The 72,089-nt window shown below is 34.1% G+C and overlaps 3 protein-coding genes across 3 annotated transcripts; all 3 read right to left on the bottom strand.

The window, feature by feature from the left end:
* Positions 1-3,800: 3,800 nt before the first annotated feature.
* LOC146745955 (cell adhesion molecule CEACAM6-like) lies at positions 3,801-7,554 on the bottom strand. The gene is made up of 4 exons (XM_085498845.1): positions 7,392-7,554; positions 4,275-4,565; positions 3,897-4,128; positions 3,801-3,807 (listed from the first exon to the last, which is right to left on the bottom strand). Exons 2-4 carry the CDS (start codon positions 4,477-4,479, stop codon positions 3,801-3,803), a joined length of 444 nt encoding a protein of 147 aa, XP_085354971.1. The 5' UTR covers positions 4,480-4,565; positions 7,392-7,554.
* A 9,253-nt stretch (positions 7,555-16,807) lies between these two features.
* LOC144358936 (fibroblast growth factor receptor 2-like) lies at positions 16,808-27,706 on the bottom strand. Its single transcript, XM_085499284.1, has 15 exons — positions 27,453-27,706; positions 23,747-25,558; positions 22,883-23,182; positions 21,537-21,809; positions 20,696-20,848; positions 20,499-20,543; positions 20,111-20,187; positions 19,698-19,914; positions 19,505-19,612; positions 19,264-19,418; positions 18,669-18,791; positions 18,432-18,543; positions 18,100-18,196; positions 17,771-17,870; positions 16,808-17,649 (listed from the first exon to the last, which is right to left on the bottom strand). The coding sequence occupies exons 2-15, from the start codon at positions 24,018-24,020 to the stop codon at positions 17,599-17,601; spliced, it is 2,085 nt and encodes a 694-aa protein (XP_085355410.1). The 5' UTR covers positions 24,021-25,558; positions 27,453-27,706; the 3' UTR covers positions 16,808-17,598.
* Positions 24,090-34,918, bottom strand: LOC146745954 (cell adhesion molecule CEACAM5-like). Its single transcript, XM_085498844.1, has 6 exons — positions 34,891-34,918; positions 33,067-33,351; positions 29,267-29,557; positions 27,453-27,776; positions 25,232-25,558; positions 24,090-24,112 (listed from the first exon to the last, which is right to left on the bottom strand). Exons 1-6 carry the CDS (start codon positions 34,916-34,918, stop codon positions 24,090-24,092), a joined length of 1,278 nt encoding a protein of 425 aa, XP_085354970.1.
* Positions 34,919-72,089: the final 37,171 nt, after the last annotated feature.

Below are 72,089 nucleotides of genomic sequence, written 5' to 3'. Positions count from 1 at the left end.
GATTTGTTGAGTGGTTGAATCTACTGATATACTATTAACCTCAGTAGTAACAGCTTTACATTGATAATGTACCATATTATTAGTTAACTCTAATAGGGTATGTTTGTATAGTGTAGAATAATATTTACAATATACAGTGATTTGTTGAATGGTTGAATCTACTGATATAATATTAATCTCAGTAGTAACAGCTTTACATTGATAATGTACCATATTATTAGTTAACTCTAATAGGGTAAGTTTGTATAGTGTAGAATAATATTTACAATATACAGTGATTTGTTGAGTGGTTGAATCTACTGATATACTATTAACCTCAGTAGTAACAGCATTACAGTGATATTGTACCATATTATTAGTTAACTCTAATACTGTATGTATGTATAGTGTAGAATAATACTTACAATATACAGTGATTTGTTGAGTGGTTGTATCTACTGATATACTATTAACCTCAGTAGTAACAGCTTTACATTGATAATGTTCCATATTATTAGTTAACTCTAATACTGTATGTATGTATGTATGTATAGTGAAGAATAATACTTACAATATACAGTGATTTGTTGAGTGGTTGAATCTACTGATATACTATTAACCTCATTAGTAACAGCTTTACATTGATAATGTACCATATTATTAGTTAACTCTAATACTGTATGTATGTATAGTGTAGAATAATACTTACAATATACAGTGATTTGTTGAGTGGTTGAATCTACTGATATACTATTAACCTCAGTAGTAACAGCTTTACATTGATATTGTACCATATTATGGGATGGTAGTAATCTTATATCTAAATCTTATTGTTTTATTCTACCACCATTATTTCCACTTCTCTCTGAATAATCTGACATTGTTTCATCTGAATTCCCAGTGATTATATCACCATCTTTATACCATGATATAACAGCTGCAGGATTACTACTGTCAGTTTCACAGGTTAATATCAACATATCACCACTCTTTACTGTAGTGCTGTATCCACTCAAACTCACTGATGGTGGTTTAACTAAGTGAAAAATATAAATATGGATTATGTGATTATTTCCAATTGCCCTGTAAACTGATAAGCAATGACAATTCACTAATATTCCCAACTGAATAACATACTAAATAGTACAGTAACGTCTAATCAATCTGCATAAAACTATCTTGACCAAGTGGCACTAGTCTATATACTTCAGATACTCAATATGGTTTCATGATATTATGTACCTATTGCTGCAGTGACCATTATTCACAGGACAAATTAGTTTATACTTAATAAGAAGAGTAATAAATGTTTTTGTATTGTTTTGTTCACCCCATGCTACTATAAATAATGTTCAATTATATCCTTGCCAAAGGGAATTTGAATAACAAAGTATATCATTATTAAATGTTTATAATAAATGTGCATGATAATCACAAATATGTATTTGTGTTTATCAGCAACAATAAAAATTAAATTATTTTTACTTTTGATAAACATATATTTGAAATATACTTTTTTAGCTGTTAATTGTGTTCATATTCATTCTAGTTTACAGTCTTGTGAAATTTTGTATTCTGTATTTCAAACAACCAGTCAAATACAATGTAGTATAAACATATAGTTCAACAAGTATGTGATTCTTAAATATAGATGGGGTCAGTCATAAAATTACCAGTTATTTATGTCAGAAATGAATCAGTACAAATTTTGAATCTGCCACAATTTGATAGATTTATTGTATTTTAATATATAAATATATTTTAAGAATGAATTTTAACCACAAGTTTTAAATAAGCTTATAAATGGTATATATGACATTTTAGGCTCACATTTCTTTAACCTCGATTATGTTTAACTAATTCCGCCATGAGAATTACTTGTTCAATACTACAACATAAACTCCATTTATTGCTGAAAGACTTTTTATTTTTAAGTATAGGTATTTATTCATAAGTGTATACTTCCGGTAGTTACAGAGCTGTAAAATGTCATAAAAGCACAAACGTTTCATAAAAAGATGCACAAAGTTGACTACAGACTACACCAGTACAAAACTTCAGAAGTGGAATGCAATATTATGGTGTCTTTCGTGCTAAATTATTCACGACATAACAGCCAGGAAGACATAACAGAAAGTCAGGAAGGCAGGACAGAAAGTTTTCAATTCATTTCATTGCAAGTTGAAGCAGAGTAATTATGCATAACGTCTATAAACTCATTAGTCATTAGGTTGGAACAAATCAAACCGTATTAATAAATTATGTAAATATTCAGAAAATATAAAAATCAAAACTTATGGCTCACTAGTATTATGGTTTCAATGAAACCGCCATTTATTTATTTAATTCATGCATCAATAATATATATCAAATTAAAAAGTTATCTATACCTAAAGTAATAACGTTGATTTGTTTGTATTCTGTGTGATAAATCAGGATGGGGTCTAACGAGACACATAATACACCTTCTACATGTGTAAAAACCAAAAAAAGAATTGTCAAATTTTCTTTAACGTTGTAATAAAGCAATATTCTATTCTATTATATTCATAATAGTTCTCATCTAAGAATGTATTTGATTGTTCATGCATTAGAACATGATAAACTGCTTTAGATTTTCAGACCATGTACAACTCTAATTATTTTTTTTTTAAATACAGTTCACAGAAATGTTAATTCTGCATAAAGTAATTCCACATTTATTTAAATTTGGTTAGTGATCCGAATCAACCTCGACCTCCACATATGACCTATAAGCAATCTATTCTCAAAATATAAAAATATTCTAAAGACTTTTAAATTCTATTGATTATCCTTAATCTAAAAATAACTAAAGGGTGAATATAACCCTTACTGTGAATATCACAATATAAACAAATATATAGTACTTACAGTGCACAGTAAGGTCAATGACAGTAGATGTCACGTGACCTGTAAAGTCTGTATGACTTGATTGACATTGATATGATTTACTGTTATGTTCTGCTTGTATGGATATTGTCATCTGTTGTTCACTTATGTTACCATTATAATCTCCCTATCTTGTAACATCAGATGTAATAGATTCATATGTATTAGCAGTCCATACATTGTTATCTTTTAACCATGATATCTGAGATGCTGGATTACTGGTTGATGTGGTACAAGTCAGTATTTTAGTTTCACCTTCCTTCACAGGATTGGTTATGCCAGATAATGTAACACTCTCTGCCGGAACTGTAAAAGAAATAGTTGAATTAATAATTGTGCACATCTAACATTATAAAAGATTATATATGATCAAGCCAGCAACATTACAGGATTAAATACACTACTCTGGTATGTGTATTTAAACTATATATAAGATATACTTACAGTAGACATTGAATGGTCCAAGTTGACATGTTAATGGTGCAGTTTGTACAACATTAGTAGCTTTACATGTATACATTACTTGATTATCATTTCTATTTAGATTCCATCTATAAGATATACTTACAGTAGACATTGAATGGTCCATATTGACATGTTTATGGAGTAGTTAGGGCATCGTTAGTAGCTTTACATGTATACATTACTTGATTATTATTTCTATTTAGATTCCATATATAAGATATACTTACAGTAGACATTGAATGGTCCAAGTTGACATGTTTATGGTGTAGTTGGTACAATATTAGTAGCTTTACATGTATACATTACTTGATTATCATTTCTATTTAGATTCCATATATAAGATATACTCACAGTAGACATTGAATGGTTCAAGTTGACATGTTAATGGTGTAGTTTTACAATATTACTAGCTTTACATGTATACATTACGTGATTATCATTTCTATTTAGATTCTATATATAAGATATACATACAGTAGACATAGAAAGGTCCAAGTTGACATGTTAATGGTGTAGTTTGTACAACATTAGTAGCTTCACACCTATATATTTCCCCATTATCATTTCTATTTAGATTCCACGTGTAATCCTGTGTAACTGTGTTGACATTTGTAGATGATGATAAACCCTGTATCTGATTGTTACCACGATACCAGTTCAGGGTTGCTAATGGATTGCCATCAGTTGATTGACATTTTATTTTCATTTCGTCATCGAGTAGGTAAGATAATGAGGTGGTAGTCTGATAAGTGCAATCTGGATTATCTGGAGCATCTAGTAATTAATAAAACCGTGGAGGTAATAATATAATTCAGTACAACTATTTTTCGTGTACCATGCAATGAGTGGGACATTGGTGTTATAATACATAGTTTTAATGTAACTCATATACGTTAACATATTCATGGATATTTACTTACACCTTATATTAAGTGTTATGTGTTCGTCCTTATATCCTTTAACATTAGTCACGTGGCATGTAAATGTTTTTTCATTGTCATCTTTGTCACTGGGATTAATTGTAAGTTCACTGTCATCACTGCTCAATTGATATCTAGTTATTGCAGGTAGTGGTTGGTTATCTCTCAGCCAGCTGTAACTCGGAGTGGGACTTCCAGTAGACATACATTGTAATCTGATTCTATTACCTGCGTTGGATGGATTACTACCAGCTGTAATACTTATTGTAGGCTGAGATGGTGGTGTTGCAGCTATGTAGACATAAGAAGAAATATGCATATTGTAACTTATTGTAACTAAATAATAATTTCAACATTTCAGTATGCATATATGTGTTTTTTAAAGCAATCTTATGTTAGTGATACCAGTTTTTTACAAGTGCACAGTTTCAGATTAAATTATGAAGGGCAGAAAACGAGAGTATATATATACATCAGTATATGTACAGTAGCCCGTACAGCAAACAGCGCATTCTACCTTTGAAGGAAAAATATCTCATATTATTTAGACCTCACCACTGAGTTTGCCGTTCACCATGTCCATTTCCATATAAGCAAAAGCTCCAGCCAATATCAGATTTGACTACTTGTTTCAAGCTGTGGCACTTGGAAACGAGTGTTAGTACATGTCCAACTGTCTTGGTTAATAAGATTGGCTAAATTTCAACTAGAAACAGGTAAACCAGTATACCTGTATGTACGAAGCCAGTGAATGTTATTCAAGCCAAAGAAACTGCATCTATTTATATAAATACACATGAACAGAGAATATTTTTTTGAAACACTAAATGTGACAAATGCCCTACTGTCTGTGATAAATATACCACACCAGCTACATAGTGCCAGACGAGGAGATGGGTAGGTAGTGAAAAAAAAACATTGACTGAAGCCTTACAAAAGACTGAATTGTTGTCAATAGCAACAAACATACTGGGAAAGTCAAAGACAGTGAAAAAACAAAACAAAAAACACACAGGCATATAAATACTAACTTTCTATGATCTTTATTGGCTCCAAGTAATCCAGAGTAGAACGAGATGAATTAACGCTATACTCCGCCATCTTTATTTTAATGTTAGATGCAACCATTATTTTATAGGGGACAACGGCTCATAACTTGAGGGGAGTTAACACCCATGATTTTAAAAATGCTTTGATTTTTCAGTGGACCAATAAATCGATTTGACAGGAAAATATAAAAACTCGACCACAACAGCAATTAAAACAGCTTGCTGCATTATAAGTATCACTTCCCTGTCAAATTAGTGGTTCATGCTTATTTGAATCTGAACATAACATGCCAATTCTATCACACCTTGCTAGGCTCGAACTTCCATCCAATCAGAGCATTCCAAATAAACATGATTCCCCACAAATACTAGAGGGCGCTCTGACCAAATACTAGAGGGCGCTCTGAGCAACAAATTGCCATTATCTAAATAAAAAGAACTGATATATATATATATCTGTTTAATTCTTTTAAAAGATCCTTTTCATTAGTAAATGGCGCCCTCACTCAAAAATAATTAAAATAAGTGGTTGGTCAAAAGTTTGATGGGTCGGGTGCATCTATTGGCTAAGCTTGTTGTATATATACGAAAATGAGTATAGGAACCATTAATGCTGTAGGGTGTATTGGGAGGGGTGGACGATTTCATGTTTGCACTGGTTGTAATGTGCTATCTCGTTGTTTTCAGGATGCAGCCTGATATTTGTTGCTTTGTTGGTTTATTGCAACAGTTTTTGTGGTGGGTGGAAGATATGTTTTTTGGTCGTTGAGTCATTGTTTAGACACCCTGAAATGGTATGGTTCAAATCAAAATTTGTTTATTTATTACTGTTGTAGATCATGGGAACTAGCCATTGAATATGATATCTGGGAATACATGGTATACTGAACAAGATTTACTAATTATTGCTTGCAATATTTCAATTTTAATTGCGAGCAAACTGGTACACCAACATTTATCGTTGTATTGTTATGCAGAGGCGGTGGTATGAAATCTTGCATGGAGGTGTCTGATCAATTTTGAAATCTAGCCCTCTGAAATGATATTTCCTGCATTTTTAGAGGCAAATACAAATTGAAATAGTATTTGTATTTTTGAATGCGCAAGACTTGGGCTAGCCCAATCAAAATATAATGATGTAGGGTATGCGGGTTTTTTGTATTTGTGAAAAAAAATGATGTTTTTCGTGTCATAAGATATCAACATGACGTAATGTCGTAACTTCACGTGATATAACAGAAAACTATGACATCACCCTGACGTTTGTTGGGTATTGAAGTCCAAGGTTAATTCACCAACATGTCTCACATCTCTTGCTTGTTTGAGTGTGAAAGTACGTGGTTTAGTTAATAACAACTTTTTTTCAAATATGAAAATTATATATATGTTCTTTTTTATAGAAGAACCTTCCCAGATAAAGGAAATTTTCATATTTGAAAAGAAATCACTTTATATTACAAATATGCAACCCTATTTTAAAAGATTAGTCTCTACATTGAGACCAGGTCAGTGTTGTTTCCCCTCAGTCACTGGCTCTTTGGTACATTATACACATAATAAACAGACACCATCGGATTGCCTATAAATAAGAAGTTCGGGTCTGCTGCCCTCATTGATATGCGTTTCTGTAATATTGCAACCACTGCCATAATGAATGCAAATACAAGAGATATTATCAATAATATGGTCACGTGACCTAATTAATGAGAGGTGTGACTGATTACCATATTTTTAAACCAATTAATATGTAATATTATACGCACTATTGCTCGTAAGATTATATAGTCAGTGCTATAGTGAAAAGAAATAACAAGTGACCATATATAATTATTATATATCCAGCTCTGATGAGATGTGACTAATATATTCAATATCCATTGAACAAGGGATAATGTATCAGATGACCAGTTGATCGTATATGTTTATGTGAGCTTAATAATTATGCCACAATATCAAATTCCAATAAAATAGAACATTTACTATATATTTACCGGATAAGTAAATATATACTTCTGGCTCAGGCAATAATGCGTATAATGATATGTTATTTTTAAAATAGAATACTCACCAGTTACTATGAGAGTGATTGATTTCTCATCTCTAGGATCACCTAAACCTTCTACTTGACACCAATACTTGTCAGCATCACTTAACTGTGTATCCGTAATAAGTAGACTAGCTTGGTCTTGAATGTCATGTCTTGTGAATCCAGGCTGAGGGAAAACCCCGGCATTGTTTTTTTTTTGTATAATTATAGAGCCTGTATTCGAACTACTACCTTTATACCATGAAATCAGTGGATTACTGCTAGTTGCAGTATATGTACATTCCAATACTGTTGATGTGGTCTCAATTGAAGTGACAGGTGACCCAGGCACAGTAACTGTAACCGCTGCTGAAACTGAATTCAAAAATGACTCAATACACGTTGTATTATTTCTTTAAGTAGATGAAAGTGTGGGACATCTGTTTGCGGTTCATCGGACAATAATATTAAAAGGCATAATTTGTAGTAGTTGTTATCGTGGATGAAATTACAAGATGTGAAATGACTGATTAAAATTAAAACATAGATTGTGGCATAACTCTACGAGAATCCACTCCTCTGTCGAGATTTCTCTGCGAAATGCAAATTTTATGATTTTGGTGTCGGTTCAATGCATCTCGCCGTGCAGCTGATATATGTATATATCTTCACTTATTCCTGCAACCTGGATATGGTCTAGATCTTCATGTTGGAGAAATTGACGTCCCATTGGCAACTAATATGATAATTAACTATGATACTAGAACTATAGTATAATGTGTTTGGTATGTGCAGAGAATGAAATGTAGTCTTATTTAATCGTAACGTAGAAGTTGGACAAATCAAACAGACCGCGGGGATATATACTAGTCATATCAAACGTTTCAATTGTACCCTGATTGTTGATCAATTACGCGACACTTGGCGCCTTAAATACACATGAACATCATGTTTGTGTGCAGAATCATGTACGTATTTAAAACATAACGAATATATACTTACTTGCCACACAAGCCACACAAAAAAACACAGAGCGTAAACATTGTGATTCTCATTAAAAGTAATATCCGGGTTCATGAACTTTGACATAAAATGAATAAGGCCGATTACTCCCTCTACGAAGTTTACTAGTTAGTCCCCGTTCGGACGAATAATTCGGTCTACGTCCGTCCGTCCGTCCGTGCGTCCGTGCGTCCGTCCGGAGTCATATCTCAGAATCCCTTGGACCGATTCCGTTCATCCTTTGCATGTGCCTAGTACTTTATGTGGGACATATGCGCTTGCAGTGGTTTAGAGATTCGATTCAAAATGGCCGACTGGCAGCCATCTTGTTTTTTGAAAGTGTTGTATTTTGGACATGCTTTGTCAGTTTTCATTCAAACTTGGTACATAGATTATACATGATGATTTATTACACAATTGAATCAAAGATTGCCGACTGGAAGCCATCTTGTTTTTTGAAAATGTCGTATTTTGGACATGCTTTGTCAGTTTTCATTCAAATTTAGTACATAGATCTTTCATGTTAGGATACACGTCCCCGACCGTCCGTGAGTTCCTGAGTCTGTCCGTCCGACCTTCCCTGAGCTGGTTGTCATTGAAACACCAACCTCCAGCTAGTTCGAGGGATATTTATAGATACTTTTCGGCTCGCTACAAGGATTGTGACGTGTACTAAAAACAGCACACAGAATTGTAAGTTCTCTCTTACAAACACACATTGGTATAGTGTTGTGTCACTGAGTAGACCAATCTTATATTGCGGGATTATGTAATCTGGTTGTTAATGTAAGCATTTAATTTCTTTTGTTATGTCTGCAGCAATTGTCATAATAAATGATCATCAAATTCAGGACATGTGTTGCACACATCAGAAGCGAGGACTATCAATGATTCATAATGCATATATTAAATAAACATATTCAGAACAGACTACTGCATCTCGGCTCTTGTATATGAAATAATGCGGTATGTAATGCCACGCTCGATTTATACCATCGATTTGGTAGGTTACCAAAGTCAACGTTCACTGGGTATTGGAATATCACATTCACTGAAACATAATACACGGAAGTAACTTATCGTCTTGTATTCAATAATGATTTTATTTAAATCATGGACAGACCAATCACAGTAAATCATGCGGGAAATCAGTCCCAAGCGACGATAACAACGCACGCTAAAAACGTTCATGAGTAGACGCTTGTTTGTAAACAACGACGTACTATGGCTGATTGACGCATGCGCAGGTGACGACTCCCGGCTTTGAACTCATAGACCTGACTCTTAGAAAACATTGACCATGGATTTATCTCTTTTATGTTGTACCTGGCATTGTGGATACACCTCTAAAAATGTTGGATACCGTTTTTTTACGTTTTATGGTTACTGAAAATTCCGAACGCACATGCAGATTATCAGTAATCCATCGTTGTCGTCTGTCAGCATACACTTTACATATTCGACTTCTTAAAAACTGTGATTTTGTGATGATATCTTCAATTTTCCTATTTTAGTGGAGCTTTCCAATTATTATTTATTTACTGGTTAATGATGTACTACTCCGAGACTACTTCTTCTATCATGAAAAACATTATCTGAAATAAATGTGAAGTCCGATTTTGTAACCATACCAACAAAACTAGTGATGCACTGTAGTGAGATTTAGCTCGCTTTTGTACAGCTTACTTTTTATTATGCCGCTCCCTTGATTTGGACCTTGTATAAAGTAGAGCACTGGAATTTCTAAACGGAAGTAAAACAACTATTTTGTATGACTTATGACTTATCGTCATTACCTATGATTGAATATTATATATGATTTGTTCAGCGCATTTGAGCATCAAATGTCTTTGCTTTGGCTTATTCAAATGCCTTCTTATTATTGATATTGTACTTTACGTTTAAAATAATGTAATTTAGCCCAGCAATGCAAAGTATAATTTCACACGTGTAATTCAGAGCGGATAATCCAACATACAACGGTTTTAATTTGCCAGAACTTGTGAAGAGTAGATACAGTTAATTCTTTTAAAGTTGTCATTACTGTAATAAATAATGATTCACTGTTCAGCCTTGCCCGAACAAATATATCTTGATAAAAATACTTACCATTTGTCAGGGATTACTCCAATCTTGGCGACTTTTAAAGAGGGATGTGCAAACAAACGAAACACCATTCAGAATGTACGTGCAAAACTTGCTGTAACAATTCAACAACCGCCAGTAAGTTAATATAGAGTATTTTGGGAATAATCATGGAATATGCTCGCATGTTAACACAGTCAATAATTAAGTTACACACACACATATAACCACACTGCTTGTCAACATTATAACGACGATGTTATTAACCACCACTAATTTAATGAAATATATTTACTGTATTATATGAGGTTATTACGAAGATACCTCAAAGTATGCACGAATACAGTACAGCGGACGTATCGACCGAGGAGCAGCAGAGGTCGATGCGACGGCATACTGTCTGAGTGCATACTTTGAGGTATCCTCGTAGTAACATTATTATTATTATTATTATACATCTTTTTCATCCAAGTATACGTCATGGGAATGCCAAAATCCAGAATGTTTAGAACAGAATCAGCGAACTTATACATTATATCTACGCTACGTAATGATACACCAACACTACATAATACACTTACTATTATACATATACATCATTTCATGATATATTTACATGACGTAATGACATATCAACATCGCATATTTGTTTACATCACATTATAGTATATCCACATCATGTAATGATGTATCTTCAAGAAGTAATGGTATATCGACATGATAATACAGTATCCACACTATATAACAAAATGTTTACATCATTCTATATCTCTACACGGCGTCATGAATTATAAACATCAGATAATAAATTTTCCTCTTAACGTAATAATATACCTATATCGTGTCATAAGATATCAACATGACGTAATGTCGTAACTTCACGTGATATAACAGAAAACTATGACATCACCCTGACGTTTGTTGGGTATTGAAGTTATTATCACTAGTGATGCAGTCTATCCTGCGGTCGTATTCATAAATCTTACAGTTATATTCATATGATATGTGTAATTGTTACTTTGGAATATTGTCTGAACCGGCATTGTCTTAGCTACATAACTGTGTCATATTTTATAAACTGCCAATTTAAATCAGACTTGTAACTTGATCGCCATTCCAAAATATTGAAAAGGAAGGAAGCCAAGCAAAGGAAGGGGTTCAAACCCACATAATCAACCAAAGCAGGTAGATCATTTAACGACTGGGCCATAGATTTATCGTGTTTTTTCTAATACACGACACGACACACATACATGAGCGTAAAATTTTAGTTTAATTGTGAACATTACGTAAATAAGACAGTATGTTTCATTCTATTGAATTTAATTGAAACGCTAAACAAATGTATACACCTTACAGCCCAGACAGCTCAGCAATCGCTGAGTACTAGAGAATGTGATACACAATACAGGTCAACACATGGGTCAATTGTGTTTGAAATAAAGACTGGCAACTTAGATTCATGTCCTCAATACTTTTGATATGCAAATTCGATTTCTACAATTCAGACACTGCGTGAGAAAAATGTTGATTACCGCCACCACAGTATGTTTGAGTTGTATGTGCCTTTTTTGCCCATTCACTTCATTTCATTGCAACCGTCTTAGGCTGCTCGTATTTATTTAATAGTTTTTAATTTTGTTCACAATTTTTACCGCTAAAGATCGATAAATCCAACATGTCGGTATTTCATACTTGCAAAATTATGTGTAGGTTTCACTCGTAAGTATAAATTTGTATATTCTTAAACGTGGAATTATCTGATTTTATTAATACGAGAATTACATCTGTACCTTATTGTTGTTTTTTTAAGTTTAGAAATTACTACTTAACATATTGTGATTCAGTTAGATTCATTTATAAGTAAAACAAGTCACGAGATCCACGAATAAAGTAAATATACATAATGCGATGCATGATTTTGTCACCGATATACGAATTGTTGCATTTGCAGTAATCTATCTGGAATAAAGTGAATCTGGTCAGCTAATTTTTTTACACGTTTTCTGAACACATGAAAGTGTATAATTTATAGTGAACCGAGATATCAAGTAAATGAATGAGTGGAAACAAGTGGAGTTTTACATTATATGGAACCTGACATTTCAGTTTTATTGTCTAAAGTATTGACATGACAGAGGCATAGCTAATATGCCAACTCCGATGTCACGATTGTTTGAATGATGAAACAGATGACATAATTAAGATTAAAAATAAAATTTAACTCAATAAGTGATTGTCAGATCTAGCATAGCAAACTGGTACACTTAGTATAATGTTATGTCACAGTTGCGTTGTATTTGTGTAAATTTTCGTCGGAGAAAAATGACACTGTGAATTTCCAGATTTGATTATTTAATTACATTGCCCAGCTTAGTGATCGTCAGCTTAGAAAATCGTATCGAGTCTTGAAGTTACTTTCCCAGGCGTATTCTATATATTACAATTTTCAATAATTATTGTTTTTACCTTGAAACATTTCAAAATCAGTTGGCCACAAATCCTGAAATAGTGCAGCACTAGAGCTGCCCAGAAGGTCGCTACTGTAATCAGTCATGGTCACTTTACTTTGTTATTTTAGAAGAGACTTCTGATCTCATTTTCAGGATTATGTTGATGTTGTACACATCCATTATGATGCGAACAGGAGGCGATGAGATGTTTTCTGCAGATCATAGAAATGGAGGATGCAACTTAAACTTACATGAGACGATACCTGCTCAGCAAAATCCAAGTGTGTTAACAAGCTTCATGGACTGACGTCATATCAACGTCAATAACGTACTCCAAGATTAAGTTCGGAACCGTCTGGACATTAACGAACTATATGAATAGATGGTTAAACAATATGCCGGTCTAATAGTCTGTGGTACACCTGTAAGATTCACATAATTGTTTACATTTAAACTACGTCATAGCCCTGAAGTGTGTATCAAAAAATAGTTGAGGTATTTTTCTTAATGATATAAACATTTTCTGAACGACTTTATTTTGAAAATAAGTGCTTCTATACCAATTGCGTTAACAATTGAACAAACACTACGGAATGTGATATACAATATAATTTATGCACGGAGTAGAGACTGGTAATCATTGTCAATGTCCTCAATATCTTTATATCCAAATTGTTTTCAACAAATTGGTTCGTGTGAGCGATATCTCCAATATCGCCCCATTGTGTGATTTGTGTAAACCATTGTTTCGAATTTGCATACAAGGGTAATTCCCTTTTTTACCCACACTTATTTATATTCAGACACATTGTCAGCATTGAATCTACTTTCAAGGATTGTACTTTGACCTCAATTCACGACGAGCGTCTTTAGCTGCAGGTATTTAAGGTTGTTATAAATCTCAAGCTTGTTGTTTTCCACAACTCGCACTCTGCAAAGACAGTATGAATTCGAAATGGCGGCATACATTCGTCACTTTGACGATTCAATGTGTTAATGTCATTTCTGTTCTGAACACATACATTATGTACACGTGTTATTTCATTGTTGAAACCATTGTAAATGTGTTAATTGTTGATTTCACTGCAATGATTTACTGTGATTATAATAGGTTTACATATAAAATATAAGACTATACAAGACAGTGATGATACGATTAATCTGAAGTGGTTGTTGAAGAGATAACATGTGACAATGACCTACCATTCGATGTGAAAACACAGGGGCCATTTTTTTAAACAGACTTATTATTGAAACCTATATCTGTATTTTGTTGAGCGCAATTAGGCATTTATTATATGTTGTCGAAACATAACGCTAGCAACGTGACAACTGTTAAAAAACATATAATGCAATGCACTAAAGTCACTCGACATTGAACCAGTAACTGGCAAGCAAGGTACTTGTTGTGGCACTATTTATATGTAAATTGGGTGTATACAACTCAGACCCTATCTGAGTAAAATCATCAATATGGCTACAAAGTTAATATATTTAAATAAAAACACATGTTTGTGAGGTCAATATCACGATTTGTTGCCTGCCCCCTGGCTGTTGTTTATGACCATATTATTAAAATTGCCCTCGCCAATATTATTGTCAAGAGCAACAGCCCGATGGCAGACAACAAATTGATATTGCCCGAATGAACATTTATTTTATTTATTTCATCACATCGAACAGAACCTTGCACAATTACACCTAACATACGCCTCTCATACCCGCTATCTCATAAAATAAAAAAAAACTATATTTATGCAGTATTTTATATTATGTATTATAACAAGTGACTCTATAGAATACATACATTGTTTGCTGAAAAATACGCAGTAAATGTTACTTTCATTCATTCATGGTTATGTATTTTAGTAACCATGTTTTAGTAGTGTGAATTTCAATTTGTTAGGTATAACATCATTGAGATGAATTGAGTTGTTTCACCACCCGTCGAATACAATTATTAGAGTGTCGTAGAAGTGACTGCAATGACTTTTTAACGAACGTACTACACCTTCTATTCACACGTCACTCAGCTTAGGGTGTTCTCGGTGAATATGAAAAATAATGCTCGTAGACTGGAACGGCGCTGCCATGATCTTCATTTTAAATTATTGAAAAAAGAATAGACGCCAAGCAAAAAATGGTGTCTGTCTGATATGGAATGCATATTTAGACCTTACAACGTAGACAGCTCAACAACCGCTGAATACCACGGAATGCGCTACACAGTAAAGAAGTAAAGACTGGCAACTTAAGTTAATGTCCTCAATATCTTTGATATGCAGATTGCACTACCACAATTCAGACATTGTGTGCGTTGATGTGCTAGAGGTATGAATACCCTTTTTGTCCTTTGACCTCAATTCATGGCAACCGCCTTAAGGTAGCAACAGGGGAAATCCCGTCGTTTAGTTAAAATGATATGAGCAGCTAAAATCAAAACATATTTATAGCAAACTATATATTTTATGAAAGCTGAAATATAAAGAAATTTAATAATTCATCTTTTGCATAGATTGTCCACATGAGAGTCATGGGGATTAACTGGTCTCTGTCAAAATAACAAATCAAAAATTTCTGCTCCAGCGATTTAACTATTTGATTAGGAATTTTCAGAATAATGTCGCCGTGAATAGTTCTTATAAAGTGTTTGTATGTGATTATTTTTCCAATAATTACCATAAATACTAATTATTTATTTAAAAAGACAGGTCACTAATGAAGCCTAGGGGTCATAAAACAAAAACAAATGGAAGCAAAATTCTCCCTGCTTGTATTTAGGACTGTTTTAAATTTCTTTATTTGTTGTTTTCAACAAATTGTACTGTTAAAGGTAAATGAATCGCACAATAGATTTTAAAAATAACATGATTGCTTTTATTTATGCACTATCACGTCGTTTGATATCATAACCATGATATTTTACATACTATCAAAACCACTGCCATAATCACGTCGTATATAATATTGTTGTGTGGACGTTACACATTGAAAACTGTTTTGTGTCTATTTGTCATGCTATTGAAGGTAAATAATACTATAAAGCTTGCGCTAACCACTGTCAGTTTTCAAATAACAATGGGTACAGTATACAACATAGGTCAACACAAATGTCACTTGTGTTTGAACTAACGACTCGCAACTTATATTCATGTCTTCAATACCTTTCATATGCAGATTAGGCTATAACAATTCAGACTCTGTGTGACCACAATCGTCAACGTTACTACCATAGTTTGCTTGAGTTGTGTATTAGTTTTCTTTGCACTTTGATCTAAATTCATGACACCTGTCGTCTGCTGTTAGTATTTAGGACTGTTTTGGATATCAAAGTAAATGCTTTTCCGCCATTCGCACCGCTAACAGACAGTATGAATCAAACATAACCAGAGACATACATAAATGAAAAAAAAATGCCTTGTTGAACATGTACCTACGTACTTCACTAATCGACACATAAGTTGCCAGAGTGGTCCCTGAATATAATAACAGCGTCTACGGTAGTAGTCGTTGTAACCAATTTATAAGTGAAGCATAATAAAATATTAGTTGTCGGCTCAGTTTATTGATTTACGATAGGAAATTCATTTTACAACTAGATACCATATAATGCGACACATTACACCGGTCAGCATGACTGTCGCCCATGTAAAGACTGGATAACATTTTTTTTATTACACACTGGATTTTGACATCTCCATTATATCTATACACGTCATCATAATCAATACAGGTCATCTATCAGTTACGGGCGTCTTTAATATGCAACTCGTCAAAGAGAATTGGGGTTAAATTTATAATTTGCGTACAATTGCGTACAGATTATTTAGTGAAAATAGGTCCAGGCAATTATTTGGTTCAAGCACAAAATATATACAAAATATATAATTAAAAAAATAGCCACCCAGAACGCAGTGATTATACATAATGTATGATCTATTCTTTTATGAATTATAAAAAAAAATCCATATATTTATTAGCACATATTTTCCCACTCTGAATAGGAAAAACAAATAATTCATAGATGTGGAATCGAACATATAACTTCAAGCGTAAGAAGGAAACGGCAATATCACTACACTGCTTTATTCAATCAGATAAAGAAATATTCATTGTTCCATACCTACGGTCAATATATTTGACATTGTAGAATTAAAAAATAATCATCCACTGAAGCGAGTATGATATGTATAATGCCCGTGCCGTGAATATACGAGCAACACCGAAGTATACTTTTTCAATCGTATGTATTGTACTACTATAATATCGGTAAAGCGAGATACTTGTGTAGAAACAAAACTACGTATTTTAATAACATTCTGGATATATAAAATGACACGGTTATATATAAAATGGTTTTGAGGTGATCAACTTGTAGTATATTCAATAACAACACCACTATTGCATAAATGAGGGATAAATGATTATAACGGTATTCACTATCTTTACATTCGTTTCAGACTTCTTAACAGTAAATCAAATCGATCAACTTGGAATATATGTCCATTGTGATCAGAAATATGTCGGCATTTTTTACTATTTTTAAAATGAACAAACCTATGTACATATATAAAATGATCAGATGAAATTTGATTTAGGCGGAAGTAAAAGTAGGAATACATATGTTTAATGAATTTATAACAAAGATATACTTGTCATACATATAACGCACATTTTGTTCGCCAGTCTTTAATGCAAAATCGTCGTGTTTATATATTTGCATATGGAGACACATTAACAGTAAACGAGTTATCTGGTTCCTGTTAAATAAACAGAATATAACATAATAGCAAGTAATTGTCCATGATGTATACACAATGATATGATATTTCTTGTTTTTAATTATTCATTGAATGTAAATGTGTTTCAACCTGATCTTACCTTGCTATCGTTCAGCAGTGACCTTATTGACTTGACCAATTGGGTGAATGTCGGCCGATCTCGAGGATGACGATTCCAACAAGACTTCATTAGTTGATACCTATTGAGACATAACAAGTTGAAAAGTCTGAAGTAATGATGCATAAATACTAAATATAAAATATTTTTGTTTATCTTAAAATATAACCTCCACAGTAGAAAAACAAAAACGAAGAATACAATTGTGCTTAGTTATTTGCGTAGATTAACCAGTAACAGCAAGTATATATGTTATACTGAATGAATGTATTATTTTTCCCCATAATACTATCAGTGAAACTTATACCTACATAGCAGCGTGACAATGAGTTGGTTTTGGTAATAATTTTCCATTAGTTACCATCACTTTCACATCTTCTTCTGTTGTGTCTTGATAAGGGATTGATCCTGTAGAAATAGTATGTCGATCACCATGAGTGTAGATGTTTATAGCAATTGCGCCAACGATTTCTGAATTAATGTACTATTTGTTTTATTTGTTTGTCCATTTTCAAACGCGTCCTTACCATACAATTAAATATATAATTAGTTAATGGTATTCAACTTATTAATGAATATACAGTCCCGATTGGCCTTTCGACCCCCCCCCCCTAATAGAGCAACGTAATCATATACGTTTTACCTTGAGTTATTATTTCCCATGTTACAATACCAAATGACCATACGTCACTCTTCGGAGTAAATCGCCTGTTTAACAGCGTTTCAACTGACATCCATTGATACGGATAATTACCCTAAAATTAAAATTAAAGAATATTACAACCCAGTACATCACCGCTGTGAGTTTACTCATAGAGTAAATCGTAAGTACTTTGCATCATGAACATTACTAAAGCCAGCGTTTCTGCTTTTATATTACCTTTGTTTTCTCAAAGAACCGTGCGTCATCTATTACGTCACTAGCATAACCAAAATTTGAAATTTTGCATTTCTTATCACTACTTATCAACACATGTGCAGCAGTCAAATATCGATGCATTATCTGAAATACAAAAAAATAATTGCAATATCACAATGTTGTTTGTTAGAGCTTAATATTGATTATCAGTCGGCGTTTTCTGTTTGTATCTCCTAGTGACGTGCTCTCCCCTAGTAAAGGGCAGTGATAAAATACGATAGGTGAATTATAGTGACTGTAAACATTAGTAATTGTAACAATGCGTATATTATTTGCTGTTATTGGAGTGTTTTTTGAGTTCAATGCCAGGGTTAACGTCAACTCTGGGCAGTAACGTCTGTACGATGGGTAAATTATTTCGACGTTATTGAGGTTGTGTAAATCACCCTGGGGTAACGCTAATTAATGTATGTGAGTTGTTGTCCATTATTGAGATTACTGCAGTGACATTTGTTTTGTTCTGCCAATATATATTAATGCAAAGGCTTCATTCAAAACGATACTTTCCTGGTTTATATATACACACACAATATAACAAAATACAGTATTATAATACCTTTAAGCCAGACAGATACTTCATTCCATTGGCGATATTAAATACGAATGAAATCAGTTCTTTATACGGAGCTTCAATGGCTTCATATGTGTGCTGTGATTGGAGAAATGTCTTCAAGTCGACATTTAAATGATTCAGTATTATGAAACTTGGAGCTAAAGAGATATATAATAGTCACTGCATGTAAAGTTCATATGATGCATCACATTTTTCAAGAGTTGCATTTTAACAGGTTACCCACCTTTTTCTGTACAACATCCAAGTATTCGAATTATATTACTGTGTCCACGTATTGATTGCAGTATTTCTATTTCCTTCACTATTTCATTTTCTACCAGAGGATCGCCGTCTGAAAATGGGTGTTATAGTTTACGTAACTTCAATTTTGTTAGTGAAGCAGACGAATACAATTATATTTTACACTAAATACTTACTACTATTCTTCTTAATTACTACATCAGAATGTCCAGAGACGCCATCAATATTCCATGCATCTGCTTTACTGATTTCATACAACTTCCCAATCGAAATAATACTTTTAATACAAATATGATCTCTTGGAAATTCGATTGTCTTCTGTCCTGATTTCATGTAAACAACTTCATTCTTGTCAAATGAAAGTTTAGCATATTCCTCTTCTGTTACATCTTTCTGTAACAAACAAATATCTTGTGATTTAGTAATATACAATGTGGGTTTACGAAAAAAAGTCTTCAAACAAAAACACACAATTCCCTTCAAATACATTCAACTAAATTTACACTGAATAATAACACAATAACAGTTACAAACCAGATTATTTAAATCAAGTGTGTGACGTATGTAAAGTTACTAATATTGTACTCACTTTGGTGGAACTGATTTTCTCAATAGATTCATAAGCTACGTCTGCATTCTTATCAGATTCCAACTTATTTTCAATTTCTGAGTAATAGTCAATATTGTAAACATTACAGTTCAATGTAATTGCCTCATTGATATAGAAATAAAAGTGTTATACCAAATAATTGTGACGCGATCTAAATTAATTAATGCATAGATTTTGTCTATGTTCAATATAATGTACGGGATACAAATTAGAGAAAATTATAAATCGGTGGAGATATTATTATAAACACAAAACAAGAATAATATTCTAGACATATATAGAAGAAGTAAGTTACAGTATCTTAAACTGTGATTCTATAAGTTAATGTTTGACATGATCATGACAAATGTATTTATATTTGACTCACCTACAGACACATTTTCGTATCTTCTATCATCTAAAACTGTATCGTCTGCCGAGAAAAATATTGTTTGTAACAATGTATTGTTGTAAAGTATCATGACATTTTAATATATGCTTATTATATATGACATAATATATCTTATGAATCGAGTAAAACTTAACAGGTCATTTATAGTATCAAGCTAATTATATTTTACCAACCTGTGTTTTTTCCATGTTGACTACTTCTTTTAAAAAATATTATAACAGGTACAATCGTAATCGCCAACAAAATAAGGATAACACTTGGCACGATGTATACTGCAGGTTTAGTTGGTTTGGATCTGCTACTATCAACATTGCTGGCTGGCTTAGCTATACAATACAAACATGTTACTGTTAATTAAATGGATACAAGTGTTTTGCATCATATTATAGGCAAACAATTTACACTTAATATTAATAAATTATCACGTGATTGCTTACCATTTACAGAGGGTAGTTTTATTTTATTTTCAACAACGATAAACATACGTTATCGTAATTGCACTATATTATAATTAAAACAATACACAAATGTTTCAATAGATAGTTAAGGGAGTTGCCCTTTTCCATTACTATGTGTTCCAGCGATCCGTTCCAACATTGATAAATATATAAGCTGTACACAGGTTAATGATGAGACGCATGTTCGTTTGATATTTTTTATCTAATTTTGATTTTTGTAAATTTATAAATATGCTCACAGTCTATTTTTGATACTCCATCTCATATGGAACACATAAAAATGAATATTAATTTGATGAGAAAATGTATATAACAATGACGTCATTTAAAAAGTGTGCATATAATTTGTGGATTACGTACAGACGTACGTAAAATATTTCTACAACATTTTCTACTGATAAATCTGAAGGTGTAATTTACCATCCAACACAATCCAATTTGCAAAGAATGTTTTCACATTATATGGTGAGTGTACTCATGCAACTTATGCCAGTGAAATATTTACCTCAACAATGAAAATACATGGTTACTTGCCAAAAGAAAAATATAATCTCACCTTCAGTAATAGTCAACTGTGTTTGACTTCTACTTTCCCCAATTATATTTTTACTGATGACAATAATATTATATTCTACCGATGGTAATAATCCATCAATTGTTAGTTTGTTGCTTGTTGTTTCCTCTGTTAATTGTTTCACTCCATCTGTTGATACCCAATATTCAATATAAAATGACTGTGATTCACCTCCATTAAATCCAGGGATCCATGTCACATTTATAGTATTATGCGATGATGATAACTCAATACCTGACACTGGATATGGACTACCTGTTGATTAGATTAAAAGTAAATCAAATCCAGGGATCCATGTCACATTTATAGTATTATGGGTTGGGGATAACTCAATATCTGACACTGAATATGGACTACCTGTTGATTAGAATAAAATAAATCAAATCCAGTGATCCATGTCTCATTTATAGTATTATGGGATGGAGAGAACTCAATACCTGACACTGGATATGAACTACCTGTTGATTAGAATAAAACAAATCAAATCCAGGGATCCATGTCACATATACAGTATTATGGGATGGGGATAACTCAATTCCTGACACTGGATATGATCTACCTGTTGATTAGAATAAAATAAATCAAATCCAGGGATCCATGTCTCATTTATAGTATTATGGGATGGAGATAACTCAATACCTGACACTGGATATGGACTACATGTTAATTAGAATAAAAACAAATCAAATCCGGTGATCCATGTCATATTTATAGTACTAGTATTATGGGATGGGGATAACTCAATACCTGACACTTGATACGGACGACCTGTTAATTAGAATAAAAACAAATCAAATCCAGTGATCCATGTCACATTTATAGTATTATGGGATGGGGATAACTCAATACCTGACACTGGATATGGACTACCTGTTGATTAGAATAACAACAAATCAAATCCAGGGATCTATGTCACATTTATAGTATTATGGGATGTTGATAACTCAATAACTGACACTTGATACGGACGACCTGTTAATTAGAATAAAAGTTATTCAAATCCAGGGATCCATGTCACACTTATAGTATTATGGGATGATGCCTGCTGATAAGAATAAAATGTAAATCATTACTAGGATTCCTGCCACATTTACCTGACAACACTGTTGACTGTTGATGATAATGAAATTAAATCAAATGAGTTTAGTTTAACATCAGTTATCATACACTTAAAATACAATTAAAACACCAAATAGACAAAAGACCGTATGCAAGTCTAGGAATAAATAGACTAAATTATCTGATATTAGGTGAAAGTACACAATATTTATCAACTTGAACTGTAATTATACAATATAGTTGTTTTTATCAATGGAATAACTACTTACTTTTGCCTTGGAATATTACAATGAATGTTGTATTTGCAAAGTCGCTTTCAGCAACACACGTGTAGTTACCATAATCATCAGAAATTGTATTACTTATTGTAATTATGTTTTCATGTAATGTTCCTTGTATAGAATTACTAATTGTAATTCTGTCATTGCTGATGAGAACATTTCCATTTGGACCAAACCATTGTAGTGTAGAGGTAGGATTGCTACTAATCTGACATCGTAATTCTCCTGTTTCCCCTTCATTCGCTCTTGACTGTGCATTTGATGTTTCATTCACTGCAATGGGCGTGTCTGGAATGCAATAACTAAATCATTGTTCAACTATGTCTATGCAGCAAGTCACGGCATATCATATGAACCTCGAAATTCATGTCAAATCATAACAGATACCTGTCATATGAGCAACATTGTGGAAGTCAATTAATGAACACCTTCAAGTGACAAAATGCAGTTTACCTTTGACATGTCCTACTTAATTATCACTGATTTTTTTTTACTTGATGAGATCAAATATTCTATGAAATTACACTCTCATCAATTAAACTGAAACAATGTGCACATCAAATATACAAACATATCCGGTTCGTAGTTTTAAAAAAGTCGATTTTTTTACTAAATATTACAAAAACACTAACTTTTAAATGAATGAACACATAGACAGGGGACACGGAAATAAAAGAAATTTGTGTTCAAAATACCAAAAAAAATATTATTATTATTATTAAAAGTTTCAATATATTAATACATTCATAGTTCATTTCAGTGAAAAGAAAATGATATTTTAGGATAAACAAACATACATTATGTATCCACTAACACAATTATTCTTAATAAGAGTAAATCAATATTACTTACAATAAACATTCAATATTACTGGCTCAGATGTGGACACGTGACTTCTATCAAACTCGTTATTCACAACTACACAGTAGAATTCACTGTTGTGGTGACGATATGATAAAACTAGACTCAATTCTTGTATTGAAATCCTTCCATGATTGTGTACATCATTGGTATACGTCATTGGCTTGTCATTTGATATTGGTTGGTTGTCTTGGTACCATTCTAATACTGCATCTGGGTTACTGCTGCATGATGTACATGTCAACACAAAATAGTCATCTTCCATCACATGGTCTAGGTTGTCAGGATAACCAGTGAGTTGGGTTGTACAAGAAGATGAATAACTAGGAGGAACTTAAATAAATAAAGGAACAAATACTGTAAGTAAATAAAAACATAATATGTGTTAATGAATAAACAGGGAAGTACACACAAAAATAATAATGTATGCAAACGAGAAAAATGAATAACCAATGTTGAATAGAAAACTGAAGATACGAAAAATGTACACAAAATAAATTCGGACATCCAATGACTGAACTAATAAATATCAAAGCAATTTGAATACACCAGGTTTCATGAACGAGTAAATTTATAATTATTTCTAAAAATATGTATTCTGAAAGATCTTTTCGCTTCATTCGAAATATTTTTTTTTTAATTTGAAAAAATGCAATTACAAGTAGAACTATTATCGTTGATTTGCGTAATAATTGACCACAGTGGAGTTCTATTCCGTATTCATCTGCTGAGGCTTGTGATTTATCAGGTTGTTTTCAATAGCTATTTGAAATTTGTAACATTTTAATGAAGTAAAATGTGATACGCATAAAAGATGTTACCTTATCGGCATTCATCAGGCAAAGCCATGTTCTGTCATAATTCATATAAAGATATGTACATATGAGATAAAATATTGCCAGTACAAAGAAATATTAGAAGGATATTCAGTAGTTTACTGTGTATTACAGTATATAATTTACACAGTGCACACATTTGTGATAGTTTTTAACATAAGGAAATGTACTCACACAATACTTTCATTTTAATCAGACTGGGTTAAGTTAGCTCCCCAACAAATAATTGTTAATGCCAGACAATACAAGTATATTTCTGAATAAAACTTACAAATACACACAGTGATTATTAGACTGATTCTAACTCAAATACAGTATGTAGAATAAAACTTACAATATACAGTGATTTATTGAGTGGTTGAATCTACTGATATACTATTAACCTCAGTAGTAACAGCTTTACATTGTACCATATTATTAGTTATTATTAGTTATATTGTACCATATTATTAGTTAACTCTAATACTCTATGTATGTATAGTGTAGAATAATACTTACAATATATAGTGATTTGTTGAGTGGTTGAATCTACTGATATACTATTAACCCCAGTAGAAACAGCTTTACATTGATATTGTACCATATTATTAGTTAACTCTAATTGTGTATGTATGTATGTATAGTGTAGAATAATACTTACAATATACAATGATTTGTTGAGTGGTTGAATCTACTGATATACTATTAACCTCAGTAGTAACAGCTTTACATTGATATTGTACCATATTATGGGATGGTAGTAATCTTATTTCTAAATCTTGTTGTCTTATTGTACCACCATTATCACCACCTCTCTCTGTATAATCTGATATTGTTTCATTTGAATTCCCAGTGAATATATCACCATCTTTATACCATGATATAACAGCTGCTGGATTACTACTGTCAGTTTCACAGGTTAATGTCAACATATCACCAATCTTTACTGCAGTGTTGTATCCACTCAATCTTACTGATGGTGGTTTAACTGAAAACAAAATGTAAATATGCATTTTGTGGTAATTTCCCATCGCTCTGTAAACTGATGAGCAATGACAATTCACTTATATTCACAACTGAATAACATACTAAATAGTACAGTAACGTCTAATCAATCTGCATAAAACTATCTTCACCAAGTGGCACTAGTCTATATACTTCCGATACTCAATATGGTTTCATGATATTATGTATCTATTGCTGCAGTGACAATTATTCTCAGGACAATTAAGTTTATACTTAATAAGAAGAGTAATATATGTTTTTGTATTGAAATTGTCATTAAGCAAAAATGTGTGTTCATTTAACCACAAAAAAATTATGTTTTTTATTAAATCATAATTTCCACCAGGAACCACCAGTATGTTTTGTTCACCCCATGCTACTATAATTAATGTTCAATTATATCCTTGCCAAAGGAAATTTGAATAACAAAGTATATCATTATTAAATGTTTATAATAAATATTATATATATTTGTGTTTATCAGCAAAAGTAAAAGTTAAATTATTTTTACTTTTAATAAACATTACATTTGAAATATACTTTTTTAGCTGTTAATTGTGTTCATATTCATTCTAGTTTGTATTCTGTATTTCAAACAACCAGTCAAATACAATGCAGTATAAACATATAGTTCAACAAGTATGTGATTCTTAACTATAAATGCGGTCAGTCATAAAATTACCAGTTAATTATGTCAGAAATGAATCGGTACAAATTTTAAATCTGACACAATTTATAGAATAATTCTGTTTTAATATATAAATATATTTTAAAAATGAATTTTAACCACAAGTTTTAAATAAGCTTATAAATGGTACAGATGACATGTTAGGCTCATTTTTGTTCAACAATCTTGGCAATTTATCACAACAAAAATCATGTAGTAATTCACCATTTTTCTTTAAACTCGATTATGTTTAACCAAATTCCGCCATGAGAATTTCTTGTTCAATACTACAACATAAACTCCATTTATTGCTGAAAGATATTTTATTTTTAAGTATAGGTATTTATTTATAAGTGTATACTTCTGGTAGTTACAGAGTTGTGAAATGTCATAAAAGCACAAACGTTTCATAAATAGATGCACAAAATTGACTACAGACTAGTACTAGCTAGCACACAGTACAAAACTTCAGAAGTGGAATGCAATATTATGGTGTCTTTCATGCTAAATTATTCACGGGATAACAGGCAGGAAGACAGAAAACAGAAAGTCAGGAAGGCAGGACAGAAAGTTTTCAATCGATTCCATTGCAAGTTGAAGCAGAGTAATTATGCATTACGTCTATAAACTGATTAGTCATTAAATTTGAACAAATAAAATAGTATTAATACATTTTGTAAATATTCAGAAACTATAAAAATCAAAACTTATGGCTTACTAGTATTATGGTTTCAATGATAACCGCCATTTATTTATTTAATTATGCATCAATAATATCTACCAAATTAAAAAATTATCTATACCTAAAATAATAACGTTGATTTGTTTGTATTCTGTGTGATAAATCAGGATGGGGTCTAACTAGACACATAATAGTTCTAGTCTATGAATGTATTTGATTGTTCATGCATTAGAACATGATAAACTGCTTTAGATTTTCAGACACTGTACAACTCTAATTATTTTTTTTAAATACAGTTCTCATAAATGTTAATTCTGCATAAAGTAATTCCACATTTATTTAAATTTGATTAGTGATCCGAATCAACCTCTACCCCCACATATGACCTATAAGCAATCTATTCTCAAAATATAAAAATATTGTAAAGACTTTTAAACTCTATTGATTATCATTAATCTAAAAATAACTAAAGGGTGACTATAACCCTTACTGTGAATACCACAATATAAACAAATATATAGTACTTACAGTGCACAGTGAGGTCAGTGACAGTAGATGTCACATGACCAGTAAAGTCTGTATGACTTGATTGACATTGATATAATTTAGTGTTATGTTCTGCTTGTATGGATATTGTCATCTGTTGTTCACTTATTTTACCATTATAATCTCCATCTCTTGTAACATCAGATGTAATAGATTCATATGTATTAGCAGTCCATACATTGTTATCTTTTAACCATGATATCTGAGATGCTGGATTACTGGTTGATGTGGTGCAAGTCAGTATTTTAGTTTCACCTTCTTTCACAGGATTGGTTATACCGGATAATATCACACTCTCTGCTGGAACTGTAAAAGAAAATGTTGACTTAATAATTGTGCACATCTAACATTATAAAAGATCATATATGATCAAGCCACCAACATTACATTACTCTGGTATGTGTATTTAAATTATATATAATATATACTTACAGTAGACATTGACTGGTCCAAGTTAACATGTTAATGGTGTAGATAATACAACATTATTAGCTTTACATGTATATATTACTTGATTATCATTTCTATTTAGATTCCATATATAAGATATACTTACAGTAGACATTAAATGGTCCAAGTTGACATGTTAATGGTGTAGTTTATACAACATTAGTAGCTTTACATGTATACATTACTTGATTATCATTTCTATTTCTATTCCATATATAAGATATACTTACAGTAGACATTGAATGGGTCAAGTTGACATTTTAATGGTGTAGTTTGTACAACATTAGTAGCTTTACATGTATACATTACTTGATTATCATTTCTATTTAGATTCCATATATAAGATGTACTTACAGTAGACATTGCTTGGTCTAAGTTGACATGTTAATGGTGTAGTTTGTACAACATTAATAGCTTTACATGTATACATTACTTGATTATCATTTCTATTTAGATTCCATATATAAGATATACTTACAGTAGACATTGAATGGTTCAAGTTGACATGTTAATGGTGTAGTTTGTACAACATTAGTAGCTTTACATGTATACATTACTTGATTATCATTTCTATATAGATTCCATATATAAGATATACTTACAGTAGACATTGAATGGCCCAAGTTGACATGTTAATGGTGTAGTTTGTACAACATTAGTAGCTTTACATGTATACATTACTTGATTATCATTTCTATATAGATTCCATATATAAGATATACTTACAGTAGACATTGAATGGCCCAAGTTGACATGTTAATGGTGTAGTTTGTACAACATTAGTTGCTTTACATGTATACATTACTTGATTATCATTTCTATATAGATTCCATATATAAGATATACTTACAGTAGACATTGAATGGCCCAAGTTGACATGTTAATGGTGTAGTTTGTACAACATTAGTTGCTTTACATGTATACATTACTTGATTATCATTTCTATATAGATTCCATATATAAGATATACTTACAGTAGACATTGAATGGTTCAAGTTGGCATGTTAATGGTGTAGTTTGTACAACATTAGTTGCTTTACATGTATACATTGCTTGATTATCATTTCTATTTAGATTACATATATAAGATATACTTACAGTAGACATTGAATGGTTCAAGTTGACATGTTAATGGTGTATTTTATACAACATTAGTAGCTTTACATGTATACATTACTTGATTATCATTTCTATTTCTATTCCATATATAAGATATACTAACAGTAGACATTGAATAGTTCAACTTGACATGTTAATGGTGTAGTTTGTACAACATTAGTAGCTTTACATGTATACATAACTTGATTATCATTTCTATTTAGATTCCATATATAAGATATACTTACAATATACATTGAATGGTCCAAGTTGACATGTCAATGGTGTAGTTTGTACAATATTAGTAGCTTTACATGTATATATGTTCTCATTATCATTCCTATCCAGATCCCATGTGTAATCCTTAGTAACTGTGTTGACGTTTGTAGATTGTGATAAACCTTGAATCTGATTGTTGCCAAGATACAAATGTAATGTTGCTAATGGATTTCCATCAGTTGACTGACACCTTATTTTCATTTCCTCATTGAGTAAGTAAGATATTGATGTTGTAGTGCAGGATGGCTCACCCGGTGCATCTAAATGTTAATGAAGCCATAGCCAGTGAACACAATAATAACAAGTCATTGTTAATGACACAGTCCCTGTTGCAATTAGAGAAGATGTGATTCATGCCTGAAATAAACTAGTATTCATGACGAAAACTGCAAGTTTGTTGTCTTTTATCTAATCACAAATTGACTTGTGTATTATATTTTATGCAATCATATTTAACATGCAAATCACTGGTCATTTGACCAGGTAACTTGTTTCTGAATGAAATTGTAGTTTATGGTCAGTAATTGATAGTGAATAATAGACTATTTTTTAGTATTAACAAACATCAGATTTATTATATATGCATTTCACATTTTGCATATTTATGCAATTTTTTTTATCCCAAATCAAGCAAAGTGCATGTGCCCAGTATTGTAAGTGTGTGCCAGCTAAATGGCAATTTTTCCAACAATGTTTTCATGGTGGGAAATAAGGCAATTAACAATCCAATGAGACTGAAGCAAAAATCAAACATGTATCTTTGAGAATATACAACTTTGATTGCCAGTTAAAATTTACTCATCACATAGGCATAATTTGTTGCATGAGTTATTGTGTATTACAGGAGGGAATCTTGCCATTCATGAATTTATTTGCAACCAGACTCACTAAATGATATATGTACATTTTTTTAATATTTTTAATATTTATTTTTATTATTTTGATTTTTGAACACCAAATACAACCTTTGGAAGATATTCTAATTACAAATAAACATAGGCATTTATTATAATAAATATGAAAATAAGTATGAGACTGTACATAAATATAGTTGTATGGTCAAAAATAAACATTACCAGCAGTAGACCATTTTTATTCAAATCACAGAACAAACATTGATGCTACATATCATTGAAAATATTAAATATGTTAATGAGATATAATAGTAAAATGGCTGTCAGTCAACCAACTATTAATGCGAAACTAATTGTCTTGGACAAGTATGGTAATGTATATACCAAATTTAAACAAAAAAAAACATAGGGGTATTTGAAACGGAAATTGCCATCTAACTGTAAGTCTGTCGCTGATTAACTCCTGAGTTTGGTTTCAAATACCCCAGGAAAGTGTTCTATGTTTTTCATGTAATTATGTGTTAGTATGCAAGGGATTTTTCAACACACACAAATGATGAATTTGTATGAATTAAATGGATCATTTGATTGTGGACATGTATTTCTCAACTTGTCTCTTATTTAGTTTCATGTCGTATTCAAGATAGTCCCCATACCATATATAATGTCGCATTTATTTTATTATCACTTGTACGCCAGATGACTGGTTTTAACCGAAACTATAAGAGAATATAGTGCTCAAACATTCTTTCTCCTGTTTGTATTGGGGTAACTGAATATTTGAGCAAACTAAATAATGTCTAGTCTTTGTTACAGTAAATATATCTATCATTATTATCTAAAGAACTTGTATCAAAAACATGTTTTTTTTTTGTAACTTACAACTTTCTTAAAACATGGGTACACTAAATTCTATAGAAAGAAATAATATCAAAATAACGTATTGCAATGATCATTTTCAATGATAAAAAATCATTAAAACTACTTTTAATAAGTAAATAACAATTGTATTCCAGCAGTATAGAAACAAAATGTGACCAGTCAAAGCATGGATGGATGGAACCAAAATGAATAGTTCCCAATTTTGAACTTAATCTGAAATGAGGAGCAACGAATGCATGTTAATGTGTGACATCACGTAGTTGTAAGATGGATTGCAATCAGTCAAGGCATACCAGGGACATTATCATTGGCCATTTTGAAGCCCGTCTGAAAAACATATTCAATGTGAGTAACAAGTTTTCATTTAAAAAAAAAAACAACGACAATCTTCAATAATGGCACACACACACACACATTTTCACACGCATGTAGGTCAATCAAGAAGTTGCTGTTTGCAGTATGAACGTGTGAATTAGTTTAAACATGATCAATTAAGGCATGTCAGAGATGAGACTCAGAAACAGTCGGTTACTTTATATCATATCATTCGATAGACAGATGCGACACAGCCCTGTCAAGTAGTCCCAAACATGAATATGATTTCTGTGACAAAAATGTGTCAGCAATAGCACTTGCAATTTGCACATACAAAAAATAGTCAGGAGAAGCAAGTGACAATCAATGTCCAGTACTGTCTCCAGGCAGGAAATTTAAAAACAAAAAAAAAAACCCACTAACATGGTCTTAAGAGCACTTAAAAAGTTATGAAATGGGGGTGGGTGGAACCCAACAGTCAAGCAACAGGTGGACACCTTATCAAGTACCGACTAAGACTATTACATCGCTGGAATTAGCTTCCTGCTGAGGAAAATGCTGCTTCATCACCAGCAACTCCTCCCTCTGACGGCAGTGGTATTGAAAGTATCGTATGGTCGCCTAAAAATAATAGACTGTAAAGTGCATATTGTTTTAGGGAAGATATTGCTTAGCTGCAGGTGGTGGTAGGGTCTGACATAAACTCACTGATTATAAAGTCAAATTACTTGGAGAATAGTACCCAAGTTTCTCTCATTCACACTAGACGTATTTGCTGCATTATAAGTTATGTATGATGACTGAAGTACCGGTAATGTCGTTTCGCCAGGGCAGCTGACAAGCGTGCATCGCATGCTTTGTGTGAGATTCAAGTACCCTTATTACAGCCGACTTATTGCACTATGCAGTAGCCAGCTAGTGTACAGTGCAGTGTGTCAGTGTGACATAGTAATTATGAGCTATATGCCTTTAAAATGAGAAAATGTTCACAAATCAGAAGAAAGCCAACCTGAAACTTGTGATTATAATGAATCAACTGTGTTTGAACCCCTTCTTAATGTTTGTCAGAACCAGGGCTCTCATCTGTGGCATAGTCGCCATTATAATGACCAAAATAAGACCCAATATGACCAGCAAAAAACAGCTTGATGTGAGCAGCAGATTATGCTACCTCAAGTATCAAAGATGTTTATTTCTGGACTGGTGGTATGGTAGGTATGACAAATTTATTCCCAGGTATTTGTATTAATATGACATAAAAGTGTAAGTAAATTATTATTAGGTCCAGCTACACGTTGGCAACAATGCGAACAATTTGTTACAAAATGCAGTTGATGCAGTTCAGAGATGATATTTTGATAAATGGATTGGTAAAACAAATGGACGACAACAATTTAAGTATGCATATCTGAATAAAATTCGTCTAATCACACCTGTGATTAGATTATGAAACATCATAAATGCTTGATTTCGATGCATTTTAGCACGTGAACGGTTGTCATTTTTCATTTTTGATTTGGATTATGAAAGTATTGGGCATCATGATTGAAAGGTAAATGTGATATCAGCTCATGATACAAGTCATAATGCATGTACTATAATACTAGAAATATTTCATGTCCTAGAGTTTGTTGCCATTAAATATGTGCAAAGTTTAGGTGGCATTTTTACGGTATTATATTGTTAAATTATAATCTTAGACTAGCTTCTTTACTTACATTGTATAATGAGTGTTATATCTTCCTCTTTACTTCCTATACCATTAGTCACTTGACATGTAAATGTTTTACCATTGTCATCTTTATCAGTAAGGTCAATAGTTAATCTACTATTGTCACCATTGAGTTGATATCTAGTCAGATCTGGTAACGGCTGGTTATCTCTCAGCCAGGTATATGTAGGTTCAGGACTACCATTCGATGTACATTTCAATCTGACTAAACTGCCCGCATTGGATGGATTACCACCTGTAACAGTTATTGTAGGCTTAGGTAGTGTTGCAGCTGTGTAGAAATAATAGAAAAAAACATTAGTATGCCATATATCAAAAATGCACCACATGTTTTTTATGATTTTGTTATATTTGTACCCATATAGTTATGGGTTCTCTGGTTACTTGGCTACCACATGTGCATGTCAGTCTTGATCTTGAATGTAAAGTGATTGAATTCAAATTGGTATGCTCCTGATATATCATCATTCAATATTTTTGACTAATTTTATATTATACCAGCTTCAGTTTTGTATCAAAAATGTTGATATTATTTCGTAGATATATATCAAAGTTGCTTTAAATCTATGCGATCAAGATGAAAGTGTTTTTTTACTAGACTTGCATACAGCGACGCACTGTGGCAAGGACATTCCCCTCGTATTTTATTTGATGACTTCAAAGTAACACTGAAAAATTGCTACGCTTTGCTGGCTCTATTCATTCTGCGCTAATTTAATCCAATTGTTTTGTCTCCTGCTCCAGATCAATTTCTTCCATAATGTCTAGAACAGGTCGTTTTAGCAAGAAAACAGCTACTTCACACATCGTATTGTATGATCGGCCAGTAAATTGTTCAGTAGCCAGAACAAACGAATATTACTGCAAGGTCTACTTTTTTCATTTTCAGACAACAATGGCATCTCCCTTAATGCAAGTGCTGCTGCGAACTTTTCATCTCACTGCAATGTGTTTAGATCTCTTTAAGTAGCGTCAGATCAACCACCTCATATTGAATTGGTGTCGCCTTCTGTTCGCTGTGATATTTTGGCAGGTAAGGACATTAATCTTCCTTATCTACTCATTTCAGACTACACTCAAACTATGGCATTGAAACCGATTCAGACAACAGGTTAACTCGCGCTTTGACTATTCAGGAATTCATCTTTGCATTTTCGATTAATAAAAATGCTATCTGCGATGTTTAGGCAGTTGATATCCCTAGAGGTTTTAAAGGACTGGCTTTCAACGAATACCATCGTGCATTCTTGGCAAGGGCTTCTGCATTGCCCCAGATTCACAATATCAAAGTTGATTGGTTACGTCAAGACGCTAATTTGTTCATCTTAATTTTCATGGGTCTTTCATGGGTCAGGCAAGGAAGAAAGTGAGTTTACCAGGAAAATGAAATTCGCAACAATATTAACCTCATTACGTGGATTAAAAGATGGGTTTGATATTGACATCAGGAAACCATCAAGATCGTCATTTATCTGTCCCAACTTTTTCTCTGCATGCAGTCAGCCTGAAATGTGAACATCTTGCATTAGCTTGCTAAACCGAGGATAAACTTGTTCATGAATTGCTGAATACCTCGCAAATCTTGTAATAAGTGCGAACAATTGAGTCTCCTTGATCACCTTAATTTTGCATGTTGAGTTATCATACCAGTATGTACTTACATGCCATATCAAACTGTCAAAAGGTGTTGAGAAATTACACTACTATGCTATTTAATCCATGAGTAAACAAGTTATCTTGATATGGTTTCCTGCTCTGAATGGAACAGGGTTTCCATGTTTCTCAAGGCCAAATTCAGCAACAGACCTACAGCTATAGACACCACAAGCATCGGCCATGGTGGTTTCTTACTTGACCTCTTGTTTTATGAATGCTGGTCCCCAGAGCTAACACTCGATGATCCCACACCATAATTTGCATTTACATAATCGTCGCTGCTTCAATTTTGTTAGGCCACTACTGGTGCCGTAAACTATTTTTGTTCAGTTGTGACAACATGGCAACTTAAAGTGCACATCATCAACAAAGAAAACTTATGTGACGCCTCGTTATCGCTACAGCTTCATTTGATTTTGTTTCACGCAGAGCATATTCTAAGAAAAACTAATTGATTGATGATCCTTTCTCTCATTCACAGACTCAACATCCAGCGCAGTTTCATGCCAAATTCCCTCCTTGGTGATGTACGACTAAATAAACCACAAGGATTCTCAGAACATATATTCTACTTGAGTGCGTACATGGTTTCAATTCAATGGACATTCAGATCAAGTCTGTTGCTCAATGTGGGACATTTTTCCATCACAAAATCGTGACATTCAAATTCTACCTGGCTGAAATATTGTGCCTCCAAAACCAACATTTCAAAGTCAACCATACCTCTGTCTCTAACACATGCTTCGAGAGATTCGTCGCATATAAGGTTCCACAACTCGGCCACAACTCTAAAAAGCCTTATGCGCCCTACTCAATAATAGTGTTTTGCTTGAAACAGTCTTTGTGCTAGCCTTCTTTTGCTTCCTTTGCTGTAGTGAACTGACATGTAATGCAAGAATCTTCAATCCCAAACTCAACCTCTGTATTGCCGATGTCAATATCATGGTAACAAGATGTGTTGATTGCGCATCAGTTTGCACCAAAACTTCAAAGAGTTCAAACTTCGTCTGTTCCCTAAACACAACAAGTCATGTCCAGCATCTACACTTCATCAATTTCTCTCTGCCTGCAAAGGTATGAATTCTAGATCCAATGAACCATTATTTTTGCAACCAGGAAGAATTCCACTTCACTATAATCAGAATGTGTTCACTACTTCATTGCGCACTCTCCTCGCCAGATTGGGCCTGCAACCCCTGCTTTTTGTCGGACATTCATTTCACAACTTGGGAAGCCATCATGAGAAAACTGCTGAACGGAATGGTTCAGCATTTGTTTCCCATGAGTGCTTCAACTTATCGCTCATCAAATTTTCATATAATATGTTTCGCCAAAGCTTCTTACAAGAAAAACAGTCCCCATTTTGAATACATGTCTAATGAATATATAAAATTTGAACAAACTCACTCAAAGCGTGAAAAATAAAATGACGTGCATCAGGACCCCATACTTTCTAATGTATGTACCAAGTTTGAACGAAATCCATCCATAAATGCCAGAAATGCTTGATATTTGATGATTTTTTAGCACAAAAATGGCCACCATTCGGCCATTTTGAATAGGATCGCCAAACCAATATATCTGTATATCTATGACATTATTTATAATGAATATTTGAACTTAATTAATATAAGCAAGTCAGAGATATGGCACCAGAATCAGATTCATTAAAACAAACTGGCCGCCAGTCGACCATTTTTAATCTTATCGGAAAAACGAAATGATGTGCATCAAGGTCTTATAATGTCTAACGTATATACCAATTTTGAACAAAATTCACTTGTAAACAGCCGAAAAATGTTCGATTTTGATGATTTTTAGCACAAAAATAGTCGCCATTCGGCCATCTTGAATCAGATCGTGAAACAAATTGACGTGCAAATGTACAATATCATGTATGATGTATGTGTGAAGTTTGATAATGATTGGTCAAGGCATTTCTAAGATACGAGTCCGGACGCACGCACGCACTCACGGACGGACGGACACACGGACGCACGGAAGCTTTCAGTAGCCGATGTCGGAATCCAAACCTCTGATTCAATAAAACTAGGCAAGCCAAACATTCAAATCACATAATTTCACCATTCCGTATTTCACTTGTGTGTTGATGGATTTGGTTTAAACTATGTTTATACATTGATACATTAAAGACTATGGGAACCTGATGCACGTTATTTCTTTTTTTGGATCAAGTTTAAAATGGCTGACGTGCCGGGACAGATCAAACTTCACACATATATAATCTTGGGGTACATCATATTGCTGGGGATAGCCACAATCGTTTTAGGAATGTCTACAATCGATTCAGGCAAATCACTCAGGCACTCACAAGATGGTGGCACAAAAAGAAAAAGTGACAGCAAAACAAAATTTGAGAGGTAATGATTTGACTCAAGATGGTTGAACTGAATTTCAGCCATTTTAAGGCCAAAAATGTATAATAATCACAAATTCTCACAATTCCATAACTGGATCTCATATGTGCGTGGATGGATTTGGTTTAAACTTGGGACATACATTGAACATAATGAGACCTTGATGCCTTTAATTTTTCAGACTAGGTTCAAAATGGCTGACTGATGAACATTTTGTTTTATAGAATTCAGTTCTGCATTCACATCCCTGACATGCCTGGACCAATCAAGTTCAAGCATATCATATCGTAAAAATGCGTGACTGTGAATTTTTGTCACGAAACAGAGATTTTGGTTCCAGAAACAGTATAAGCCTTACTAAATCAGCTAACTGTTTGATTAATGCTCGATAATTTTAGCGATGGACAATTAGTTTCACACGATGCATATTCGATTATATCCATAATCTAAAAACTACCGATACATGCTAATAATACCAAAAAAAAGTCTTTCGAAAGTTGTTCCAAAATGCATCTACTTCTTATTCTGTCATGTTTTATTACAAAATGCATAAAGGTTAATTACAAAATGTGTAGACAATTTTATTACACAACGTTTCGAAGTTTGTTACAAAACGTATAAGTTATTATTCATATAATGTCTTCTTGAATTTCTTGCAATCAGACCACTGGGAGTTGGAATAGAGTATAACCTGGGAATACAAATCCTACTGATGCACTCAGAAATCACATGCGGTAATACAGCATTACCTCCATGTTTGTAATGTGAACTAATCTTGGATTCAATCGACTTTATCCATGCATACATTTTTGAAAACAACAAAGTATGTTCAAAGTATGTCCTGACTGTTTAAATCTTCCTTTTTTCATCACAGTTTTGAACTGATACAATAAATAGTAGAGCAAAACACAGCACAATTTGTTTTTGGTTTGGAATATTTCAGTATCATTTTGTTGTACAATGGCTATTAATTCACAGTTGTTACTACTCAAACGCTGGGGAAAAAGCAAATTCATATGAAGTTGGATTGGAAGGAAAACTGCCGTAAATCCAGGCAGGTTTTATTCAACTAATAAAAATAAGATGAACACTGACCTCTGAACAGTCATGAACTATTAGGGTAGTACAAACCCGTGTGTTTATCTAATCAAACCTACCAGAAAGTCTGTGGAAATAATAAATTCCATTTGTTACTCGTTGGCTTACCTATATATTACAGCCCCAATAGGAAACTATTAGGAAATATATCCTGTTCACAAAGAATACATTAGGGTAGCATTACCTATAGAAAAAAAGGCCTCTCCTAAGGGGCCACCCCACACGTAGGGGTGGTCACGCATAAGAGGCGTGATCCGATATTCTCACAAACGTTTCTGCTGCCACAACAGGCCGCCGGAAACTTGTGGGGAGGTGGGCTTTTTCCACAGACTTTCTGGTAGATATGATTAGGTAAACAAACAGGTTTATACAATCCTAATAGTTTACTACATCACCTACCAGAAAGTCTGTGGAAATAATAAATTCCATTTATTTATTTATGAGGCAGAGTAGCACGCTCACCGGAGGTGGAGAAGTTCCGACAGCTGAAATGTTTTTGTTCAACCCCAAAAAGAAGGTCCAAAAACCAAAACTGAGAAATCTAAAGCTACTCACCAGCAAGGAGTCTAGTTCCAGGATAAAACCAGTTAGGTGACTCTTCAGGGTCTGGATGCCCGAGGGTAGACCCTCAAATTTAGGGAGGCTACTAAAGCTGGTCAACTGAACATTAAATAGGGTCACCAACAATTTTAATGCATCAAAACAGTTTATTGCTAGGGTTCGATAACGCTGAACGAAAACCAGTAGCGTCAAGCAAAGAGGGCTGGTTTCGGCTCAAGGCACTATTGCGCTAACGCTTTCGCACATAGGGCCCCTTTCTGGTGCAGGCTGGGTCAGCGAACACAGTCTGACCTGTCACCACTGTACCCAACTGTAGAGACCCTCCTGCAGCGCTTGGAGGTCTCTCAGGTAATATTTAATGTCCTGAAGCGAGGAATTGGACAACTCTGCAAAAAAGCCTTGTGCTTGCATGAGTTTATTGATAGCCTCTACGCGCAAAGATTGAATAGCACAGGGCTCATTGGTAGCGAGCCGTCTGGCTGAGACAACAGATCCAGAAGATTCGGCAGCTCCACAGGCGACTCAACTAAAGTTCCAGCAACAGTGGGAACCAGATCTTCACTGGTCAATAGGGCGCCACCAACGTCAGAATACAGGTGGGCTTGAGTCGTTACTTCTCCAACACATCAGATGGAAGGGTGGATATGCGTAAGCGTCTATGTGGCTCCAAAAGTTCGATAGAGCGTCGACGTCCGTAGAGAATGTTCTCATCTCCGAGAGGAGTGACACATACATTGGAAGCTTGGCGTTCTGGTGATTGGCAAGCAGTTATATCCGGGGCCCATCCCAGTGACGAAAAAGCTGGTCTGCCATCCATTGAGGGATCTGCCACTCGGTTTTCTGGAACCGAATATGTCTCAAGAGGGGGTCAGCAGCCCTGTAGCTCATCCCTGGGAGGTGGTGAGCCGATAGCTCCACTTGGTTCTCCAGGCACCGAAGGAGAATCTCCTCTGCTAGCTTTGACAATGTGGGGGAACGTGTCCCCCATCCTCCTTGTTGATGTACTACATCAACTGAGCTGCTGTCTGTCCAAAGCAAGACTCGTCACCACTGGACCCAACCTGTAGAGACCCTCCTCCAGCACTTGCAGATCTCTCAGGTAATAGTTAATGAAGACATTCTATGATCTCCAGAACCCCGTTCGGAGAACCTGCTCGATTGAAGCTCCAGACATCAAAGCCAATGAGTTGGCTACCCTGTGCACTTTGTGTGCCCTCACTTGGTGACATTCCAAATGAGCTGATGATAAAGCAGTTAATTTATACGCTACCATGACCGTATCAACAATCCATGGTGAAATGGTGACATTCAAAGCAGGGTGGCTCTGTTTGCGCCACCCATAACTGACAAACATGCGCTTCTCACTGCCCCTAGACACCTTGGTGCGGTCGCAGTATCAGCTCAGAGCTCTCAGGGTGGCGGATTCTGCCACTCGGCGTTCCGAAACTGAATATGTCTCGAGAGGCTGTTCGCAGCACTGTTGCGTATCCCCGGAAGGTGGTGAACTGATAGCTCCACCTGGTTTTTTCGACATCAAAGGAGAATCTCCTCCGCTAGCTTCAACAACATGGAGTAACGCTTCCCCCTTGTTGATGTACGACACTACTGAGGTTGTGTCTGTCCAAAGCAGAACTCTGTGGTGGTGTGCGACTTCCTGAAAATGTTTCAGAGACAGTAGGACGGTCTGCAACTCCAACCAATTGATGTAGCAGTCCCAATATGCAGACGGCCACATTCCCTGGACCTGAAGGTCTATCAGATGACCACCCCATCCCTGGATCGACACATCTGTAAAGAGAGTCAGCGAGGGAGTCGTCAGATCTAGGGGTACACCATTGTGTGTCCTGCCACCAAAGGAGGGCCACCATCCCTTGATCCAACAGTTGAACCCTGAACGTCAAGTCCTGTATGTGGACTCTGTAGTCCAATAAGCACCTCTGAGACCGGAGAGCTGGTAACGGAACCAGCTAATGAACTGACGTCATTTTTCCAATAAGCCGCATAAGTTTGTGCATTGACGTCGATCCCGTCGACTGGAGTTTGCTGGCGAGCTCTACAAGCGAGCTGCATCGCTCCAGAGAGAGGCGAACACGTCTTTGCTCCATGTCAAACTGCATACCCAGAAAAACTAGGCTGTGGGACGGTATTGGGTTGGACTTGGCAATATTTTTTAAAAAGCCCAACTCATGCAGGAGCATCTGCGCCAACCGCACATGCTCCACTAAGACCTCCCTGTCTCGGTTGTGTATTAACCAGTCGTTGAGGTATGGAATCAGATAGACTGACGACCAGTGTAGCATCTGGGTCACCTGTCTTAGCACTCTGGTGGTGAAGACATATGGTGCCGTGCACAGATCGACGGGAAGGGCGGTAAACTCCTAGACTTTGTTCTCTATTGTGAATCTGAGATTCCGGCTGCATGATTGGTGAATGGGGATGTGGAGGTAAGCATCGCTTAAATCCAGCTAATCAATCACCAGAGTGCACTGACAGAGGTATCAAAGCTGGTGTTTCTATCCGGAAGTGCTTGAGTTCCACAAACCCGTTCAGCCGACTGGGGTCTAGGACTGAATGCCACGCCCCCAAACACTTGGGAACGAGCAAGATGTTGGAATAGAACCCTGGTGATACACGGAGGTTTACCACTAGACGTATCACCCTTTTCTCCAGAAGGCTTGCTACTTCCTGTCGGATCGTCTCCACCTTGACCCCGGCCCTCTGCAAAAGACCTGAGGGTGGGTGAGGAGTCAGAGGAGGAGGATACCGAAGAGGAATCCGATACCCACGCGACACTACTTCGAGTATCCAGGGATCGGAAAACTCTCCTGCGCCAAGCTCGTATGTGCTGCATAAGGCGCAATCCCATGGGAAGGAGCGGACGGGGGTTTGGAGCTATTGCTTCCCAAACTCCATCCTCCAGAATGGGAGGACGAAGAGTGGGAGACTGAGCCCGGGAACCCCAGGGAGGGACACCCAGAGTCATACCACCCTCCATGAAAAGGCAGCCGGTGAAACTGGCACCCCGGTCCCCAGAAGACGCCACGTTTCTTGGGCTTTCGTTGACGCTTCCCAATACTAGCTTTCTTTTGCCCCTTCATAGGAGACCATGAGCGCTTTGATTCTTGTCCGTTGAGGCTCCGAGCAGTGGACTTACTACCTGGGCAGCCTTGCAGTTTTGGTCTAACCCGTTGACCAGAAGGAATAGCTACCTTAGCCAACAGAGATGATTACCATGGACTTTCTGCTAATAGAGTACCTTTCATTGATTGCTGATCACTGCAACACACTTTGTGATATTAGAAAGCTTCAAGTATCAAAATAGTCTGTCAACCGTCGCTGTCCATACCAGCAATATTTTACACATAGAAATTGAGAATCACAATTGCATAGAAATGAACAATACAGCTATTCCGGCCATCAGGCCATCAATCAAATCATCAGTCTTTATGATTGATTGAACTGATATTCCCATTCATTTGGTTAGTTGTCTGAGACTGAATGTTGTAATGTTCGAGAGTGCGTTTTTCCGTACGGCGACATCAACATTATCGATTACATCACAGTCCCTCATTACTGTGATTACATTAATGACTCATTGAAGAGGAAGCCCATTTTGGGCTAGTGCCATTGTCAAACTTCGGAGAGTAGACGACTTTTTATACTGCAGACATTTCAGTGCGTGTTGTTCGATTGACATTGGTAACTTACTGCACATGAATTTAACGACATGGTTTTCAACGTTCTGGTTATCTCTGTGTGACTACTGCCTTTGAAACAAAAAAAGGGGACTCTAAAAACGCAATGTATGGCATGACAAAAACGCAATGTAATGCAATATCACGACAGTAAGGTCGATGACAGTAGAAGTCACGTGATCAATGAAGTCTGTATGACGAATGTTCGCTCATTCTTCCATGTTTATTTGGCGATATGAAAGAATGTTATGAATGACGAGGTCAAAAAAAAAGAAAAAGAAAAAAAAAGAAACGATTTTTGCCCAATCATCCATTTTTTGGGTGATATATCATTGATTCAGCCCAGCAGTAATATAGCTTATTTATTAGAGGCGCCAGGGAATCAAAATTTAAGACGTAAATTATTTGGACGACAATTAAAAACCAAGAGGTGAAAGACTACTTACAACGGCGATAGCTACGGTGACTGCGTTAGAGGAGCCTGGGGAATAAAAATTTAGCGTGAATGGTTTTCCGAGCGAAAAATGTCGGGTCAAAAAAACAAAAAAAACAATCATCCATTTTTTGGGTGATATATCATTAATTCAGCCCAGCGGTAATATAGCTTATATATTATAGACACCAGGGAACCAAAATTTGGGACATGAATTATTTGGACGACAATTATAACCAAGAGGTGAGAGACTACTTACCGCGGCAAAAGCTACGGTGAAATATTTTAATTTTTGTAAGCGAGGGTAAAACCTTTGTTTATGCTATGATAAAGAACAGATCTTGAACATACTTTAGTGCGAATAAATTTTTAGATTGCCTAGCATAGCGAACACAATTTAATGCGAGTGAATTTCTTCTACTAAGGTTTTAATGTTGTATAAGAGTTGTCGGAAAAATTCAATATAGCGACACGACAACTTCCGGTATGTTAGTGGAAAATTTGTTTGAGTTTTCTCGGTGATAGCTACGTGAATTTGAACCAAAATGTTATAAGCAAGAATTAAAATACGACAGTGACAGCCACTGAAACGTTATTGAAGGCAAATGCATTAAGAGAACAAAACAAAACAAAATGGGTTATAATAACAAGTGTCCACAAACCTGCATCTACTCATTAATAAAGAGAGATGCAGATTTAGAGTTGAGTAAATTTCCATAATTTTTTTTTAAATTTGCATGGATTTTTAACAAAATTTGGTCACATTATCCTAACATTATATATCATATACATATCCAATTTCATCTTGATTAAAATAATACATTTTGAAATTTTGGTCGAACAAATATGTGGGAAATATATAAGGTGTTATATACTAAAGATGATATGCATAAATTTACCTGTCACTCTAAGAGTTAGCTATGAGAACAGTTATGACAAATATTACAATGATTCTGTCTTTGCGAAAAGTGTCATAATTTTTTTAGAACCCACATTGTGTCTATATTCTATTTTGAACTTGGAATTCAGAAACTCACCTGTTACTGTAAGTGTAATTGATTCCTCCTCACTGTCACCTATGGCAGTTATCCGACACCAATACTTGTCAGCATCACTCAACTGTGTATTATTTATAACTAGACTAGCTTGGTCTTGAATACCATGTCTTGTGAATCCAGGCTGATAGTAAATTATTCCACTCTCTTTTAGTATAACTATAACACCATCACTTATAGTACTTCCTTTAAACCATGTAGTAGATATATACACACCAGTTGTAGTATATGTACATTCCAATATTGTTGTTGTGGTTTCGATAGAAGTGATAGGTGATCCAGGTACAGTAATAGTAGTTCCAGCTAGAGATGCTGTAAGTTTGTTATAGACATGTTAGTAGTTTTAAAGAAGAACCCTTATTCGTGGCTCATTTTGGCATTATTTTTATTTTATTATTATTATTTTTTATATTTAACTTCTTTGTGTGGAGTCTGGTCAAACCCTGGTGGCAGCAATATTTGTTTTTATTATTAGAGGACGCTTACGCGTATAATCATTCCATATTTGGAAACTCATTTCCTAGTATGGTAGGATGAAAATACCGCAAAATTACGGCAGGCTGTAACTTATGGCGTTACGGTGACATATGTATAATACTTAATAGTATAAGAAAATAATAGTTGTTTTTTGGAAAGACAACTTGCGTTGATATCTATTCGTAACACAACACAATCATAACGTGTTTTTTTCAAAAGATAACATGCTTGTACTCTAAACTGTTTTAATAATACCAGAAGAACGAGCCTTATTTTTGCGAGTGGAATTGTAGTGAAAAAAATAAAAAAATGCACTAAAATAGACACGACAAACCTAAATAAGAATCTGCTAAGAACCTCTTATTTTCATTAGTTTATTTATTTGAATAGTACATTGTGTCAACAGGGATACACTGCTCGAAATTCAACTGTAGCGTGTACAGCAATTACGCCATCATCCACAGCAACGCCCAACGTTACGTTACAGTTACTTAATAGTTATCACCATCGAAATGAGCTAACTTTTAGCAGATGTGCTTGTCTGACAAGTATGTAATCAATCAAATCAAGAAAAAAATTAGAAGTTTTCACTACTACCCCATGAAGATACATGATGTTGGACAATATCGACTAACCATGGTGATCGACCGACGACGATGACCTAAAATGACATCACTCCCGTCTTTTCAAGGGGGACGGGTCGTAGGTCACATGGTAGTCATAATGCCAAGTAGTCCCGCCCATATGTAAATACTTGTAATTGCGGGTATGGTTATTGTTATTGAGCATCCGTCAATCTTGCTAACTATTTATTTATTTATTTACAGTATATGTCATGTTAAAAGGACCAGGCCACGCTGGTTGGTTGCTTGGAATAGTTTTTTCTGTCATGTTAAAGTCATTTCTATATAACATATCTTGCCATGTAAGGAAATGATTCTGAAAAAAAAATACCAGTTCTAGTATGACATTTTCACGATGCACAATGACCTAAATGTTAGAACTATTACAAAATATGATATAAAACGTACATGTTTGCTTATGGAATCGCGACTCTGCTAATTCATCCGATAATATGCTTTACGGAAGTTCCCAGGGAAAATACAGCGGTTGTAAAACTAGGTTTTTCAATTAATCTATACCAACCTGCTGCACAAATTATAAGTTGTTTGTCGGCCTTAAAACCGATTCAGCGTCGCATTCAAGTAATTGATATTTTAGTGCATTCGTATATCCAGGTAACCGGGCAATCATTAAATTAGGTTAAATCTATTGATTAATGATTATATATAGACAACATCAAAGTAGATTTTTTTTATGTCATTCTTTACATACGCAAGTGATATTTTCCCACCTTGAAACCGATGAGTATACTTACTTGAAAGAACAGCTAGTAGAACAACGCTTGCAGCAAACATGGTGGTCTTTTATTAACGCTACGACTGAAATTTGATTGAAATGTCCGGGTTCGTGAACTTTGACATTTGACTCTTTGCAGCAATGCATCTGCACAATGTGTCTGCCTTTCCGTAAACATAGTTATAGCTACTCGTAACTAGAGTAGATTTTACCTTCAAATGAAATAACCATGAAGCGAGGTTCTATGGCATCATAATGGTAGCGTGATGATATAGTCTCTTCTGATCTGACCACATTACGAGATCCCGAACAAAAACCTCATTTTGAGATAACTCAATGGGTAGTTTATCTGTAGATGATATGCAAATATTGCAGGCTTTCCCTATCAACACCCACCATAATTTATTGCTAATTGTACTCGTACTTATTATGTTGTTTATGACATATCAGATTTACAGATTGTTTTTACCTTCAGTCGTGATATTACGTGACAATAACATAAACTAGAATAACAACAGGAAACAGCTCGTGTCATTGTTTTATTAGATGCCACTGTATACTACTCTACTCTACTTTACTCTGAGCAGCTCTTGCTTTAGGGTGGAAGAGCAAACTGTAGTTGAGCTGGAAGTAAGTGTTCCAAGGATGGCCACTAGAGGGCTTCCTCGTCAAAGTTTCAATCTCCCGAACTAGAATTTAAGCAGCGATTGAATCTATAATAGTCTGATTGATAACTAAATAATTAGTGAAAGTATCAAGTGGCAATGACTATAAAAACATCTGTTTGTATGTGTGTTTGGATACCAAATGAAAAAGCTAACTGAAGTTGGTAGTAGGTCAACAGCAACTACAAACGAGCATTTTTTGGCATTTATTTTTCTTACCTCTATATTTGTAATATTATTTAAGTCAAATAGAATGTAAATCTATTGTTCGCATAAATAAAAATAAATACAAGTTTAGAGGATTTGTTTACGCGTTTAAGTTTTTTTTTGCAAAAACATATTATTGAGCATCTTCACTTCTGAAAAAACACCGCCTCTAGCGGCGGGGAGAGGCATGAGGCATGTAATTTTGTTTTCACTGACTGTTTAACATATTGTTTTATAGAATGTACAGTAGCCTTAATTTGTCTTCATTAACTAGTGAATAATGTATCAAAACATTGATGTTACTGTGAGTGCAGCATTTTTATGTCTAAACTAGAACTCCAATTTACGAATAATTATACTTTCATCTCCCTTGTGTTGTGTGCGATATTAATTCCACACAAGACTGGACTGTTATATTATATAGATTAATTCTAATATACATTCACGACAACTGACTAGACCATAAACAAAAAACAGGCGACCCACCTCGGGCTGAGTGAGCTACATCGTCATTACATTGTTGACAAGGATTACGGTTATATATAATCGTGTGTAACTCAGTTATTGACTGTGTCAACATGCGAGCATATTTTATGATTATTTCAAATTATATGCATTATATTTACTTTCTAGTAGTTGTTGCAGCAAGTGTTGTACGTACATTCAGAGTGGTGTTTCGTTTGTTTGCACATTTCTTTTGAAAGGTCGTGATCCATGGCAACTGTTAAGTAGTTTTATCAAGATTGTATGGACAAGGCCGAACGGTAATATAACCTGTTATTTAAAGGAATGAACAGTAACTACGTTTCACAAGTTCTGGCTAATTAAATCTCAATATTATGCGCATGCTAAGAAAGAGACTATTTACTGGAATGGTGATTAGGACAATAAAGCACTACAGAGGCAAAACGTGGTGGTATATGGTAAGCCTGACAATAGATGACACGGCCAAGAGCGGTATCAACCGTTTAATTGTGCAAGGATGTGAAGAATAACATAATTTTATTAAATGTTAATAACAGATTCGACATGTTGAAGCTCATTCCCTGGATACCACTCTGGAATTAACTCTCACAAACTTCAACAAAGACGAAACTGCAATGTGGTATGTTGTTGATGATGTTGATATCATTTTGTCATTAATATCATGGTTATATTTGTAATTGATACAGATAACAGTGGGATATCTTGATAACCGGCATTGTACATAACATAAGGTACATAACTGTGGCATATTTTATAAACTGCCAATATAAATCAGACTTGAACTTGGTCGCCATTCGAAATTATTAAAAGGAAAGGAAGCCAAGAAAAGGAAGGGGTTCAAACTCACAACATCAACCACAGCAGGTACAGCATTTGACGACCGGGCTTTCTAATACACGACACGACATATATACATGTGCATAAATAGTTTATTTTTGAACATTACATAAATAAAATAATATGTGTCTGTGTGTCTTTTGAATTGAATTGGTCCTTACGACCTAGACAGCCCAACAACCATTAGATACAAAGGAATGCGCTACACAATACAGGTCAACACAAAGGTCACTCGTGTTTGAAGTAAAGACTGGCAACTTAGGTTCATGTCATCCATTCCTTTGATACGCAAATTGAATTCTACCATTCAGACACTGCGTGAGTAAAATCTTGAACACTGCCACCACAGTATGCTTATTCACTTCAATTCATGGCATTAGACTTAGACCTTAATTGTTTCCACAATTTGTACCAGTGAAGCAATGAATCCAACATGTCGGTATATAATGCTTGAAGAATTAAGTGAAGATTTCACTCGTAAGTATAAATTTGTACCTTTTCAAACGTGGAATTATCCGCTTCAATTAATGAGATAATTTAATCTGTACTTGTTATTTCAGTTTAAAAATGTACTTAGTCTGCGATAAGTATTTTACTGTTTAATTTATTGTAATTCGGTTAGATTTATGTGTATGTAAAACAAGTCATGAGATCATTTACAGTAAATAAATATAATGCTACCCGTGACTTTGTCGCCGATATACGATTTTTTTTCATTGATATTAAACCATTGGTACTTGGGAACAGTGAATCTGGTCAGCATATTTTTTTAATATAAGTTTTCAGATGACATGAAATTGTATAACTAGAGTGAACTGAGAGACCTTCAAGTAAATGTCAAAGTGTATCGGTTCAAGTGGGGGTGCTACATCGTTTTGTAGCTTATTATTACGTTTTTACCTTGTTCGTATCATTATAGATGGAAGGGTAAGGTGTATTAAGGGAAAAATGTCGGGCGTTGTTGTCGTCGACGTCGTGGTTAATAATTGTTATTGTGTGCACAATAACTTTACTAATTCTATTCCAAACACTTCATCAAACTTGGTCACCTTATTCATCAGTATAAAGTCTTCCATGAGTATGAACAACAGATATCCTGTATGAAAATATGAAAAAATTGTTCAGCCGTTTCTACTTGACTGATCACTGGTGATACACATTCAAAGGTCACTGATCTCTGTGGGAATATGCATTGTTGTATGTGTTAAATGAAGCAAATCATTTATCTTTTAATAATATCGTTGTTAAGGTATCTCTCAAATCCTATGGGATTACGAGACTTGGTTTCAAAACCAACTCATGGAGAGAGTTGTTGCACAGTCTGATACATATTCTCAAACCTACCAATAAAATCATTACGAAAAACAAGATGTCAGAAAATCAATATAAGCACTCGTATGAATTGGGTGTCAAACTTTTGATCAAGATCTCAAGACAATAGAAACTCTGTTTAGTCCAAAGTTATCAAATCAAAAACAATGCAAAAATACATAAAAAGCAAAACGTTGCATCCACATTTTGTAGCCAAAAATATGTATTCTGTATATGACAAATAGTTCATTCGACATATGAAAATCAAAATTCACAGGAATTAAAATTTGTTTCAGCTATTAGAAGAGAATTATAGAATTAGTTTAAAAACAAAGATTGCAGTGTTTGAAGATGTAGATTCTCCAGAGGCAACAGTACTGTTATCTCTCTCCACTGGACCTACCTATTTCAGTTGATTTGCATTACAAAGCAGAGCTTGCAACATGATAGTTATATAGGGCGTTTTTTTTACTTTTCGAATAATACAGTAGTCACACAATGAATATAATTAGGCAATTCATATTTGTCTCAGTGAATCAATGATTTTGTACAAAATCCTCGGGTAAAAGCCAGCAAAGATTTTCTGTTATCTTGAATGTTTTATGAATGTAATCACATCTAAATGCAGCACTTTTTTATGAGATGAGGTATTTCTTTTTATACTAAAATATCGGAATTACTTATCCCCCTTATAATAGTTAACCGAATTAGGCACCAATGTTTTTGTAAGATATTTACATCAATCAAGGACATTCGGAGGACTACTTTGCCACTGTGGTTTCAATCCCAAAACTTGTTTGTATTCAAAATTAATTATGACAATGCATATTCATATTGGAACAAACTATAATAATATTATTTAATAATATAATATTTATATAACAAAGGGCAAGGTCAGCAGAGTTCAACTATGTCATCGCCTATTACGTAAGCCAAATGCATAGCTATTAGACCAACACCGATGTCACGTATGTTTACAATGATGAAAACAGATAATAAAATTGGAAATAAAATTGTTGTCAGATCCAGCATAAGAAATTGGTACACTTTGTACACAGTTATTGCCAGGAATTGCGTTGTTCGTGAACTAATTTTCTATGAGAAACACTATTGCGTTTTCCAGCTCCGTGATCGTCTAAATCAGCTAAATCATCAAGCTGGTTTTCCACACTGTATTTTATATATTATACCTTTCAATGATTATTATTATTGTTACTATGAAATCAATTGGTCACAAATCTAATCATCGAGTGACTAATCACTAAATCAAACATAATTGTCTTACTGTAATCTCTCACTTTATTTTATTTTACATCAAGAGAGACTTCATAGAAAGTGGGAGCGTAACTTAAACTCACATATGGCGATGCCTGCTCAGTAAAATTCTTCAAATCACTATCATGATTATAGGTATAAGACGATTCTGATAACAATCCACTTTAACCAAAAAATTATAAACTAGGCATTAACAAACTATATAAACACATAGTATGCCATGCTATTGTGTTTGCGATACACATTTGTGATGCATATAGTCGTTTATAATAGCGCTATGCAATGGCACTGGATACCACAATTTTGTGTGCAGAGATATTATTTTTGAAAACATACATTATGGGATACGATATACAATATAGGTCTCAAAAGTTATTTCTGCATGAAGTAAAGACTGGCAATCAGGGCCATGTCTTCAATTATATCTTTAATATGCAAATTGGTTTTCAACAAATTGGGATGTGTTAGCGTAATCTTCAATATCGTGTGATTTGTGTAATAGATTGTTTTTAATTTGCATACATACACGTTATACCCGTTCTCTCCCCAGACTTCTTTATATGCAGACATGTTGTTAGCACGAGATCTACTTTTAATGAATGTATTTTGAGCTCAATTAACGACAAGCGTCTTTTGCTGCTAGTATTTTTGGCTTTAATATATCTCAAGGTTGTTGTTTTTCACTATTCGCACCACGAAATGACAGTGTGAATCCAACATGGTGGCAAACATGTTCAAACGTTGCATACATACTTTAATTGATTGTTCAGTGGTTTAATGTCATTTGCGTTCTGAAATACATATTATGTACGATCATTATTTGACTGCATTGAATTACTATAATTATAATTGTTTAACATAAAAACTACTACACAAGACTGTGATGACTTGAATAATCTTACAGTAGTTCATGTGAATTGCCTATATTTCCAGTAAAGGTAGAACAATAGTGTCTCTCTAGTGTGTAAAGTTATAGGTTTCACAATGGCATCGTAGTTGTTATGATCAATAGGTCTTAAGAGTTTAAATATTAACTAGAGACCACAACTATAATGTCCTGGGAGTGGGTATACCACATACTCTATAGACGGGTAAAATATTCTATACTGCATTGCCTAATATTTTCATTTACTCTGTGTATTATATCTGATTATATTTTTGATACACGAGTATTATATATGTTGAACTTTAATATGTCTTCACTTGAAGTCGTTTGAACACGAATCGAGTCGTGGCTTTTATAAACAATTCGCTTATTGTAGATACATATCGGTTGGAAAGCGGTGTAACACAAGGGAATAAAGTGGAGACTAGGATATTATTATACTGGTCAAGCACAAGTCAACAAAAACTGCAATTGCTGTCGTTTATAATATATATTTTTTTATTGGGTAATATATTTGTTATGAATATATAAATAAACAAAAAAACGCTTCATTGTAACTAATATTACAATCTCTCAGAACAGATATATAAGATATATAATTGTAATTGAATGTTAAAATATAATAGACAAGAAGCAGTACTTTATCCTTAATATATTACGGGTTCGTGTGATTGTCCTGGGATTAACCATTTCCAGAAGTTTCCTGTAAATTAAATAATGTTTTTTTCATTCACGGGATTTATATACACAGTGTAATGAAGAAATAGAATAGCACTACTTGATAAAATATTCAGATATATATGTATACCGTATTTAGTCGTGGTAGTGGCATCTCATATTCAGATACGTTGTCTCTGGTAGCGGTGCTGAGTGATGTATACCCGTCATCTTTGTCAACGTCCTTTCAATATACAAGTACATAAATGACGATGTAAGGAAATCAGGTATAAGGAGAAAATATTGTTATACCTAATAGACAGTCGCCGCACTATGTACGCAGTTAGCGCAGATTACTTAAATTTCCAATCGTATTCCACGTTTTATTGACATTGTGTACCGACATTTAGTTTTCTTTTGATATTTCAGGCAATGTTATTACTTGTTGTGTATAGTACATACGATATAAATAAATTGTTAATTTAACGAGAAGTGTGTTGTTACATTTCGTTTTATTTAGGTTCGAGTAGTCTCAGAGTAGTGTGCTGTTTTTGTTTGTGTGCGCGCGCATCATGCGTGAACATCACAGTTTCTGAAAAGTTAGTCGCCCGTAGCTAGGCAATGCCACCAAAAATCTTAAATATGGCAGTAATTTAGGATTATGGAATATAAATACGAACCATTAAAAAAACAGTTAATTGTGAATGGAGAACCTTGAATGTCGTCCTAGGGAACTTTAGCAGGAGAAATCTACCAATGCAGCCTTTTACAATATGTGTTTTATTCCAAATATTGACCCCGGCTACAGTCAATATATACGTCTGCCCCCGGTTTGCCTCAGTCAACAATTTACACTTCGAGTTGACAAATGTGTATATCAACCTTATCCCGGGTCAATATATAGTAATAAAATATTTACTAGTAACTCGTCATGGGAGTGGTAGTAATCTAATTTACATTACCCTTTCTTCAGGTAATTCGTAGGTATGGTCTTTTTCCTTTGTGATGGCTGAGAGCCCTCTATACTCGCGATCATCTTCTACGCCCTGTTGAACATTGTTTGTTAACATCATATTGATCAGTAATAATGCATAGGAGAAAAATGTTTTTCAACGTTCCATATTGAAAACGAAATATTTATGTTACTCACGGAACGTCTTTTTTCCTGGCTCCATCGACGTATATGTAATACGTAACTAATCACAATAGCAGTTATAGTAGTTACCAGCAAAGTCGTGAGTATACTAACGATAATACTACACTAGATGAACCACAACCATAATCTGTTTGAATATAATAGATGCATGCGTTTTAAAATTTATGCTGACAATTGCCAAAGAATGAAAGATGTCGAATATACAGAGACAGTAAATATTTAGAGATGTAATCCCAGAGGAATTTCAAACGAGTGTGACGTCATCTCGGACGGAATAGCGCCCGTGAATCTCGGAAGGATACTGTTGCGAGGAATACCGGATAGTTAATTATTATCATGTTCGTAGACACAGTTTTTAATTCGGAAATGTTAGTTTTCCAACGAACTGTTCTATGCCAGCTAGATACAGTGAGAAAAAAATAAAGAAACTTTGGCAATACGATAGTTTCAACTGATACCTGCTTCTTTGTGCTGTATATATTTTGTGCAGATTTAAATCATTTCCAACTTTCTATCAGGAGCGGGCATTATGACCGTGTAAACCCTAAATATACACTTGTAACAAATCTCAACCCATTTGCTAATAGGTAATTTATGAAAAACATATCATACAGTGTGACGTCACGCATAGGGGATAACGTATCTATGCCTATTCTAACCAACGATGATTACAAATTTCAGGAATAGTAATTAATTTCCTAAAGTAAGTCATATATAATCACGTGACATTTGTAATGGTAATTCCCATGATGCCATACAACATAAATTATTTATTCTAGGGCCAGTGTACATATTAGCACACATATTATTAGATAATTAGAAATAAGACAGTCACAAATAGTTTAAGGTCACAGTCGAGCTGCCCATGATAATTTCGTTTTATTAGCGTGAGATTTAATGCCGTGTGATGCCCATCAAGATATTAGTAAACTATTAAACATTATCACAAAGCAGTTCTAATAATAAAGAATTGTGTTACTAAAACTAACTGCACTGAAATCGGGTATTAATTTAGTAAAAAAAGGCCTTCATTAACCAAATGTTGCTGAATGTTGGGTTATTTGGTGCAACTCAGTAAATTGTAATAACTTATATAAACTTTAGCTGAATCGGATCATAATATATTACCATTACTAATACTCTTTGTCAATACAGAGAATTCACGACTTTCAAAAATCCCTTCTTCAGTGCAATATGTAATTCTGTATTCTCTATTTATATCATTCACTTTGTATTCAAGTATAATTCTATCGACACATTTCACAATAACATCCCATGTGACATCCACGTGACGTGCTTCTATTTTCACACATGTATATGTCTCGTTCTCGTGACGTGTCCAGCTCAGTATTCTAGTATCGTGATCCAGTTCCACGATTGGATCATCTAAAAATAGTAACAGTTGCGATTGAGTAATTGAAACAACATTATTTTGATGTAAATACAAAGTTTATAAATACAATGTTATTACGTAACAATCATTTTATTATTTCTGTACTTTTTGTGGTTTACGTCATTCAAAACAAAGGTTTGAAGCGAAACGAACATAAATACGACTATACCATATTTGGTCCCAAAGGCCGTTCGTATATACATCTTCTGAATTCATAAATGTGAGTACAAATGCGCCTTTAAATAACCATGAAATCAATGTAATAAACATTTAACATTTATTCTAATTAATAATTATATATTTTCAAAATAACATTTTCGTAGGTACCGCAACACAATGTTTGTAACGACGAAAATATAGTTTCACATTTGTACATGAAATAGTAATATTGTAAATGCAAGAAATGTGACCATTATGAGTAAATTACTTACAATAAACAGTAAGATGAATGACAGTAGAGGTCACGTGACCAGTAAAGTCAGTATTACTTGATTGACATTGATATGATGTACTGTTATGTTCTGCTTGTATGGATATTGTCATCTGTTGTTCACTTATTTCACCATTATAATCTCCATCTCTTGTAACATCAGATGTAATAGATTCATATGTATTAGCAGTCCATACATTGTTATCTTTTAACCATGATATCTGAGATGCTGGATTACTGGTTGATGTGGTACAAGTCAGTATTTTAGTTTCACCTTCTTTCACAGGATTGGTTATGCCATATAATGTCACAGACTCTGCTGGAACTGAAAAAAATGACTTAATTGTACATTATACTAAATGTTGTAAACCTTTGTGATTGGACCTTAACTTGCTGCAGTTTAGCAGCTCTTATTGACCGCTTAGGCTATTCTGACATTACGTTATCTGGCCGCCTGCAACGTATACCACTACCAGCTGCATAAACTGCAGCCAGATTGGGCCACGTGTGTACAACCTGTGGTAGGAATATTTACATACCTTCATACGATGCCAAGCCAAGTACAATGAATAACAAGAAGATAAGTGCCATCCGTAATCACCTTAAACTGATTTTAAACACACTCAAAGAATTATCAGACCTAACTATGACAACTGTGATGCAGCGCGATTTATAAACATGTTCACATGATTCATAATCATGCTGGATAATTTCAACTTGGCTTGTACTTCCGGTGCACAATATCAGCACTGCGTACAGACTCCGACACAAATATTATTTCTGTCAGTCAACATGCGATGTTTATTTTAAACCTATTAAAGTATTCATATGATAAGCTTTTGGACATATTTTGGGAGTTATTGTTAAAAATACGTGTGACGAACAGACGTGTTTTGTACACCTGGTTGGATCACAGTCCCTGCGGGTGGATGTTTCACGAATCTAGGTCACTGTGCTTCGTAAACTGGCAACTTTCCTTTGAGTTTGTGCTGTGCTCTGCGAACAGCGAGCTTTCAGAGTCAAGTTATTTTGTCAATCACTTGGTAATCCTAAAATGACGACAGTTTGGAAGGTGGGGAGTTCATGATTGGAAGTGTGAAAACAGTGGCGAGGTGGACAGTGTTTCAGGAATTGATAACAGAAAAAAATCCAAATCATTGACAACAAATTAGTAGATTTTTTTAGAGATCGCTATCATGTTCATCCGGTGTCGTGAAAACATGCTTAGAAGCTTCCTAAACTATCAAACACACCTCTATCAAATGAACATGCTAAGTTTTACGCAGATAAATAAAATGCATTAAATCTACATTAAAAATATTCGCTTTATATTATATATATTATATTCTCTCGATAACTGTACACAAACTTAAAAACAACGAGTGGCTAAGTGGCCACTTTAAAATCGCTTTCCATCAATCATTCACATTGGCGGATTTAGATGGGGGCCGAGGGGGCCGCGGCCCCTCTTATTTTCAACAACCAACAGGGCTTCGCGCCATTGGCGCTCGCGAACTTGGCCTTCGGCCAACTTATCTCTCCCCGCCCCCTATTCCGGAATCCTAGATCCGTCCCTGATTCAGCACGAACTTTACTATTTATAACATACATAACGTACATATATTCATTATTGATTATTGCATTGGAAAATGTTATATTTTGGGTGTATTCGAAAAGTGAATTTTATTTTTTTATTTTGCTCTGTTTAGGAGTAACTGTTTTATGTAACTTTTTCGCCGATGAACATATCATCTTTCCCCTACGTGTTTACAATTTCGTGTTCCTTGGTGGAAAATTGGTTGATGAGCGATATGGATTTGGGATGTGCTCTGAATTATCAGCTGCTGACAACTATGCTGCAGCGCGAGTCACAATCATGCTCGGCATGATTCATTATCAAGCTGGAATTTCCCCATAACTCTGGATATGCAAATGTCCCTTTGGTTTGTACTTTGTACAGACTCCGACTTTTTTTTGTCATTCGACATGGCATGCTTTTTCAACCTTTTAAAATATTAAAATATTTTGAGAGTTGTGACATCGTTAATATACCAATTTTGTGCCGAACGGACGTGGTTTGTACACCTGGTTGGGCGTTTCATGAATCTAGGATATTGTGCTCCGTAAACAGTCAACAACTTGCATATTGATGATATACGATGACGTCACATAGTAAGCACAACACAATTTCGTGTCGCCGTCTCTGGTGCTGGAGTAAAACAATAAAAAAACAGAAACAGTTTATTACTTCTATGGTACTTTGCTGTAAATACATGAGATTCTAAACTTTTAGAGTACATGCAATTATTTTTAATGTTTATTAATTAAACCGGAATGTTATTCGTCGAAAAATTAGGTTATTTTGCGAATGTCGATGACTAGGACATAATACCTAATTCAGGAAAGCATTGTCGTTTTAAATAACATAAAAAACAACAACAACTGAAGTCAGTTGCCAGCCCAACTTTCTAGACCAGAGTTTTAGAATATTTCAACGTCAAAAACCTACAAGTAGCGTTTGACACGATGGGAGTGTGTACCAATTCCCTGCTATCTGAGTAGTCGCTGGGTTGGTAGCGTCGGTTATGTTTGGGCATTGATGTCACATAAAAAGTAAGTGTAGATGCATGCCTTGTGGAATACGGAAATAGTCCCAATATGCTAATAACAAGGTTATGACGTAGACATATGTTGGACACAATGAAAAAGATGTTAAGTTTATTTTTTTTATAATTTCAGAATAAAATAGAAACATCTGGTCATTATAATATTAAATAGTAAATTCTGCCCGCATTAATTATACAGACATAGCCTGAATGGAGATACATTACGCGCCTAATTATTACAGTGTCAGTGAAAATACATATACAAGTGAAAATGTGAAATGATATCTTTTTCTGATAAGCATAATGTCTCACACTCGACTAACAGGTTAGAACACTAGTTTTTCTGAGACATATAGAAATAAGAAAATTATCAGTTCTTAATTCCAGTCAATCATAATAAAATTAATACTCATTATATCCTTGATTTAATATTTTTATATCATTCAAATTTTGTATGAAATATTACAAAAACATTTCTTTCATCAAAATAATCATTCTTAAAACATAGGATATGGGCAATACAATTATTTCTGATGAAATTCAGGTGTGTCATAGCAAAATATGACATGGTAGCCATGAAACACAGTTCCTCCACACCAGACTGTGCACAAAACCACTTGACTGCGTTCATACAGATACAACGAAATACGAAATATCATGTCACTGTTTGCTTTCTTATATGGGCATGGCGACGTTCAGGTATTGTACCTGCTTATCTGAGGTCATCACTGAGGTCAACGTTTCCATTCAATGTATTCATATTTAAATTATGTAGACAGATCATATTAAATACCTTGGTAAATAGCATTCTATGTACAGTTCGACACGCTCCAAACAGACCCACGCTCTAGTACTATTGATACACACATGAATTGTGTCTTTGTTGTTTGATATCTGACACCATGACCACAATGTGTTCAGTATGGATGATTTATAAGGCTGAACCAGTTTATTTATAGCGTCACCTGAAAATAAGCAAATGGGAAAGATGTGTGTGAATTTCGGTAAATGTCTTATGATTTAAAGACAAAGTGCGAAAATACTTTGCTGCAGGAAATGAATCCAATAATTCACCGTATTTGACGCTAAATTCCTTTCTAAACTTCCACCGAATAATTTAGATTATGTCAATCTCACATTTTGGCCATTTTGGTCATTTTCAAACTACACGAAGAGTCATTCAGAATATTAATTGTGAAATCTGCATCTCAGTCAGTAATGGCTGGGATACACTGCAAGTTATTGTCAGAATGATTTGAATTCAAATTATACTTGTCCGACATTAGTCTCAAGTTACGTGTGCTTAAAATCAAAATTGGTGCACAGGAAATAAAGATACATTTATGTCAAGTGCGGTACAAGATGTGGACGTGGAAGGCTTCAAACCATACCATAATCGTCATCAACGAAACATGCAACGTAATTATTCGAATCTGATACCAACATAAACGTACACATGTTTTAAATAAACAATATGTCAATGAACATAATTTATACAATACGAAAATAAAAAATGAAAAAGAAAATGAAATTGTCGAATTTTTATATTGACATTTTCCAACCACGTCCCCTCCTGAAATACATTTAATTACTCAATTTAACTGTTTAAAACCTGGGATACCATTAGCTGAAATCTATTGTTTTGTTTTCACTATCCCAATGGTAAACGTGTTCTATCTCTTTGCACACATTTAGTCGGTATATGCTCCTGGCGTCGATTTAGTGCCGCGTCGTGTCACGGGTGACTATCTGACTAAACCGGTTCAGTGTCAATGCAGGCTATTCGTATTCTGACCGAGGCTGAACCTACTTGCGGTAATGTGTGTTCGTACTTTTGTAACTTTACTGTGCGTTTTATTTCCATTTTTGCACTAATTGGTGAATCGAAACCCTTTGCGGCGATAACCACTGCGACTAGTTTACTTGTGGGGTCCAAAAGTATAAATTTATCGTTTCTGTGATATAATTTTACGTTATTTGTCCAAATAAAATATGTCCTTATGCTTAATGTCTCCCAGGTAAGTACCGGGGGGTATCTCTTAGATAAATATGCATTCATCTGTTCACCTACGTATCTGTAAATGTAGCAGTGACAACTCAAAATACAATTACGCATTACATGATTCTCATATAATTCATCTGTCATTTGAGTATGTGATACGTCATCATTAGAGTAATGTTAAATCTATGAATGATAGTCACAGTATTCAAAATATATTCATACAGTACAATGTTGATTTTTTCTCGTGATTCTAGGCGTAATGTCTGATATTTGTATTGCAGATCTTTAGATTATACTGTTTATTTTAATTACAGTAAATTTACTTATTTATTTTTTTGAATCGGTCACTTTGAATGCCATCGTAAAGACAATAACAACAATACGTACATCAAGGTCCCATTGTGTTCAAAGTTTGAACAAAATCCATTCATGCATGATTGCGGTATAGTCCCGGAAGAAGCTGAAATAAATATTTTTTTACGTTTTTTTAGCTCTAATATCGCCGCCAGAGATATTTTTGGTGTTCAATGAACAGTGTTACTATGGCAGGAACGTACGCTATCGTTAGGAACATTTAATGGTATTACACTGTGTAAAATATAATGCAATACATTAAAATATGACATATATTTCAACAAATGCAGTTAAAGACTATGCCGACGCCTCGGAGTCTATGAATCAGGATTACTGTTTGTAACGGGAATAATAAACCTGAATATTGTTAGTATATAAAAGTTTTCATGACCCGTTTTTTAGATATCCTTTAATTCTCCATACCTTCAAGTCTCAGTTATGTCACTATAAAGTGTTATTTCCATTGAAGTGTCCATACAAAGTTATATTGATAGAAATTTACGAGCTACTGTTTAAAGGAAATATCAACACAAAACAGTATCAATAAGCGGACTTCCTCTCAGAACATCTACAAGCAATAAGAGAGCATACCTTTTAGCACTTCAATGACGTAATCTTGGATTTACACGAAGAATTGAAATTGTTTTCATCTGTGACTGTACATAAATAAAGATTATATATTTAAGAGTTTTACAATATTTCAGATGACGACACAACCACAGCATTCCGAACGAAATTGCTTCAACTCGCACTGTGCCGCATTCATCATAGGGAAGCACTCTGTCACTAGAGGGCGTGATTTCTAGGAATAGTTTACTATATTTCACGATATTTAAACCAAAGTTTCCGAACTAACTCGTTACAGACTGATCTCTGAACCAAGGCATGGAAACCCCAAAGTTTTTCCGTTCCGATGCTCCACGAATCACTTCAGTTGTGCCTACACTATGTCAAAAATGAACGTTGATATAAACATAATTTATACATTCTGAATTAGTTGTTGTTGTATTTACAATTTGTGAACACTTCTTAGACAAATTAAATGCAAATATTGCAGAGTAATTCATCGGTTCAAATCAAATGGTTCACAGATAACACGCATACCCCAGCGTATTTGATAATGACATATGTCGTTTTATTGTTATCACCTGAGTTATAAATGTAAGCTTAATTTGTGAAGATTGATGAATTATTGTCACGACTACAATGAGTATCTCAACAATTATTCTAAATATACTATTATATAGTTATAACTATAACTTGACTATTGTTTGACTTTGTGAAGCTACCCAATGCATACAATCATCGAACTAAAATTCAATCAAACATTAACAATTCCAAGTTGTAAATTGAACTTGAACTTGAATTGAAAATGCATATGAATGATGAGTGTAATTTCTAAACATTTAATTAGCGAGAAGTAGCAATTATCATTTAACGACCGCTCGGTAAGCCGTTATGTATTTTGTGAAACAATGTGTAGTTGAATACAGGTTACTGTCAAAAACAAAACACGTTTTGTAAGATAACATCACAGTTTGTTAAGTTTGTCTGATTTCCATTTAAATCAATTTTGTAATATATGCATACATACATTGTGAAGAATACAAATGCGCGCAAGGTGTTGGACACAAGTTCTGATGCTTGTATTTAAGCTACTTTGATCTGATCGTATGTTTTGAGTGCTATTGCATCCGCTTAAACTTACGTATGTGAAAAATATCACCTTTACGGTTTTACAAAATGACACGTCGAATGAAATCACGTGTTATGTGTTTGATTCTGTGTATACAGTCACGCTGAAATGATAATTACAACAATCGTGGGTCCTGGATAAAATGTGAACACTGTTTTTTTTTTCTCACAATTCGCAATACGTCATGTACTCCATACATAGCGCCACCACGAGAATACAACTCAACATACATTCACTTCCCTTCGACTGATACTACTGCAGTGTAGTATGTACATGTCAATTAACCAATTCATTACTGTCAACTGATATGTCCCTGGAAGACCTACGCTCAATATAGCAAGTCATATTGATAGAATCTGAATTGGGGCACCTCTTGTATATGGGAAGTATGTATAGTTAATGGTAAGACATTAAAATCACATAAATGCATAAATGTATTTCGCTTGATACCTCACATGTTTATCATAATCATCTATTGTGAATCTTTGCATATTAAAGAGGGCATTATGGAAGATGTATTTAATAGCAATGTATTCAAGGTAAAGGAAGTACGTGTCGTCATCTAAAATTGTATTTCTTCTAAATCATTACTTACATGTCGGTAATTTATCATGAGTGTAATGTTGGGGATGGAATGTTTTGAAATTGTGCCTTCATTACTGATATCAAAACCTTAAACGCTACAATATTTCACTGGAATCCAACCTAATCACAGCGTGTTTTGTTGTGTTCACACATTATCGCCCTCAGAATTAGGTCTCAGCACTGAAACGATCAGCATTTGGTGAGCGACGAATGAGCATGTGTTGAAACACGTATTCACGGTAGTAGTGAACCAGTAGATCAGTTCAATTAAAAATTCAATTTAAAATTATGCGCAATGGCAAGAGTTGGTGTTGTTGTAAAATTACGATGGTACAATATATATTGTTGCTTTTCTTCATTTATACATTGAATTATGTGTTAGAAACACCATGAAAACAAGTGTGGGTTTGCAGATGTAATGCGATGTTTGGTGAGAGTTGGTTACATGACTCTAAACAACAACTGTTAATTCATATGTGTAAATCAACGCTTTCAGATGCGTGTTTTGGACTTATACCACAACAAATTGATGAAATTGAGAGTTTCTGGAACCGATTACATTGTTAGTGTACAGCGCTGAATGTATTGAGACACTGTGTTAGCACAATACTGCCACCACAGAGTGCTTGAGTATCTTCAGCTGCTGGTATTTATGACAGTTTAAAATTTTCGACTTGTTTTGCTATTTTCGTATTCCTGAAAGTATATGAATCCAGCATAACATCATCTCATGATTACCTTCGTGTAGCTTTCACTTGTAATTGTAAAACACTGCTCCATTTAAACCAATGTAATTTTCGGAAAATTAAAAACCGAAATTAAGACATGCAACATTAATTTGATTTATATTTTTACTGGTTTACAATTAACATGAAAACAAAAAAAACATTTGTGGATTTACAAAAATAAACCAACGGCTAGAACTATGGGTCACATGACAAAAATGTAAAAATTGTATTTATGGCTAAACCTTTTCATTTAAGCACTATTCTATCGTCGAGTGTGGTAAATAACGACACTTTACACTTAATTACGACAAATATAAATGAGTGTAAAAATGTATTTTATTTGTTAACATTACATAATAAAGAAAGTCTGTGTCTGTGTGTCATTCATTTCAATGAAAACGCACGTGTAAGCCTTACACCAACCGCTCAGCAGCATTAAATACCGTGGAATGCGGTACACAATACAGGTCAACACAGGGGTCAATTGTGTTTGAAGTAAAGACTGGCTACTTAGGTTCATGTCCTTCAAACCTTTGATATGCAAATTAGACTGACAATTCAGACACTGTATGAGCAAAATCGTCAATACTGCCGCCACAGTGTGCTTACTAAGTCCTAATCATGTGTTCAGTAGTTTATATCTATGACTATTTTAATTTTTTTTTCGCAAGTCGTACAACTACAATAACATGGATCCAACATGGCGGCATCCTATACTCTAAAATACTTTATTTTTGCTTGGAATTTATTTTCGCTATTTTCGTTGAAGGGATAATTTAGTGAAAATAAAATCAAGTGTATATACATTTTACCTATATTTTACATTTAAATAATCAAGAATCAGTGAAAATAAATTCCATGCAAAATATTCAAAATGTTTTTTCAGCGAAAATTATTCCCAGCTAAAATACAGAATTTTACGGCGGTATTTAACTTGAATACATCATTTTGTATAAGCTTTACCTGTAATAGAAAACACTGTTTCATTTAAATCAATGTAATTTTTCAAAAATTAAAACACGGAATTATGACGAACATTTATTTGACTAGTGATATGCCCAGCTTAACAAAATTTAGATTTTGAAAAAAAAATATCTAGAATAAAACAAAAAAAAAATTTCGGCAATATCAACCTGAAAAAATAACACTTCAGCTCAAAACGAAAGCGAACAATAAAAACAGAACTGTATTTATATTAATCTGTGTTATAAAATGCTGTATAACATTTAGTTTTACATTCATTTACTTACTTCATGTATCCTATAAATTGGCAGACTTGCATAATGATTGTGAGTATATATCTTTATACTTTTGTGATTGATTGATATATATATATATATATATTATAAGTGTTATAAGTATAATTCAGAACACGACCATTTTATTATCACTGTAGTTACCTTGTTGGCTGATCAATAATATTATGACCAAGTCTCTCTAGTGAAACAATGAATTCATATAAAAATCTGCTTCAGGTGTTTCATTGGTTTATGTGTTTCCATTAGGCATTTCCAGGAGTATTCTGTAAATTAACAAATTGCTAGTTCAATCATGGATCGCTACAGCATCAGTATGGCACATTATGAATAATTCATTTCACTACAAACTGCATTCTGATACATGTAATAATACCTTATTTAGTCTTGGTAGTGGAATCTCGTATTCGGGTTCTTTTTCTCTAGTAGCATGACTGAGTGACGTATAACCGTCATCTTTGTCAACATCCTGCCAATATACAAGCACATAAACGACGATATAAGGATAACAATAATTGAATGTAAAAAAATAATGTAATAATAAATTGTTCAACTCTTTATGATTGTTACTTCACCTTTTTTTCTGGTATTTCGTAGGTGTGGTATTTTTCTTCCATTCCGATGGATGAGAGCCCCGTATAGTCACGATCTTCTTTGGCAGCCTGTTTAATAGATATTATTATATTATACCAGTATATTGATGGTGTTAATCCATCGATTTGATTGGTCCAAACACAAAATTTGCATATGCAATTATGGTATATTTGCTGATAATGCACGGCTAAACCAAGTGGCCCTTGAATATGAATTGACTACAGGTTTAATACGGAAATACATAAAACCGGTAGTATTTGGTTTTCAGGGAAATATAGTGGTTGAATTTTGAAAAAAAAAAAATTGAAAAAAAACACCGAATTAAAAACATAATACCGTAATATTGCTTTTGTTAATGGCGAGATCCAAGTTGTGAGCGTCGGTCGTTGGGTGATTGTCGTTCGCCACACAAACCTAAACCACCGTCCCTCAACACCGTGAGGTGCCTAAACGAACGTCAAAAGGATGTGTTCTCCATGTTGTGATTTTGAAATGGATTGCGAACCTCGAACAAAGAAAACATGATCTTTAAGTTTAACTGGTGACCAACTAGATGAGATTGAGGGATTGAAGGACAAACAAAAAGCAAAAAACTACGAGTTACAGGCAAAAATGTATGCCACCAATAACAACCGGCGTCCCGTGGTGGTGATCGAATTCTAGCTGACAAAATTGCAGTGAAATTGCACCCGGGTTACTGCTATCTGTTTCAAAGAACACGGGACAACGCAGAATTCGACGACGATATATGGTATTGTAATTCTCCACTATGGGTAAATAAATTATAGGAGATGATGAAGGTAATTTCGAAAGCTGCAGATTTGTGCCGAGTGTACACCAACCACTGCCGGAGTTGAGACGACGTGTCACAAAAACGATGCGAGAATCCGATCTTACACCATCAAACTTACTCTAGAACAATGACAAAAGTTGTCAGGCATACTGTCACAAAACTTTGGTTATACCAAAAATGTATGCAGGCTAGATGTTGGGACTGAGGTCGCCGTGCCGGTCGCCGTACATGATACACCACCGGACCGCGTACCGCCGCGTCTCAAACTTCGGTCTAGCCGAGTACCGCTGAACGTAAAATATCCACAGTTACAAGTAGTATGATGAGTCACAAAACCGGTTTATTTTGCAACTGTACTTTCAATAGGCAAATTACAGTCCAAATTGTACAAAAACTGGAATGAAAACGTGGAAAATGCGTTGTTTTAATGATCCAAACTGTACACGACCCTGTATTTCATATGGCGTTGACGCAGTCAGTACAAGGTCAGAAAGACCATCTTTTGTTATGCTAATTTGTTGTGTTTACGCTACTCTATTCACTGTGGATACGTTTCTTTTTCATGCGAAATAAAAATTATAGTTTATATTCAATTTGAACTGTGTTGCGCATTTCATTTGTGTATGCATTCAGCGTACAACTACATACTATTCTTATAAATATTCATGTTCAAGGGCCATAATCATGATCTTTTAGTAGATGAAAATAAACTTTTTGCTATTTTTATCGAATAGTCAATATACTGGTATAATATAATAGCAATAATCCCCCGCCGAATTTTGGTATACCACTTGATATTGCACAATTCACTCCATATATGCACTCGCCGCATATATGTCATGAATTGTGCAATATCTCGTGGTATACCTGCCTTAGGCGGGGCGGGGGGGGGGGGGTTATTGCTTAAGTATTTTGACATCATATCTCTTAGTATTAACAACTATTTCATGTTATTTCATATTAAACATGTTACTCACTGATTGGGTTTTTTCTTGACTCCATCGACGTCTATGTAATACATAACTAATCACGACAGTAGTTGAAATAGTTACCAGAAACGTTGTGAGTATACCAACTATAATACCTACACTAGATGAGCCACAGATACTATCTGAAATGTCATGATTATTATAATTACATCCAGTGTTAACTGTAATTGCATTCAGTGTTTTGTTTTATTATAGAATAGGTAGCCGGAACATGCGTACCCAATATTTGTGTTGAGATTTGTCTCCTTTGCCAGTTACGCCTATCATTAATGACTCGCTTAGCCAGATAATATTAAAACAATTTCAAGACAGATAACAGATCCAGTGATAATAACGACAAATTTGCATTAGTGTATATACACTCATGGCACTTAACATGAATGACAACATTTACTAACGTGCGCTGTATACAAGTCGGATAAATTGGAATATGCTATAGTATATTACCATTGATTGTCCTCATTGTTATTGCAATGAATTCATAGCTTTCACAATTCCCATCTTTAGTGCAATATGTAATTCTATAATCACTAGTTGTATCATTTACTTTGTACTCGAGTTCATATAGATTGACACAGTTTGTTACAACGTGCCACTTGACATCTATGTCACGTGTTTCTACTTTCACACATGTATATTCCTTGTTCTCATGACGTGTCCAGCTCAATGTACCAGTAACCTGATCCAGTTTTACGATTGGTTCATCTAAAAATATATACAGTAAGTTAAGATTGAATTATAACAACTGTACTCATTACTTTATTCAAAATAGTTACTGCATTACTTTGATGTAATTATAAAGTTTGTAATTTCATGAGTCAACCCAGTCACAATCATAACACTGTTACTCACATTTAGATACTAACACTCCGATAAAGACTTTTTGACATTGTGAAATTCTTTCGTTTTTATGCAATAAACTACAGTATTGTTACCAAGTAAAATCACATTTAATAACGTTATTGTTAATACATTAGTTTTTGAACACACTACATAGTTCATAAACTCATTCAGCTTCCTTCAGTCATAATTCAAGATAAATAAATGGCAAAAATACAGTTTGTTATTAATTATTCTTAATATAATTTCTGACTTATCTTGTCACAATGTCGGACACGGAAAGTCTTAATCGTAGTGTTTTTCTGTGTTTATGATTCACAAACAACTTATTTAATATTTTTGATTTACTGGCGCATTGTTTTTGATTAGGCTTATTTATCGATCAATGGGGAGGGATGCTATTATATCTATTGATCTATTTAGAGTTACGTCAATTCGCACAGAAACGGCGAAAAAATTGTGTGCGTAAAATCGTAGTAATAATCAATCCACTACCGTTGAACATGTACCACGAATAACTATATCTTCAATACTGTACCACATGTATCACTCAACGAATTAGATAAACAATAATCAAAGTGTAGTTGCTATGTCCTTTAGCGCAACAATCTACCAACATTTTCATTTATGGTTTCAACTTACCCAATGTTCTGATTATAATACTATTACTGTATGGGCCTATACCAATTGCGTTGACAGCATATGCTCTACATTCATATGGTGTTGACGGTTCTAATTTAGGAATTACTATTGTAGTATTTGTTGTCTCTGAGCTCCCAGCGATCAAATCTATGAACGTTCTGTTTATCCATGAACGATATTGTATAAAATAAGTTGTATTCGTATCTCCACCATTGTATCCGGATATTATAACAACTAACAGACTGTCATATAATCGTGTGATTGGAATAATAGACTTCGGTGCATCTGGAAAACCTATGTGTGAATTGTACATTTATTAATTTATAATAAAAACAAGTTAGACAGTGGTTACAAAACTATCGCACTATCTAGATTTTTATCCAAGATTAACCCAGTAATGTAAAAAGACTCAAACAGTAGTATATACCTGTTGTATTCCCCAGCTATATGGTTTCACAATCAAATATTTAAAATTTAATTATATAATATATTTTGTGGTGGATAAGTTTATATCGCAAAACTAGACGTCGGGGTGTTCTTTTCGTCACATAAAACGAACTGACTAAACATGCGGAATTGTTATCGAAACGGACATCGATTGCGTTGTGTTTTCTTGAGTTGAACAGACGTGAAATATAATTCAAACTTGTTTATTTGTACTCAACATGAACATCAATACGTTGTACAGCAAATACTTCTTGGTATAAAATACAGATCGCTAAATAATAGCTTCATGAGGTCTGGAGTTGACATCGTAGAGAGCATATAAAGGAGGGTGTGCATAACGAGCATCAAGTTGCGAAGCTACCATAGGAGGAATTACAGCGACGGCCTGAATCGGACTTCTCACGACAGCGCTTTGCCTGGTTAATGTAATTGTAAACGTTAGAGCGGCATTTGTCTTGGTGACAGCTAATCGGAGAAGTGCCAAACACGTGTTTGTACTCTAGAATATATCATGCCAAAACGTTCCGAAAATAAAACAACGCTAATGATTGGCGCATACAAACAAAACATAACGCTGTCATTCCATATTAGGAGTGACACGCGACTAACACGAGGCAGAACTTTGGTGGGAATTTTGGGCGGTAAACAGACAAGTACCGTGAGAACGCAATGGTAAACAATGTAGCGAACGTTTGGATATAGCGTCACGGTTGCTACAGAAACCGATCTAGTCTCTCAAGGCTCAACTCGTGGTTATCAAAACAATGTCTGGAATTACAAACTAACTTAGAGAACATCATAAAGAAAGTAAAATTTGTTCATGTTAGATAACTGCACGCGACATATTTGCAATGAATTTATTAATCATTGAGTTATAATGTTTGCTCTTTTAAATTTGCATAATATGGCAAGTGTAAAAATGAAAAATGACATTACTTACTTTCATCGCTGAACGTGACAATAAATGTTGTGTTGCCAACATCGTTTTCTGCAAAACAGGAATAACTACCATAGTCACTTAGCATTGTATCCCGTATTGTCAATATGCTTTCATGCAAGGTTCCACGTGACACTGTTTTGATGCTGACTCTACTGTCATTATTTATTGGTTGATTATTCGGACCATACCATATTACCGAGGAAAGTGGGTTGCTTTCAATCTCACATCGTAATTCTGCTACGCTTCCTTTGCTTGCATACGATCGCTGATTGTGTGATACGTTCACAACAAATGGTTTATCTGCAAAACATTATTATGTATTGCTGTATATTTCTAATCAAGTAGTCTGAGAATCTTTTACACAACCAAGGAAGATAACAAATCAAGTAAACATATTATCATGTTCAATACAATATTTGCAAAATACAATGTTCACTTCATATATTGCCCTCAATATTATGACAATATGTACATAAATAAAATGGCATTTATTTATTTTCTGAATTCGTAATTGCTAGTAAAAGTGTGCACTATAGTATTGAATTTTTTTTTAATTTAATGCCAAGTAATATATACACTCAATTTTTAAACAAAAAAATGAATGAATTACAGTCAATAACGTGTCGCAACACAAAGAGTAACAAACCACGAACAAAATTGATATGGCACATGAAATGTAATAACCCCATGATCATACATAGATATGTGTAGGATGATTTCACATCAGATGCCAGTGTATTCATTGAAATTGTGCAGTGAACGATATATATATACGCGCTCTGTACCGCGGAGCCGGTATGAAATATCCATTTATTTTTTTGAACAAGCGTTAGAATTTTCTTTGTCATTTTTTTAAAAATGTTTAATTCAGTTCCAATAAAACACCTTCGTTTTAATACTCGTTTAAAGTCAAATAAAGATCGGTCCACAACATATATGAACATGTCCGACTGTGAACATAAACAGTTGTATGAACAGTGATTATTATTAAGGTTCGAGGTTTCACAGTATTAAGCAAAATAAACTTTTTCTGTCACACAACGAAATATTGCTCAAATGATCAGCTTGTTACTGCAGAAAAGCAGGAGAGTGCGAATATTAATTCGGATGTTTTACTTTTTGTTATCCTTTCAAGAAAGGCAATTTTGTTTTAAGCTTATGTTCTATTAATTGTCCTTAAATAACAATTTTTGAATAAGATTTGATTAATTATCACACAATACGGCCCACATAACATTATCATGCAACTATACGACCACATTTGTACTTACAATTAAAGTAACCATAACTGCATTTTCAACAAGTATGAATTTTTCTCACAATAAATGTAATAAATTTCTAAATTACTTACAATACACAATAAGATGAATGACAGTAGAGGTCACGTGACCAGTAAAGTCTGAATGACTTGATTGACATTGATATGATTTACTGTTATGTTCTGCTTGTATGGATATTGTCATCTGTTGTTCACTTATTTCACCATTATAATCTCCATCTCTTGTAACATCAGATGTAATAGATTCATATGTATTAGCAGTCCATACATTGTTATCTTTTAACCATGATATCTGAGATGCTGGATTACTGGTTGATGTGATGCAAGTCAGTATTTTAGTTTCACCTTCCTTCACAGGATTGGTTATGCCAGATAATGTCACACTCTCTGCTGGAACTATAAACGAAAATGCTGAATTAATAATTGTGCACATTTAACATTATAAAATATCATATATGATAAGCCACCAACATTACAGGATTAAATACACTACTCTGGTATGTGTATTTAAATTATATATACGATAAACTTACAGTAGACATTGACTGGTCCAAGTTGACATGTAAATCGGGTACTTTATACAACATTAGTAGCTTTACATGTATACATCACTTTATTATCATTTCTATTTAGATTCCATATATAAGATATACTTACAGTAGACATTGAATCGTACAAGTTGACATGTTAATGGTGTAGTTTGTACAACATTAGTAGCTTTACATGTATACATTACTTGATTATCATTTTTATTTAGATTCCATATATAAGATATACTATCAGTAGACATTGAATGGTCCAAGTTGACATGTAAATGGTGTAGTTTATACAACATTGGTAGCTTTACATGTATACATTACTTGATTATCATTTCTATTTAGATTCCATATATAAGATATGCTAACAGTAGACATTGAATGGTTCAAGTTGACATGTAAATGGTGTAGTTTGTACTACATTAGTAGCTTTACATGTATACATTACTTGATTATCATTTCTAGTTAGATTCCATATATAAGATACACTTACAGTAGACTTTGAATAGTCCAAGTTGACATGTAATGGTGTAGTTTGTACAACATTAGTAGATTTACATGTATACATTACTTGATTATCATTTCTATTTCTATTCCATATATAAGATATACTTACAGTAGACATTGAATGGTTCAAGATGACATGTTAATGGTGTAGTCTGTACAACATTAGTAGCTTTACATGTATACATTACTTGATTATCATT

This window comes from Saccoglossus kowalevskii, chromosome 5 (genome assembly GCF_978046115.1).
Source record: "Saccoglossus kowalevskii chromosome 5, keSacKowa6.1, whole genome shotgun sequence".
Lineage (NCBI taxonomy): Eukaryota > Metazoa > Hemichordata > Enteropneusta > Harrimaniidae > Saccoglossus > Saccoglossus kowalevskii.
The sequence above is the reverse complement of the archived record's forward strand: the minus strand, read 5'-3'. Positions and strand labels throughout refer to the sequence as shown.

Excerpts from the sequence above, each read along its gene's own strand:
- LOC146745955 (XM_085498845.1), bottom strand. The coding sequence starts at position 4,479 with ATGTCTACTGGAAGTCCCACTCCGAGTTACAGCTGGCTGAGAGATAAC. Across the intron at positions 4,129-4,274 it reads CATAACACTTAATATAAGGT|ATGCTCCAGATAATCCAGAT; the intron begins GTAAGTAAATAT and ends ATTAATTACTAG.
- LOC144358936 (XM_085499284.1), bottom strand. The coding sequence starts at position 24,020 with ATGGAAGATGACTATTTTGTGTTGACATGTACATCATGCAGCAGTAAC. Across the intron at positions 20,544-20,695 it reads TCAACATGGAAAAAACACAG|ACGATACAGTTTTAGATGAT; the intron begins GTTGGTAAAATA and ends TTTTCTCGGCAG. Across the intron at positions 19,915-20,110 it reads AGAAAATCAGTTCCACCAAA|AAAGATGTAACAGAAGAGGA; the intron begins GTGAGTACAATA and ends TGTTTGTTACAG.
- LOC146745954 (XM_085498844.1), bottom strand. The coding sequence starts at position 34,918 with ATGGCCGATGCTTGTGGTGTCTATAGCT. Across the intron at positions 25,559-27,452 it reads CACTGACCTCACTGTGCACT|TTAAACCACCATCAGTAAGA; the intron begins GTAAGTACTATA and ends TTTTGTTTTCAG. Across the intron at positions 24,113-25,231 it reads TCAACAAATCATTGTATATT|TATTTGTTCCTTTATTTATT; the intron begins GTAAGTATTATT and ends ATTTACTTACAG.